The sequence below is a fragment of the Talpa europaea genome (genome assembly GCF_964194135.1).
Source record: "Talpa europaea genome assembly, chromosome: 9".
Lineage (NCBI taxonomy): Eukaryota > Metazoa > Chordata > Mammalia > Eulipotyphla > Talpidae > Talpa > Talpa europaea.
This window is the reverse complement of record NC_140076.1, coordinates 116,768,375-116,835,463: the sequence shown is the minus strand read 5'-3', so window position 1 is coordinate 116,835,463 and position 67,089 is coordinate 116,768,375. Positions and strand designations below refer to the sequence as shown.

The 67,089-nt window shown below is 67.2% G+C and overlaps 2 protein-coding genes across 2 annotated transcripts; both read right to left on the bottom strand.

Annotated features, from left to right (window-relative positions):
• Positions 1–25,495: 25,495 nt before the first annotated feature.
• Positions 25,496–39,233, bottom strand: SPARC (secreted protein acidic and cysteine rich). The gene is made up of 10 exons (XM_084244359.1): positions 39,178–39,233; positions 33,428–33,525; positions 32,341–32,403; positions 31,794–31,881; positions 30,421–30,542; positions 28,690–28,810; positions 27,805–27,938; positions 27,310–27,458; positions 26,475–26,623; positions 25,496–26,196 (listed from the first exon to the last, which is right to left on the bottom strand). The coding sequence occupies exons 2-10, from the start codon at positions 33,482–33,484 to the stop codon at positions 26,168–26,170; spliced, it is 912 nt and encodes a 303-aa protein (XP_084100485.1). The 5' UTR covers positions 33,485–33,525; positions 39,178–39,233; the 3' UTR covers positions 25,496–26,167.
• Positions 39,234–51,890: 12,657 nt separating this feature from the next.
• On the bottom strand, positions 51,891–58,267 carry ATOX1 (antioxidant 1 copper chaperone). The gene is made up of 4 exons (XM_084241968.1): positions 58,228–58,267; positions 54,930–55,005; positions 53,393–53,551; positions 51,891–51,991 (listed from the first exon to the last, which is right to left on the bottom strand). Exons 1-3 carry the CDS (start codon positions 58,231–58,233, stop codon positions 53,427–53,429), a joined length of 207 nt encoding a protein of 68 aa, XP_084098094.1. The 5' UTR covers positions 58,234–58,267; the 3' UTR covers positions 51,891–51,991; positions 53,393–53,426.
• Positions 58,268–67,089: the final 8,822 nt, after the last annotated feature.

Sequence of the window (67,089 nt, the reverse complement as noted above, 5' to 3'; positions counted from 1 at the left end):
CTGCTCGCCGCCCTGATGCCCAGCCCCTCTCTCCTGCTGAAGCTGTGCCACAATACCCCCCACACACCGTCTTGCCCCGGCCCGTGGCCCCTCTGCGCCCACCCCTGGGCCGGCAGGTGAGGGGGGAGCAGGCCCTCAGCTCCGACACCTAGGCTCAGCTGTGCCCCCTCCATCTCTCAGACCCAGAGCCCGAGGCCAGCTCTCACCCGGGCCTCAGCGAGCGGCAGCTGCTCAATGCCTGACCCCTGGAGAGCACTGCCTCCCGCCGAGCCCTCGCCGCACCCCGCCTGGCCTGCCTGGTTCCACCTGCGATGCCTTTAGTGTCACCCCCTGCCGTCTCCCAGCGGCTGGGGCAGGGCGCTGGCCAGCCCGGAGCTCCCGAGGCTGCCCGCTGTGCCCGGGAGCCAGGCCCGCCCCACCCCACCCAGCCCCACCAGCTCTCTGGGCCGGCACCATGACCCCAGCGGCCTGCAGCTGCCCTGGCCAGGGGGTGCGACTGAGGAGGGCTGAGCAGAGCTGAGATGCGAGTGGGAAGCAGACCCCAGGGCCCCAAGGGACCGAAGGCGACCATCCTGGATGTGAGTCTTGGCAGAGTTCAGGGCAGTGCGAGCGGTACCAGTTGCCTGGCCGGGGGGTTCCTGGAGATGGGGCGGAGGCTCTAACTGGATGGTCCTGCAAGCTGGTGTTGGACCCCGGGGCTTGGCCCTTGCGTCGTGGCCCTAGGCCTGCTGCCCGCAGGGCCAAAGGTGGCCCTAGAGGCCAGTCTCTGGCCATCGGGCCATGCTCAGGGCACGTGAAGTGATGCTCAGGCCGGCGTCCCCTACCCCTTGTGCTCCCAGGGCAGTCCTGGGGCAGCCGCGTCCTGGGAGGGGAAGCAGGACCGCAGAGGCCTGGAATCTGACCTGGGAGGGGTGCCCCCCAGGCCTGGCCGGGCCGAGGTGACTTGAGGAGGATGAAGTCATCGGGCCGGACGCGGCCACCCTTCTCGGGGGCGGCAGCCCGCGTGGGCAGGAGAGACAGACGGAGGAAGGCAGGGGCGGGGCTGGGCTGTGTCAGCTCTGTGCGGACAGACGGGCCCAGCAAGAGTGGGCACAGGCAGCCCCACACTGCCCAGGGCGCCGGGATGTAATCAAGCACTAAGCAGCCCTGCTGACCAGTCATCTGGCCACCCGGGCCCTCCGCCCGTCCTGGCCCGGCCAGCAGGTCTGCCAGGGGAAACGTCCGGCGCGCTGGCCACCTGGTGGGCATGAGCTCATTGCTCCCAGCTCAGCGGGCTCGGCCCCAGGCCTCCGCAGAGGGCCTGGCTGGGTGGTCACCCCAGTAGGCCTGGGGGTGGGAGCACCCGGCTGGCCTCGGAAGCCCAGCAGCTGCCCCCCACCTGCCCCCACAGCCTCATTGCTCCCTGCTGTGTCCGGAGAGCGGCCAGAGCTGGTGGCAGTGCTGGCCGTGACGCCGTCACTGACATGTGCCGAGAGCGGGAGCCAGGCTGAGAGCAGCGCCGGCCGCTGTGGCCCCGGAGGTGACGCCATCGCCGTTCCCACTTTGCAGAGGAAGGTGCTGACCTTGGGGACCACCCCCCAGGACCGTCAAGTGCATGGGACCAGGGTGGGAGCTAAGTCTATCTAGTGCTCAGCCTGCGCCGAGCCCCCCGACACCCAGAATTCAGCCGCTCGGGCAGTCCCCCCGAAAGGCCCCGGCTGGCCCCAGGGCCTCTCCCCATTTCTCAGCACCCCAGCCCGCTTGGGGAACCAGCCTGGGGGTGCCCTGAGGTCTTCTGTGTCGGCCCCAGAGGATGCTGCGTTGTGAAGGAGGCTACAGGCCAGGTCTGGGGGCCCCGCCCAGCAAGCAGGCGATGGCAGAGGCAACTGATGGGGGACGGGACCCCAGGCGCCGGCCCCCGGGGCAGAGTCCCCGCATAGGGCAGAGGGCAGTGCCCCGCCCACCCGCCCCCAGTGGCCGCCCGCCCCCATCTCCGCGTGCAGTCACGTCCTCGTGTCCTCGTCCCCCACCTGCTGTGTGGGCTGGGGGGTGCCCTAGCCCCGCTCCTGAGCTGCTGTCGGGGGGCAGGGAGCCCACACGGCCCCTCTCCAGGCGCCTCCGGGAACTCGCCGAAATGCAGGTGCTGGCTTCTGGCCACGTAACGTGGGAGAGAAGCCTCGGGACAGCTCTCGTGCTTCATTTAAGGGGCGTCAACTCGGAACGCGCTTTCCTCACGAGGTAACCTTCGCGCTCAGGCTGCAGCCCTCTCGGCACCGCCGCCCTCCGACCTTAAGGTGGCTCGAGATAGGGCCCGAGGGCCGGGCCGGGGACACCTGTCTCAGACACCCCTGCTCACTCTCCGGGGCGTGCCCCCTGGAGCCCGGCGGGGCCCCGCTTCCTGCCCCGAGAGCCCGGGCCACCCCCTCCCGCCCTGGCCAGCCCCGGCCCCTGACGTCCGGGCAGGCGGGCGCTGCCTCCCGGGGCCTGACCAGCAGACCTGGCGAGGCGGCTGTTTCCCGGGAGCCTCTCGGGGACCGGGCTCGGGGCTGTGCAGACAGAGCCGCCGCCTCGTCCTCACGACCGCAGGGCCGCGGGCCGGAGCAAGCGCCTGCCGGTCTGTGAGAGCAGGTGGCCCCACTCGCCCCGCGGCCAGCAAGGGCAGTGGCCAGCAGGCCTGTGCGTGGCTCCAGGGCGGGTAGACTTGAGAAGTCCCTTTTGTTTCCCGATGGTGGCAGGTCCGGGCTCGCCATGGGCAGAGGCCCCAGCGGGACCAAGGGCTCGGATCCCGGGGGAGACAGGTTTTGCTGGGGCCGGTCATCCAGCGCACGAGCGGTCCCTGGACTCTGGCTGGGCAGACGGGTGAGGAAGGACTAGGGGCTCACTCATGAGCCGTCAGGGAGCAGGCGGTCAGGGGACAGACAAGTGGACACTACGGTCACAAAGCAGGCGCCTGCCAAAGTCAGGGGGCCTGACTCGGTGCTAATGAGCAAGTCTAAGGGACGTCCTGGCCCTGGGTCCCCAGGAAAGGGACGGCCTTGGGCCCATCAGGCTGGCTGCGGAGATGCAGACACAGGCCTGGGAAAGGCTGGACAGCAGCGGCGCCCCCCACGCCCCCAAGGGCCACGGTCCCTCCAGAGGCCAGTGTCCCCCTGCACTGCCCACCCCCCAGTGCTCCCGGCCGCCCCTCCTCAGAGTCTCCGGGAGCGCCCGCTTCGGGGTTAGCACGCAGCGCCCACAACACCAGGGTCACGTGATCAACCCCAGGGACCCCCCCCCCCCTTGCCACCCCGTCCCTCAGCGGGATCTGGAGGCGACTGCTGCAGAGCTGTCTGCTCACGTGCGCGTCGTGGCGGGCCCCGGGCCCGTCTCCTGCTGCACCTCCAGGCCCTGCGGTGCCCCCACCGGAGCGAGGCAGCCCCAGACACAGGCTCCCACTCCCGGGGATTCCAACTAAGCCTCCGGCTTTCACCGGCTGTTGCTGGGATCCCCCAAAACCCGCGGATCAGGGAGGCCTAGCAGAGATGAGCGGCTCTTGCTCCTCTCCCAGCTGGCTGCCGCCCAGGCGGGGCCACCCGCTGCCGTGGGCCCCGTGGTCTCCTGGAGCTCCCCATGGGCCGCGCGCCCGCCTCAGGCTCTGAGTTCCCTGGATGAAGTTGGGCCTGGTGTCCTCGGGGTGCCCTGTGGGGGCTGGGGCTCCCCATTTTCCAGACAGAGACTATGGGGTGCACACAGTGCAGGCTTCCCACACGCAAGGGCTGAGCAAGTCCTGGAGACGGGCACAGGGCTCAGTGGGGCCTCCCCCAGACGGGCAGAGGGCAGCCCCCAGAGGGCGCCTCCCCCAATCTAGGCCGGGGGGGCAGCTGGGCCGGGCCCGCATGTGCTGGCCGGGGTCTACTCTTGCTCTCACTCAGGTCCACGTTTGAGGCCAATTCCTGCACCCCAGCAGGTGGGGACGTGAGGTGAAGGGAACGTGTCGCTGGCATTCGTGGGGCCTGCGTGCTGCGAGTGGCCGGGTGCCCCGCCGGTCCCAGCCGGCCTCGCGAGCGAGCTCACGCCATGGCCACCTCCTCTGCCCCTCGGGTTTGTTCCATGTTTTTTTAATGTTTAGTTGCAAACAAAATCTTGATTCATCGCCGGCTTGTAGAAGTTAGAGATTGTACAGGAAAACTGGCCTGTTAGAAACTCTGGATGGTCTGCAAATTGGGCGCGCTGCTGGCTTGCGCTCTGACCAGGTGACCCCAAGGGGCCTTGGGGTAGGCCCCCTGACCCAGGCAGAGGGAGGCAGCCCGGAGCCCCGGGCCCGTGCCCGCCCTGTGGACAGAGACCACCAACCAGGCAGGGAGTCGGGCCAGAGGGACGGGCCGGCAGGCACAGGGCCTCTGCACGGGGTGTTGTCTTGGCTCAAATCAGGGAGCACGGGGGCCCCCGCTGACGACGTGCTGGGCACCAGTTTACGTCTAAGTCCTCCCTGACGATAAACAAGGCCCTTCCAGCTGCCAGGGGGCACCCCAAAGTAACAGAGCCCCTCCACCCCCATAATTGCTCCACTTAATTCATTAAAGGATTATTCCAAGACGGGGGGCGGGGAGGGAGCCCAGCCTGGGAGATCTGGCAACCACCACCCCTCTGAGGTAGCGGGAGAAGGGACGCCTGATCGCAGCCCCAGGAGGGCGGGAGTCGGGGGACCCCACCTCTGCCCAAGTGTCTGGGGCCTTGGGGGTGCCCTGCCCTCTCTGGTCCTGGGGGCCCTGGACTGTGCAGTGAATCATTCTAGGACCTTGGGTCTCTGACGGGTTCTTGGGGGGCAGCGGAAGGGTGAGGGGGCAGGTAGGGGAGGCCCTGGCTCTTGGCAGTGCCAACAGCTGGTGGATGCCCATGCTGGGCCCCTCACGTGGGCGGCAGGTGCAGTGAGGGTGAGTGGCCTGCCCGGCTCCGAGGCGTCAAGCCGCCCCTGAGGACGGAGGCTTCCGCTGGGGTGGTCTTAGGGGTCAGAGCTGGCCGAGCGAGTGTCCTGGACAGGCCTGGCCATACATTGGGGTGGCTGCAGGGGCCCTGTGGTGTTGTCCAGGGAAAAGGCCGAGACCCCAACTGTGTCTGTGCTCCCTTGTCTCACGTCCAGGTGGGGGCTCCTGCGGGCCAGCAACAAGCACCTGTGTTTGCTGGAAATGGGGAAGAAGAGGCCCAGCGACACGTGGCCAAGCTCCCTTCACCTCCCTGGGCCGTCCCTGGCCAGCAAGGCCACTGCCAGTGCCCCCGTCCCGGGCTGGGCCTTGAGTTCACGGGGCCACTGAGACTGGCCCATCCTGGTCGGGCCTGGCTGCAGCCCCTGGTCCTCAGAGCCTCCCACAGGCGGTGCCGTAGGCCGTGGCTGCTGTGCCGAGCACAGGTGGGGGCTTCGGCGTGTCCCCCCAGCCTGGCTTGCTCTGGCCCCTCTCACGGCCGGGCAGGGCAGGGAGCCAGGGGCCGTCAGCATCGCCACCTCCGCAGCCCTAGCAGCCAGAGTGCGCCCCTGGGCGGGCCCCACTCCTGTGCCTTGGGTCCTGAGCTCCTCACTGAGCTCAATGTTTTGGGGTTCACCCCGTTCATCCTGGGGGCAGGCTTCGTGCTGCTTGTCCCTGCATCCGGCCGGGGCAGACTTCTCACCCGCTGGTGAGGAGGAGCAAGTCCGCGGGGACGACGCGCCTTCCTCCGGGGCTGGCGGCTGCCAGGCAGTTGTGGCTGAGTCCCCTGTGGCCCGTCTGGCCACGGCGGGCGGTGGGACATCACGGCGGCTGGGGTGCGTGTCCCGCGACTGGGGGCTGGGCATAGTGACCAGAGTCTTTGGAGAAAGGTCTAGCCAAACCCTTTTTAACCCCAGGCCGCGTCTGTGCTGAGCCCGCAGAGCCCTCCGCCTTGCGGCAGGAGCCGGGCAGCAGCCGTGGCCCCTTGGGCTGGCTCCCACCAGCCGCCAGCTTGGTCTAAATGTCTTTAATTTTGAGGATGCTGCTTGTCTTCCGTCTATTGTGCTGGTGTTCGGTGCAGCGTCTGGAACCTCTGCCTCGCCCACGCGGAGGGTGGCCGCCTCTTTCTGAGAGTGGACGGCCCTTTGATCTAGGCCTCAGGCCCTGCGGAGCTGAGAGCTGAGCTGAGAGTGTGAGGACTTGGGGTCCAGCCCCGCGCTTGTCCCGGCGCCATCTGCTCGGAGCGTGTTCCTTCAGGCCTTGCCCCACGGGCTCTGACCCTCCACAAGCGAGTTGGCTTCCACTCTGGGCCACGTCCTGGGCTGGGGCCTCCGCTGCCCAGTGGCTGCTGTCTCCAGGCCATGCGTCGCCTGTGCCTGCGTTCACCCCGCCCGTGTCCCCCAGGGGGCAGCTCCCTGCTCAGCCTCCACAGCCCCTGGGCCTCGGGCGTGGCACCTGAGGTCTCCAGGTCCTGCCAGCTTTTCTTGCGCCTCCACAGGAATTTTTTTTTTTTTAAGATTTATTTATTTATACAAGAACCAGGGTGAGGGCCAGAGGTGTGGGGGGTGAGAGGATCCACCAGAGACAGAGTGGGGAGCAGAACAGGCGGATCCACTGAAGTCCACTGCTGAGGGAACAGCGGGGAGAGAGGAGAGGGCTGCTGCGCCCTGTGGGCAGCTCCCTGGCCGGGGATCGAACTCGTGCTGCAGAGGCTGCGGACAGCTCCACAGGTTGCGTCTTAACCAGGGAGGCCGCTCATGGGAATTTTGAAACCTTCTTGTCAGATTCTGCAAAAAAGGGACAGGTGCCCTTATAGAGCATCCGTTCTCCTGTGAGATAAGTTAGGAGAAGATGGTAATTGAGCTTAAAAAAAAACTTTACAGGGCCTCCCCGGTGGCGCAGCGGTTGAGCGCTGGGTTGCGAAACTGCGCGCGGCCTCTGCGGCGCCGGTTCGATCCCCGGCTGCTCCCCGGCCACCAGAGGAGGGTCCCACATGGCGCGCAGACCTCTCCTGCCGCCCGCTGCTCCCCTCAGCAGTGTCCTTCGGTCCTTCTGCCTGCTCTGCTCCCCGCTCTGGCTCTGGTGAATTCTCTCACCCTCCCGCGCTTCTGACTGTACCCAGTGCATGTATAAACAAAACAAACAAAACAAACCAGCAAAACAAATAAATAAAGCATGCCTCTATAAAAAAAAAAAAAAAAAAAAAAAAAACTTTACATGAAACAAAAAAAAGAAATCCTGTGCCCGACCCCCCAGGCAGGCACTTTGCCAGCCGTGGAATCCAGAGGGCTCGGAAGGTTCTGGAGAACAGGCCAGGTGTGCAGAGGGGCCGAAGGGGAGGCGCCAGGTGGGCCGGGGGCTGCGCTCCAGTAAGACACCCAGGAGACCCTGAGAGCTGGCGGGGACCCCGTGCCCACGACAGGCCCAGGGGCTCCTGGTGGGGGGGCTGAGCAGGCCTTGCCCTGAGCCCACAGCCTGGAGTCCTGGCCCCCCGTCCTCGCCGGGACAGGCGAGGCCTCGGACCTGCTGACCACTGGCTGCACGGGGCGCCAGGCCAAGCCCTGCACGGGGAGTCGGCGTGGGCTGCACAGACAGAGCCTGCCAGTCTCGAATCTGCCAGACTGACCTCTGGCCACAAGTCTTGGGCCGGCCCAGCCCCCAAGCGGGGAGCCGGGGGCACCTGGGTTTCCAAACGGCCTCGGAGCCAGAGGGGTGGCGGGGTCAGCTCAAGCGCAGCTGCCACGTCCACGGGTCAGGAGCTGGCCTGAGTGCACAGCTCCCTGGTCCTCTTGCTGGTGACCGCTGCTCCTTTCTCCCTCCCGCTCACCCGCTTGCTCACCCGCTTGCTCACCCGCTCGCTCGCCCGCTCACTCAGTCAACAAGAGCTCGCAGAATTCCACCTGCCAGGCTCTTCCTGGACCCTGAAGACAAAGGCAGCCGTGCATGTGAGCCTGCGTGTGAGTGGGCGAGTATGTGGGTTTGAGGTGCTGTGGCTGCGTATGAGTGCATGTGTTCACGTGGGGGTGTTAATGTGTGTGTTTGTGTGCACATATGGGTGTGTTGTGTTTGTGAGTGTACATGTGTGTAGTGTGTGTGCTCACGTGTGGGTGTGGTGTGTACATAGGTGTGAGTGTGTGGGTGTGAGTGCACATGGGGTGTGAGTGTGTGGGTGTGAGTGTGCATGTGGGGGTGAGTGTATGGGCATGAGTGTTTACATGGGGTATGAGCGTGTGGGGTGCGTGTGCTCACGTGTGGGAGAGTGTGCCGTGGGTGTAAGAGCTCGTGGGCACGAATGCGTGCGAGCAGGCGGGTGGCGCTGCTGTCCTGGCGTGCGGAGCTGTGCCCGTGTGCCGTGGGCGAGTGTGTTCCTGCTGGGGAGCCCCGCCGGGCGCGGGAGCACAGGCATACAGGCGTGAATGAGCCACGACAAGCCGGGGCTGCTCTGGGGGGCGCCGGTGCTTGGCGGCGCCACCCTGGCCCTGTGCCCACAGCTGGCCTGGCGTCCCCTTGAGGAGGGGGAGCCTCAGGAGCACGTCTCCCTCCCCCGGCAGGAAGGAGGCCTCCGGGGGTGTGGCCCAGGGGCCCCCGCAAGATGGAGCAGGCCAAGAACAGGGGAGCCTGGCCTCTGGCCAGAGGACAGACATGCGGGGTCTGAACCGGTGGCAGGTGATGGCATGACTGACAGGCAGGCACACCCGGCGAGGGGCCCGGCCGCACACAGGCCCTGGGGCGGGGAGCCCCACGGTGGGTCTTTGGGTCCGGCCTCGGGGTGAGCCGGCGGGACGGGTGCTGGAACTCGGGGCACGGAGACGCCCCCTCCCGCCAGACCCCTTGCCCGGAAGGGGGTTCAGATGCAGAGAAAGCAAGTGACTCGCCAAGGTCACGGACAAGGTCCCTTGAGTCCTGCCCATGAGTCACTGGCACGTCCCGGCCTCCCTGCCCACTCCAGCTACAGCCCGCGGGTCCCGGGAGCCCAGCGAGAAGACAGGCCCACCGGTCAGGGCTGCGGCCCCCCCAGGTTGTCTGGCGCCGGCTGGGCAGCTGCCTGAGCACCAGGAACCAGCAGGACAGCCCCGGGCGGCCAGCGAGTCCTACCACCAGGCCCGACCCCCCTGATGTTGCAGGAGCCCCTGATGCTGTGGGGCCAGGATCAGCCTCATGCCCTCCCCTCCCCCGCCCTTCCCAAGGGGAACGCGCCAGCCTCCCCCACAGGACGAGCGCCCCATCAGCTCCCCAACTCCTGCCTGCACACGGGTCCCCCAGGCCCCTGGCGGTGCACAGCCGCCCTTGGAGAAAGGCCCGAGGGCGCCAGCCGGGCCTCTGGACGGCAAACCCAGGTCCTGTGCCAGCAGGTGACCAGGAGGCGGGCAGCACAGGCGGGGGGGACTGTCCCCGGCCTCGGGAGAAGCAGCGGGAAGAGGGCAGGGAGGCCCCAAAGACCCCACCGGGGGACCCGAGGCCCCCACAGGCCGCTCCCTGAGGCCCGCCGTGCTGCTCACACCAGACCCTCCCGGCCTCACCTGGCTGTGACCCCCCCCCACCCAGGTCACCCCGTCCCACTTCCACGAGCCCCGACTTGTGGTCCTCGGCCCGGCCCCAGGAGGTGAGTCAGGCAGGCCTGGGCGCCGGGCCTGGGAAGCGGCGCTGAGCAGGAAGAGGAAGCGGGTGAATCAGCGGGAGCGGCCGGCCAGGCCCTCGTGCGCAGGCCCGTGGCTGCGGGGGGCGGGGGTGCCCAGACCTGGGCCACGGCATGGAGGAGTCTGCTCCCAGAGAAGACACGGCATCCCCCCAGCAGCTGGGAACGAGACAGCTGTGCGGGGGTGCCACGTTGGGGGGTCTCTGCTGCTCCGCCTGGCTGTGGCATCTGCTCTGCCTGGATCACTTAGGGTCCGTCTGCGCTCAGCAAGGGGGTCCCCCAGCGAGGCCCCGGCCCAGCACCTCCGGGAACCTGCTCTGGCTGGCAGCCCCGCGGACGCCCCTGGTTCAGCGCAAGCGCAGCTGGCACTCGGCACACAGCCGCTGCCTGGCTCTCTCAAGAGCCTCTGGACCCGGGACCCAGGGGCTCAGCTCAGCTGCGGGCACAGGTCTCCGTCGTGAGCCCAACTCCAGGCCTCGGCCCACCCCCCATCCTCATCAAAAGTCGGGAGGCAGAGCTCTGGGCTCTGCCAGGGCCTCGCCGTGGCCCCTGTGGGGCCTCAGGGCAGGTGCAGGCCTTAGGCCAGCCGGTGGCAGCGTGGCGGGGTCCTGGCAGGCTCCTCTCGGCCTCCTGTGGCTCCCGGGCCACTTCCTCGCCCAGCTCGGCAGTAAGGGGTCTGGCCAGTCTGTGCTGGGCCCTCGCCCCCTGCCGGCCGGCAGACCCCGGGCGTTACTGTTGGGGTCGCTGAGAAGCTGGTGGCTTCTGCGGAAGGAGCAGGAGCGTCTCAGAAGTGGTCTGAGGGGGCTGGGGCTGGCTGGCACCTTGGCCAGGCATGAGAGGGCAGGGAGGGAGCCGGGGGTGAGGTGCTGGAGGCTGCCCTGCTGACTGCACACCAAGCTGCTGCTGCTGCCCCAGGCCAGAGCCCCCTCTTGCCTCCCATCTCCACTTCCCACCCTCTGCAGGGGCTGGCGCCTCCGGGCCTCCCTGGCCAGAGTCCAGGTGTCGCCACCCCCCCCTCACCCACCCCCTACCCCCCCTCAGCTTCCTGCCTCACGCCCTGCGGGGGCAGCTCCCTCCTCAGCAGCGGCCTGCTCCCGGCCCCCCTCCCCAGCCCCTGCAGTGCCACAGGTGTGCAAAGTGAGTGTCATCGAGCGAGCGGCCTCCGTGCGAGCGTGTCGGGCTGTTTGGTACCAGCACCTGCTAGTCCTAAAGCGATCTTTCTGCGGCTCAATTTTCTGACCCATCGAACAGGGGAAACAATAGCACCGCAGAGTTCCTGCACGAGCGTGAGGTTGTGTGCCTCTCAGGCGCCCAGCTCTGCCGCCAGCCGTAGCTGCTCAGTGAACGTGGCTGGCTCTGCTGGTGACTGTCACTCTCGTCTGAGCATCGGTCAGTGGCTCCTGGACGGCCCCCGGGTTGGTCAAGAATGGCTGAGCCATTCCTGGAGAACACTGTGAGCCGCACCCAGCGAAGAGCCCAACTGGGGCTCAACAGACAGGCGTTCATTGTCTTGTAGGGAGCACTCGGGTGGTCAGTCTCCTTCAGGGCTCCCGGCGATGCTCCCGGTCTCTGCCTCATGGTCCAGGGAGGCTGCTGTGGCTCCGGCCGTCACCTCTTCTCACAGGCAGGAAGAGGGACTAGTGTGAAGCCGGCTCTGCCTGCGTTCCCAGACGCCCCTTCTGTTTCCTTTCCCAGAGTGTCCTTGACTCACGGTCTAGAACTGGGTCACTTGGCTGCTGTCCATGCGAGCGATCCTGGGAAGCGAGAGCCAGGGGCCTCCGGTCTGCCCAGGCCCAGCATCTCCGGCCGGGACGTGCCTCCCCGTTGCTGCCACATCCAGAGCTCTGCTCGCGGGGAGGGGGCGCGGCGAGGGGAGCCCGCGGCTGCGGCGGCTCTGTCCCTGTTGGTCTCGATGAGGAAATTTTGATTGTAAGTGACAGAAACCTAAAATCAGACTCACGAAGAAATAAATACGCGCGGCTCGAGGAGTTGGCAGAGAAGGCGAGGAAACGGGACGAGGCAGGGCCCTGCGCTGGTCGCAGGCAAGCCGGGGGCGGGAGGCGCGCAGGGTCCTCTGTCCTGGCCCCTGGCCCGGAAGGTTCTCCCCCAGGCGCTCGTCCAGTCCACCAGAGAGAGGCCGTGTCCCCCTCACTGTGAGCAGAGGCGCACCCGGCCGGGCAGGGTCATGGGGAGCTGGGCCTGGAGTCGCCCTCCCCAGCGCTGGGGGCTCCGGGCCCGGGTCCCTGCGGACTCCAGCCTGCGGGGGGCTCCGTGTCTCCAGTGTGGACTTAGGAACCAGGAAGCTGGTTCCGGCCGCGGCTGCGGGGGTGACCCTATCCCCAGGCGGCTCCGGAGCACAGGGGAGGGTGGACTCGGCAGCACATCCTCACTGCCCAAGGCCGCCCGGGGGCGGGGCGGGACCTTGGAGCAGGGACATGCCAGCCGGGGCCCCTGGAGAGGCCACCGGTCAGCCCGTGTGGCCCTGGGCTCGTGGGCTTGTCGCCAGGCTGGTCACTGACAGGAGAGGAGAGGTTGGGCCAGCACTATCTGCAAGATCAGGTCCCTTTGCTGACCGCCGCTCCGTGCAAGACGCCAGCGGCCCGCCCAGGTCAGCTAAGGAGCAGCTGGGCCCTGGGAGAAGGGCGCTGGGGGACCGGAGGACACTGCGGCTGTGGCAGCAGTGGGAGGCAGGATGCGGGGGCAGGGCAGCCCCAGGAGGCTCGGCCAGGCTCCCCCCTGCCTGCCCCTCACACCCGCAATGTTCCTCTGCACCCCCTGCCCCCCCCCACCCCCACGTTATCTGGTCTCAGAGCTTCAGCCCAGACTCCAGAGATCAGCCCGAGAAAGGGTGGTGATCTGGAGCCGGGCGCGGGGAAAGCTGAGCGGGCTCAGCTCCCGGGACAGATCGCAGATGCTCTGCCCAGATTTCTCGCCTGCGGGATCCGCGGGCAGGTTGGTGCAGCTCAGGAGGCAGGACCCGAGAGGCTGGCTCCGGCCCAGCAGAGGCTTACCTAACCCCAGCAAGCCCAGCAGATCCTGCCAACACCGGGACAGGCCCCAGGGCGGGGCGTGAGCCTGGCGCTCGCTGAGCCAGCTTTAACCTCTTCCGCGCCGGGCCCAAGGCACGTCCCGGCAGGGCAGGGCAGGGCAGGGCAGGGCAGGCCCGGCTTCCAGGAACCGCTGCCTTCACCGCTGCCTTCCACCCCCAGGCCCCCCAGGGAGATGCCCTCCCTCGGGAAGAGGCACGCCCAGCCCATTCCGTCACAGGAGGCGAGGCCGGCTGGGGAGCAACCCGCGGCCCGGAGGGGCACGGCAGGGCCAGACGCGGGGGGAGGCGAGTGGGCCCCGGAGCCCCCCCCACCGCCACCTCTCAGGGCTCTCGAATCAAAGTTCCAGCCCCAAATGAGGGGCCGGTTGTCGAGGCCTGTCCATAAACGCCTCCTGGAACCTGCAGGGACTGATTCTGCAGGAGTGTGGGATCAAACCCACCGTGGCTATTAAAATTTCACACAAAGCTCAGCGCCTCAGGCCGCCTTTTCATCAGCCCTGGGCCCGCAGCCGGGGGTGGGGGTGGGGGTGAAGGAAGGACGCCTCGGGGGCACCCCCCCCCGCGTCCTGGGCACCAGCCCTGCCCGTGGACAAGGGGGCTGACGCAGACCCTCACGGCAGCTGCCCAGAGAGTCCCTTCTGCCCCCGTGAGCCCAGCCACCCCCGGAGGCCGCTGCGGGTCTGAGGCCGCAGGAGAACTTAAGTAACAAGCGCGTCTCAGCTGGGAGAGCGGGAGAGGGCGGCCAGTGAGGACTCGGGCCCCGGGGCAGCGGTGCAGGCCGAGGGCCGGGCCTGGCACGGCAGGGGCCAGTGGCTGAGCTGCCTGGACTGTGGCCTTGGTCCTCGTGGGCCGGGGCTGCAGCTGCAGGGACTGTCCGTGCGGTGAACAGGGCTGCTGGGCCCGGCATCCGTGGGCCCCCGCGGCACAGCGTTGTGCCAACCAAGCGAGCAACGAGGGTGGTTAGCGGGAGTAAACAGCCAAATGCCACAGTCACCACAAAGCCGCGCGCTAATCCACCTAAGCCAGGAGGGCGGGTGGGGCCGCCCCCTCCCTGTGCTGCCCCCAGGCAAGCCCCCCTTGAGTGGAGGGGTGCGCCTGCCCCCGCTTCAGGGTCATAGCAGGTCAAAGCCAAGCCCCTGCCCTGGAAGACACTCCACGGTCAGTGCCCACAGGTGACCAGGCGGTTGTGTCCCTGTGAGGAGGGCCGTCCAGAGACTCGAGGCAACGTGACCCGGCCAGGTGGGCGCGGGCGTCTGCTGCGAGGCCAGGGGCACCGGGTCGGAGGCCAGCACACGCCTGAGCTCCCCGACCCGGGGCAGAGTGTCGGGATGGGAGAGGTCTCCTCCCCCGGCTGGCCGCTCAGGCACGTGTGTCCACGCCGGCCAGGCTGCAGCGTGCTCCTGTCCCCCGCCCCCGGGCCTCGAGCTTCCCAACCCCGACGGGCTTGAGCTGACCACCTGGTCAGAGCAGAGCCAGGAGCTGCCCGGGGGGCAGAAGGCTGCTGCGGGGACGGTGCTTAGTCGGAGGGCGGGCTGACAGGCGGGGTCCCGGGGTGCTGGCCAGCTTGTTCAGCAAGACCGCTGGGCCCAGAGGTCAGGTAACTTTCATAGCCGAGGTGCCCAGCCTGAGACCAGGGTCTGAGCCCCCAGGCCTGGGCCTCCTCGCCCTGGGGTGCACCGCTGGGGCCTCTGATGGCCTCTGTTCCTCCTCGGCAGGCCCTGCCCACCCTGCCCTGTCCTGCCCGGCCAGGCTGCCGGCGGAGGGAGTGGCCAGGTGCGGGCCCAAAGGTAGAGAGGGGTGCTCCCTCGAGCTCCCTCCAGCGGGAACACCAGCGGGCAAGCGCCCCCGCAGCTGCTCAGACTTGCTGGCTTCCAGGCAGCGGGAGAAGAACCAAGGGGCTGGCTCGAAGCCCTCACCAGGGCCCCGGGTCTCAGGCAGCCCCAGCCTCGGTCTCCCCACCCAGTCAGCGGCTCCCGCTGTCACCCCCGCTGTCGGACCACCCCGCATCTTGGCTCCTTGTGTGATGAGATTTGGGAGTGAGGCCTCCCTGGAAGGTGGCTCTCCCCTCCCCCAGGGGCAAACCCGCTGAGTTTGCCGGTGGTGGCCTCTGGCTGGCAGCACGGAGGCCCCGGCTCACGCCCCTGTGGCGGGGGCTGTAAGCGGGACAGGGGGCAGGCTGCATCGGGGTGGCCCGAGCACCGCTCGACCACGAGGGAGACACCAGACGGTCGGGGGAGACACAGAGTCGCCTGCAGCTCCGATGCTGCCCACAGACCCCATACAGGCCTCCCCACTCCCCGCACGCCCCTCGCCACCCACGCCTGCCCCCCTGGCCGAGCCGTGCCCCTCTCCACCGCGCCCCTCACCCCCCCGCCCCGCGCCTCTCGAGCGCTCACCTGGGCGAGCGGAGTAGGGGTATCCTGCCCTGTGTTCTTGGCAGATGCCGCCGCGCTTGCGCGCCCGCTGGGAGGGGGCAGGCGTCCTCAGCAGTGGACACAGCTGCCCTGCACAGTGCCAGGCGGGCGGTCGCCCTGGTGCTCGGGGACAGCGTCACCGGACGGGGTGGAGCAGCAGATGCCCTCCGCCGGCCCGAGTCCCTCCGGCTTCACGTCCTCCCCAGAGCACCTGGACCCATGGGCCACACCCCAGCGCTCGGACCCTCCTGCTGGGGGCATCGCCTACACTGGGCTCCTTGCAGGCATCTGTGCTGGCAGCAGGGCGAGGGCGCGGCCAGCCCCAGGGTCAGAGTCTTGCTGGCCTTGCTCCCGCTTCACCCGCTGTCCAAGCAGCACGGCCAGCGCAGGCCTGGGTCCCCGCCTGCTGGCCCAGCCCGGGGCCAGGAGGACTGTCCCTGGCCCCAGGTGGCTGAAGAGATCCTGTTGCTTCCCACCCTCCTACCCTCTTCTCGGTGCCATCCGCTCCCAAGGCCGCGTCCCTGGCCCCCAAACCGTCCGTGGGGCTGGCTGCCCAGCACAGCAGCCCTTTGTTTGGGGCTGGCGTCGGGGTCCTGGCATCTGGAGCTCTCTCTGGTTGAGGGCCGAGGCCAGCCTAAGGCAGAGAGGGCCGGCAGGGGGCGTGTGTGGGCCATGCCTCCCCCCCCCACCCCTGCCCCGGACCTCAGGTCCCCTGCAGGCACCCCCACCGCGGGGCCTCCCCCCAGGGCCCATCTTTGCCGATCATCGTATCTGAGATCAGGCGTCTTCCGAGGGGCAGGATCTGACAACGCGTTTGTTGTCACCGGAGCCTCCTGGAGACCCTGACCCTGGCTCAGGGGAGCGGAAAACGGAATTTCCTGCTTTGCCACGGTGTTCGCGGGCGGGGGCTGCCCTGGAGCACGTGTGCCCCCGGAGCGCGTCCAGCAGGACCGGCCCTGCAGCAGGCGCGGCCCAGTGCAGATGTGCCCCGACCTCTTCCCTTTTGGGGGGCACCTCCTTTCCCGGGACTTACAGTGCGGGTTGAACCCTCCAACTGGGCTCCCCCAGCCTGTGCGGCAGAGGGGCAGGGAGTGACACTGGCCCAGAGGAACGTCTCGCTGCATAAGGGCCACCCGTGAAGTCAGGGCGGGTGAGCGCCCTCGAAGCCGGCGCCCGGCCTGGGCGGCTACTGCCCGGGGCCGAGGCTCCGTCCCTGCCTGACTCCGCTCGCGGTGCATCCAGCAAGCAATTGCGGGCCTCTGCGGAGCCAGGAGGGCACTGGCGTTGAGACACCCCCCGGGCGAGCCGAGTTCCTGGAACAGCGAGGTCTGCCAGGTGGAGCCAAGTGGCGGCAGCTGCTCCCCGGCCCCTGCCCAACTCTGGCACCCCTCAACCTCCAGCAGCTTGTCACTGTGTGCCTCAGTGCGGGGGTGGGGGCTGCAGCCCCTGGACTGCCTGGAATTCGGGCGCCTGGGTCTCGAGTGAGCACAGACTCTGGAACAAGAGAAAGTCGCTCCTCATGGGTAGAAAGTCAGCCCTGGCCGCGGCCTCCCCTCCACAGATGCTGTCCCTGGGCCCCCCCGGAGCCCCAGAAGGGGCCAGGGTGGTTAGACCAGATGGGAAGCGGGTGGGGGGGCTTCTGCACTGCCCACCCTCCTGGGAAGGACGAGGAGGGGGACCCCTGCCGCAGCGTGAGGCCTGGTCCTCGCCACACTGGACACCTCGTCCAGAGGGAAAATCCCAGACCTGGAGCATGAAGCCCCCTGGCCAGCGTCCCCAGCGCGCCCTCTACCAAGCCCAGGGGCGACTGCATCCACCAGCGACGAAGTGGCGGTGCTGCATCCTGGAGGGCTTCCTGGCGGTGGTGGGCATCGTCTCAAGTGCACACACGCGTGGGCCCAGGGACCCCGGGAGCGCGGCCCAAACCCCTCCAGGGCGCGGAACTGTCCCGGCCAGCGCCCTCTGAGACAGCTGCGGGGTCCGGCCAGCCCGTGGGCGCGGGAGGGGCAGGCGCTCTGCACAGGCAGGGGCGTTGGCTCCAGTAAGCACTTGTGGCACGGGGACATGGGGCGCCAGAGACAGGCGCCGGCTGGGGCTGCGGCGGGGAAGGGTCTGGGCTTGTGCAGCCGAGCCCTGGTCCCGGGAGCTCTGTCCACCTGGCCGGGCCAAGAGCTGGACTCGCACGCGGGGTGGACCGGCTCCCTGGGTCCCTTTGTGACACAGAGTGACTCTCCATCCCTTTGCACTCTGAGACTCGGTTTCTCCTCCTGTAAAGTAGGGTGAGGAGCAGAGGCCCCGCGTGAGGCCCGTCCCTTGTGTCAGGCGGCCCTGCTGGCCCCTCGAGGCTCAGAGCTTCCAGGAAGGTCCCCAGGCCACCCCGCGGCGGAAGCTGTGTGGGGTGGGCGGCACCGGGAGGGGCAGGCCTGGCGGGCTGGGGCGGAGGTGCTGGGCGTCCGCCACCCCCGAGCAGCCCCCCGAGGCCTGGCGCTGTGCTTCCCAGCCCAGCCTGGCTCTGCCACAGACGCTGAGCACCGGCATCTGTGTGGGTGGCAGCTCCACAGCGTGGCCGCCCTGGGGACAGCGGGCGCCTGCTCTGTCCAGGCTCCTGTGCCCTGGCGGCCGGCAGGTCACCCCTCCCCACTGTGTATCAAAATATGCTTTTTGAAACTGTTTCCAGGATTGTAAGGTGAAAAATGGTGGTACTGTCCAGAATTCTTTTTTATGCATACAAGAGCTGGGGTGCAGGCCGGGGGGGGGGGGTGAGAAGGCTCACCAGAGACAGAGCGGGGAGCAGAACAGGCAGACTGATGGAGTACACTGCTGAGGGGAGCAGCAGGAGACAGGAGAGGTCTGCTGCGCCATGTGGGTAGCTCCCTGGCCGGCCAGGGGTCGAACTGGCGCTGCAGAGGCTGCGGCCAGCTTCACAGTGCTGGGACTTAACCCCTGCGCCACCAGGGAGGCCCTGCCCAGAATTCTCTTAGAACGTGACCATAGTTTCCCTTGATCTGGGTTGCACACCCTCGGTGCCCAGGCCGGCGGCCGGCAGGGCTTTGCCTGCCCCACAACGGCCACTCCCTGGGCCTCCTCAGATTTTTGTTGTCTGGAGAGGGAGTGTGTGTGCGCGTGCAGTGTGTGCGTTACACTCTGGTGTGCGACTACATACATGTTTGTATGTGTGCTGCGGACGAGTGTGCAGGGTGTCCACGTGTGCACATGCATGTGTGCGTGTGAGTGTGCTCGCTGCACCCGCCATCATCAGCGCCGCTGTGCAAGCGGCTCCCTCCCTGCCTGTTCAGCCTGCGGAGCTGGGCCCGAGCGCCTGAGAGACTCGGCCTGCTTCCCGCTCCAGGCGGCCGACTGCGCTCAGAGCTGGACTCTGCCTCGGATGAGGCGTCGTCTTTCCTCTCGGGTGACGGACGGAGCCTGCGCGGAAGCCGTGGGCAGGGAGAGGGATCTGTTAGGTGGATGGTGGGCATGAAGCCTGATTTTAAATCAAACCCTGGACCCTTTTGAAGACCAATAAAACATATTTTACTGGCAAAACTAAAGGCAGGAGGGTGTCCCCTGGTGGCGCAGCGGTTGAGCGCTGGGCTGCGAAGCTGCCCGCAGCCTCTGCAGCGCCCGTTCAATCCCCAGCTGCCAGGTGAGGGTCCCCCATGGCGCGCAGACCCCTCCTGCCGCCCGCTGCTCCCCTCAGCAGTGTACCTCGGTCCTTCTGCCTGCTCTGCTCCCCGCTCTGGCTCTGGTGAATCCTCTCACCCTCCCGCGCTTCTGACTGTGCCCAGTGCTTGTATAAGTAAATAAATAAATCTTAAAAAAAAATAAAGGCAGGAGGGAGGGACAGACTTGACGGGACTCTGCTCCGCTGTGTCACTTCCCCAGCGTTACTCAGGCCTTAGTGACATGTGGCCCCTGTAAGTTGCGGGTGTGCAGAGTGGTCATGGGCCACATGTGTGCTGAAAACACTGTCCGCCCTAGAGTTAACACCGCTCGTGGGGACACTCACGGGGTGGGGGTGCGGCTCCCAAGCCTGCACTGGCCTCCAGCGCTGGCCTCCGTAACGCTGCTGTGAACGTGGGGGAGAAATGAGCGGGTTTTCGTGTCCCCCGATCCATACCCAGGAGCAGGGCTGCGGGACCGTGGAGTCGCTCTGTTGGTCATTTTTTGAGCCGTCCCCTTGCTGTTTCCATAGTGGTTGCGCCGCCATTGCTTGCGACCCCCGCGGAGCCACGTCCTCATCCACGCTGGTCCTGCTGACCACCCTTGACCACTCGCGGGGTGGGGCGCGGCGCCCAGGGCTTCGGTGGCCTCCAGCTCGCGCTGGGCGGGGCAGGCTCCTTGTCACGGGCTGGGCACGCGTGTGCTTCTGTGGAAGAGCCTCTGCCTGCCTTTCAGCCCGTTGTTTGGTTTCGTGTGCTGCGTGTGTGAACTGCATGGGTCCTTCCATGCCAGGACATGAGCCCCTCTCACGAACTACAGCCCCTTTTATTTATTTTTGCTTTTGTTGCTTGAGTCGTGGGTGTTGCGCTCGGAAGCCACGCGAGGCCTTCTCTTTCCTCCTGAGGGTTTTCGAGCTGACGTGAGTCTGTCCCCGGAGCTCCTCTCTGTGAGTGGGATGAGTTCGGGCTCCAGTTTCCTCTTTCTGAACATGATTATCAAGTTTTCCTGACACCGTTTGCTGAACACATTGTCCGTCCCCCCGGGTGTCTTTTCGTGCTCGTCGGACCCTTCGGCGGGTTCCTCTCCGAGCCCCGGCTCTGTCCCGCCGGCCGGTGTCTGTGGCGCCCGGGACACACTTGCTCGCGCCTGCTTCATCCGCGGCCTGGGGCCAGCGGCGGGAGCTCCGGCTTTGCTCTTAGGCCCGCTGTGGCCGTTCAGGTCTTTGTGGCTCCGCACAAACTTCAGGGCCGATTTTTCTACTTCTTGAAGAAGGGGGTTTTGGCAGGGGCTGTGCTGACTCTGCAGGCAGCGCGGGGTGGTAGGGACACCCCGAGGAGCGAGGAGCATACGTCTGGCCTCTCCCTGTGGGATGCGGGCGGCTTCTTAACCTCAGCCGGGGCGGGGGTGGGGGGGATCTCTAGTGAACAGGGGCCTGGGCCTGTATGGAGACCCCACCCATCCCCAGCCTTGGGGCTTTAGTGTGGGGGTGGGGAGGAGGGCAGGACTGGACAGGGAGGGGGAGCCTGCCATTCCCCTGTGTGGGCACAGGAGCTGCTCATGCCTCTCCAAGGGGTGCATTTGTATGGGGGGCGTTGCTACATCCTCTGGGGGCTTTGGGGGTGCCTGATGTCCCCTAGCATTGTCCATTTCCCCCTTCAGGTCTGTTAGTATTTGCTTAGCACATCCAGGTGCTCCAGGACGGGCAGGTATGTTTTTGCGTGTGGACTTGGGGGCCGGGCTGCCAGGTCCAGCCAAGGACAAGTCGGGGCGCCTGGTCAGACTTGAATTTCAGAAGCTCAGTGAAGGATTTTCTGAACCAAGTTTGTTCTAAAGCGTGCGTGCAACATGGTCAAACAACATTTCCTGGTTGCTTATCTGAAGTTCAGATTTTTCGCTGGAAGCCCTGGGTTCTTTCCGGAAACCCTGCCTGGGAGAGTGTCTTCCGCTCCTCTGAACCCCAGTTTTCCCATTTGGAGAACGAGGGGCTGGACCAGGAGGCTGTCCAGCCGGGGTGCGGGGGTCAGGCAGCCGCGCACACTCTGGGCGCCTCCCTCCCCGTGCCCACCAGGGGGCGCCCCGACCCGCCTCTGCAGCCCCGAGGGCCAGGCCCCTCCTGCACCCCGACAGGCTGGAAACCAGCTGGTGAGGCGGGGCGGGCCTGTCCTTTGCCCATGTGGACAGCCTGGCCAGCAGTCACAGGGCCTCTGAGGATGGCGCCCTTTCACCCCCTCTGCAGGAGAGGAGCCCAGCTTTGGGCCAGTGGCCGACACGTGTTCACGGTGTTTGTGTTTTTGCTTGTAGTGTCTCTGAGGTCATGTCTCCTCACGGCGGGGCTCGCTGATTTCCCCCCTAAGGTGGTGAAGTAATTTCCTCTAAATGTTCATTTCGTATCATAGAAATTAATTAATTTTGTTAACAGTATCTTTCTACTGTCCCTGATACCCAACAAGCTTTAAATCCTTTAAAGACTGACCCCGATGTAGAAACAATACAGAAGGCAGCGTTCACTTTTATTTTAAATAAAAAGGTAGTAAAAAGTTTTGAAATTATGCTAATTCCTAAACATCCATGAAAAAGAGTGCAGCTGAAGTGAATGGCTTCTGATTTTATTCGAGTATAAAATATTGGATTCTATATATCTTTTTAGACATTCTTATTCCAAGAATCTTTCTCTGTTCACACTGCCGGCGTATTTCCAGCCCGTCTGAAACCATGCACCTCTGAAACGTCTCGAGTTCTCAGGGAAGAGTCAGGTCCCACTTTTTTTTTTAAAGATTTATTTATTTATGCATACAAGAGCTGGGGTGCAGGCCAGAGGTGTGGAGGGTGAGAGGATTCCCCAGAGACAGAGTAGGGAACAGAACAGACAGACTGACTGAAATCCACTGCTGAGGGGAGCAGCGGGGAGACAGGAGGGGTCTGCTGCGCCATGTGGGTAGCTCCATGGCTGGCCGGGTATTGAACTCGTGCTGCAGAGTGTGCGGACAACTCCATAGTGCGGTGCTTAACCCCCGCGCCACCAGGGAGGCCCTGGTCGCACTTTTTAACAGAGACACTCATGGCAAAATTTCTTGGGGTCTCCCCCTTTCTGTATTCAGTTTCTTTGTCTTGTATCTCTCACCCCAGACACAGGCCCCCGGGACACCCCCTCCGATTTGCCTTTCCCGGAACACTAGTGGGTTCTTCGGGCTTCGTCCGCCCACCTCTGGCAGGGTGGGGCCTGGCCCCTGGCACGCCCACGCCAAGTGCACATTCTCCATGCTCATGCTCGGGGAGCTCCAAGCCACAGACACATGTGACACCGACCCTGGGTCCCGAGGCGCTCACCCGCGGCTCTCTGTGCCGTGCTCCCTGCTAACGGGTCCCCCTGTGCTCTGCTGCCCATGCTGTTCCCCACTCAGGCCCTGGGGGGCATCAGGAGCCACCCCACAAGGGCCTGTGTGCCCGCCACCTGACTCCTGGACACATTCTCTCGAGGTGGCTGGATGTGAGGCCGCTCCCCTCGGCGCTGTGCCGAGGGCTGTGCTGTTTCACGGCACTCCCCGCCGCTGGAGCCCACACCGCCCATGACCCTCGGCCCTCTCAAGCAAGATGGTGCCCATGGCGGGTCGCCGATGGCCGCCTAGAGCTGCTCGTGAGGGCTGGGCGCACCCCAATAGGCCCGTCACCCTCTGGGCTGCCCACCCTCACCCACATCTCAGCGGCTTCCCCGCCAGCCGGCCGCGCTCCGCTGGTCTCCGTTTGCTCGTCGCTGGGTCTCCCGGGGCTGTGATCACGCGGCGTTTGTGGGCTCTGCCCGTCCGTCTCCAAGGCGTTTAGACGCCTCCTCGAGCCTCTCGGCGTCCACGCGAAGAGCTCCTTCTCCGCCGGGTGGTCTGGCTGACCAGGTCCAGTCCTGAAATGTTCTTCTAGCTGAGAGTCCAGGTGACCCAGCCCGGCGCTCGGCAGGACGGTCCCCTGCCCGCGGCCGCTGCTCCAACTCCTTGTCCCGGGGGCCCCGGGCGGGCGCCGGCCCCAGCTTGCAGACCGCCCTCTATCCCCAGCCCGGCGGAGGCGGGGGGCAGCGCGTCCCCACCTCCCTGGTCCTTACACAGTCCCCTCTGCCGTGGATCCGTGATGGCGACACGGACAGTTGCTTTCTGACTCCTTGTGACACTGGAGGAAAATCCACCCACTCCCCGGCCCCGGCCCCCCGCTCCAGAACTCAGGACAGCACCTGGAATCCGACCCAGGCCCCACGGTGCAGGGGCACCGCCTCCTCTCCCCTCGGCTCCACCGGTGGGCGGCTCCAACCCGGGGTTCCGAGTTGCAGGTCCCTGTTTTCTAGATGACGGCTCTCGCCTGCACCCCGGCTGCCAGGACGTGTTGACTTTGGCTTCAGGGCCTGCTCCGATTGGGTCTCGGAGTCCGTTATTCTTAGAGATCTCGTTTGTGACTCATGGCCGGTCACTGCGTCCACCCGCTGTTCTTTGTTTTTTTTTTTTTTTTTTTTTTTTTTTTTTATAGATTTTTTTTTTTAATAGAGGCATGTTTTATTTATTTATTTATTTGTTTGTTTGTTTTGTTTATACATGCACTGGGTACAGTCAGAAGCGCGGGAGGGTGAGAGAATTCACCAGAGCCAGAGCGGGGAGCAGAGCAGGCAGAAGGACCGAAGGACACTGCTGAGGGGAGCAGCGGGCGGCAGGAGAGGTCTGCGCGCCATGCGGGACCCTCCTCTGGTGGCCGGGGAGCAGCCGGGGATCGAACCGGCGCCGCAGAGGCCGCGAGCAGCTTCGCAACCCAGCACTCAACCGCTGCGCCACCGGGGAGGCCCCACCCGCTGTTCTTTGACCCAAAGCAGAGCGGCGGCCCAGGGGCTGGCAGCCACAGGCTGTCCTCCGGCCACCCCCTCTGCTGTCCCAACCCCCGCACCTCCTCTGCAGGGCCCCTGCCAGGTGGGGCGCACCGAGGGGGAGGCACTGGCCCCAGCTCTGGCTGGCTCAGTTTCCTGAGGGAGACGCCTCCAGGGGGCCAGTCCGGCTCCGCCCCCAGGCCCCAGGGGCTGGCCTGCAAGGGCTTAAGGGGAGGGGAGCGCCCCGGGGATGGTTGGGGAGCGCTGTCCTGGGGGCCTGGCTCCTGGGGCCCTGGGCCAGTTCAGGCTCCTGTCACCCGCTGGTGCTGCCTGGTCTGAGAGATGCCGCCTCCAGAGGTGGGGGAGCAAGTGCTGGGTTCTGTTACAGGGCAGCCCCAATATAAAACGGGGTGCCTGGCTGTGGGTCCTCACCTGCGCGCTTAAGAGGGACTTAACACTCCGCTGCAGGCGCACACAAAAGGTTCATGGAAGGTTTACTTACAAGGGAAGGGGACATGAGGAAATGTACAGCTCAGGGAGAAAATAGGGAAATAAAATCTTTTCAGGGGAAAGGATGTCCTGAGCTAATTCCATACAGGCTCTGTGGACTCCACCCCCCAACAGTTCCAGCCCCCCTTTTCTCACAGCCCATCGCAAGACCACATCCCTCAGCCCCCCTGGCCCCAGCTCCCACTCCAACAGCCTCCAACTGACAGCCCTGCTCACCAAGGCCCAGTCCCGGGCGCCCGAGCCCAGCCTCAGCGCCCCTCGGCCTCCCTGCTCCAGCAGCCCCGCTGGACCCGCCTCTCGGGCGGCGCCTACCCTGCCATGGGCACGGCCGCACGGCCCCGGGCACTGAGTGACCACCGTGTGGCTGGATGAGCCGGGGCCGCAGCGCGCCCCCATCCAGCTCCCCGCTGTCTCCAAAGGGCAGGAGACGGGGCAGCGGCCACCTCTCCCCTGCTGTGCGGAAGAGGCAACGCAGACCAAGCTCGCTCTGTCACGAGCTGTACGAGCTCAGTCAGCGGAACGTGACCTCGCATGAGAGAAGGAGGAGAACGGCAGCGGGCTTGGCGCCCTCCCCGCGGCCCCGGGGCCGTCTGGGGACACCAGCGTGGACAGGCGGGAGCCCAGGGCCCTGTCCTCTGGGCCGGAGAGCTCACCTTAGAGCAAAGCTAATCCTCTCTCTGGTTTCAGAATCCCGCTGCACACAACATAAAACCCAGAGTCCTTGCGCGGCCTGGAGCCGTCCGCACGGTCCTCGGCCTCGCCCTTGGGGCCTGTAGCTGGTTCGTCTCCAGCCGCGCTGGGGCTGAGCTCCTGTTCACCCCAGGGCCTTTGCACCCCAGGGCCTCTCCCCTGAAAGGCTCTTCCCCGCCCCGCCCTCCCGACTTCTTCCCTTCCCTCACGGCCAGCTGGCTTTCCCAAGGAAGCCCGGGCCCGCCCTGTCCAGAACCGCGGTGACTGACCGAGGGTCTGTCCTCCCAGCCGGTGACCACCGGCCACAGGGCCATTGAGTCCTTGGAAAGGGTCCGGCGTGACCGAGCCTGTCATGTGAATGAACTTTAATTATGCGGCGCCTGCTTCCCGGCCCGCTGGCCGCCACCCCCGGCCACTGCACCCCGAGCCTGGCGTTTCCCAGTCTGCCTTGCCAGTAGCGCTGCGGCCCTGCGGTCCCTGCATGACCGGGGGCCCCCCAGCTGTCAGCCCAGGGGACAAGCAGGCAGCCCGTGAGCCAGAGAGCGAGACAGAGACAGAGACAGAAGCAGAGGCGAGACAGACGCACGAGATGGGGCGGTCACAGCCCGCGGCTCCTTGTGGAGGGCAGAGGAGGTGGGTCTGGGCAGCAGGAGCCGGCGGGGCCCCGGGCGGGCGGCGTGTGGAGAGCCTGGCCGCGGCCGGCACACCCGGTGCAGACACGCGTGGGGCACCCCGCAGTGAGGTGACGCAGACACAGACAGAATCACTCTCGGGGCCGTTTCTAAGTCGTTACGTTTTATTTGAAAGATCTGTCAGACTCGGGGTCGCCGAGGATGAGGAGCAGCTTTCTCATGAAATGCTTGGAGGCGGCGGTTCTCAGCCTGGGAGCTCGACCATCCTGTTCACGCTGGAGATTCTCTCGATTCTTGGCAGGAAGGGGGGGGGTGCCGGGAGCCAGGGGATGGGGCCCGGGGGACGCCTGGCTGAACCCCCAGCGAGCCTGCTGTGCTCTGCCGCCGTGGCTGCACCCCAGCCCTAGGGTCCCACAGGCCGACCGGGGGCAGATCCACTCCCAGAGGCCTCGTGAGTGCGGGGATCTGGGGTTCCCGCTCACCGAAGTGTGGACAACAGCCCGATGTGAAATGCGGGCGTGGAGGGCGGGGCCCCGGCCCCAGCACGTCCCGAGCGCACCGGGCGGCCCGGGCAGGGCAGCGGACGCCCGGCCTCAGTCGGCAGAGGCGATGCGAGGAGAGTGTCAGAGCGGGCCTGGGGGAGCCGGGCCGCGGGCGGGGACGGCGGCCAGAGCTGGCTCCGGCCTCCGCTTTAGCACCGTTAGTGTGTTCATTAGCTCTATGTTAGCACCTGTGCAGGCAGAACCACAAACCATCCAGACATTTTAAACAAGGGGGCGTGGGCGGGGGTGGGGGGCGGGGGGGCGGCTCTGCGGGGCCGGACTCAGATCACCAGGTCCTTGTTGACGTCCTCTGCAAGGAGACGGCCAGTCAGGCGCGCGGAGACCCGCCGCCCCACCCGCGCCGGCGAGCCAGGACGTGGGCGACGGGCGCGTCCCCCCGGCCCGGGCCTGGCCCCGCCGCTCCCCACGCCCCCCTCCCTCTGGGTGCCGGCCAGCCCCAGAACAGCTGGCGCCGGAGCCAGCGCTGCTGGAGGAAGGGGAACGGGGCAGCAGGAGGCCGGAGGCTGCCGGGGGGCCGCGGGCACAGGGGGAGCTAAGTGGGCAGGGGCGGGCGGGGCGGGCACTCACGCTCCTTGATGCCGAAGCAGCCGGCCCACTCGTCCAGGGCGATGTACTTGTCGCTGTCCAGGTCGCAGGTCTCGAAAAAGCGGGTGGTGCAGTGCTCCATGGGGATGAGGGGAGCGCGCAGGGGGGCCAGCTCCGTGTGGGACAGGTACCTGTGGGGTGCGGACGGGCGTTCAGCGCTGCCCCCGCTGAGCCTCAGTTTCCCCTCCCCTTGGGGGAGGAGCTGGCCGGCTGCCGGGGCCCCTCTGCTGAGTCCGGCCCCACACCGAGCCTGCGTGGCTTCCTCGTGGGCAAGGGTGGGCCCCGGAACCCCCGCGGCCGGTCAGTTTTGCACGGCACAGGGTGCATGAGCGCGGGGTCATCGTGCTCCCGCGGGGTCCAGGCGAGACACGGAGATGCTGCCGCTGCTGCCTGGGGGCAGGGTAGGGCCGGCCTCCCCCCAGAGCCTGGACTTTGCAGAGGGCCCTGAGTCCCCTCCCTCTGCCCTCACTGCGCCGCTGGCCTCGAGCCCAGAGTGCATGGGCCAGTGTCCCTTCCTTCCCCAGGGGGCTGCAACATGACTCGGACTGTCCCTGCAGCCCACCCCCCGCGCAGGAAAGGCCTGGCTGTGTCTCTGACCGGAAGCTGCAGGCTCCCCTCCCCTGGACACCCCTGGGAGGACAGGCCCCCCATCACAGGCACAGACCGGCCAGATCCCAGCCTGGGAGAGACGCGGCCGGGAGTTTCCCAGGCTCAGGAGGCCCCGGCCACCAGCACCGGGGGGGCAGGCCAGGCACGCCAGCTGGACAGAGCAAGGCCAGCCTCTGGGGGAGCCCTGGGCCCCACGCAGCCGTCTCACCCGTCCACGGGGTGCTGGTCCAGCTGGCCGAACTGCCAGTGCACGGGGAAGATGTACATGTTGTAGTTCTTCTCGAAGTCCCGGGCCAGCAGCTCCACGGGGTGGTCGCCCGCCTCCAGGCGCTTCTCGTTCTCGTGGATCTTCTTCACCTGCGGGGGAGGGCCACAGGGTCCAGAGACGGCCGGCACGGCGCCCGCAGATTGGAGGCAGCGAGGGGCGGCGAGGACCAGCCCAGCTCCCGCCCACTGGCCCAGACCAGGCCGGGCGCCGGGGTCTTCCTGGCGGGGCCTTGTGGGCACCCCTCCGGGCCTGCCTGGGGTCCGGGATCTGTTTGCTCGATGCTCCCGGGCTCGACCCACTGTGGTGGGAGCCAGGCTGCGGGCCACCTGGGGCCCCTCAGCTTGCCAGGGCCTGAACAGGGTGGCACGGGCGGCGAGGAGGGGCTGTAGGGGTCCCGCTCAGGGCCCGGCACTGCTTGGAGGAGGCGACACTCACCCGCAGCTTCTGCTTCTCGGTCAGCAGGCTGTTGCCCTCGTCCCGTTCGTACAGCGTGACCAGCACGTTCTTGAGCCAGTCCCGCATGCGCAGGGGGAACTCGGTCAGCTCGGAGTCCAGGCAGGGGGGGATGTCTAGGCCGGAAGCACAGGTGCTCAGCTGGACCCACCTGCCCCTCCCGCGCCACCGCCAGCGGGGACCTGGGCCGGCCGCCTGGCCTCTAGTCCACGGTGCCCTCAGACTCGGTGGACGGGGGCCGTGTGGAGAGCACACGCCAGCTCCGCGAGGGAGGGCTCCCCAGGGACCCCACTTGGATGGTGGCCCCGGTCCCCCGCTGATGACACCGCGGGGGGCCAGAAGGTGGGGCCAGGAAATGGCCTCCATCCACCGGCCCAGCGGGGGCACCAGCCTCCAGAAACCTTCAGCGATGCTGACCCCGTCCACCCGCGAGTGGGCTTGCCCAGGTGGCCGTGGTCAGAGGGGTGGCCGGGAGCCTTGCTGGTGTGTGGCTGGGTGCGGGGCTGATCCGTCCCGGCCCTTGGGGAGCCCCGTCTGTGGTAAGGACACCTCCCTCCTCGCCAGCGCAGGGGACCTGACTGCTTCTGGGAGAGGCCGCAGTGAGGCATGTGGGGAACAGCCAGGGCTTGAGGGGCCTGGGGACGGGAGACTGACGCTTGCCCCACTTTCAAGCATGCGATCCAGAAGATGTAAGGCGCCTTTACAGGCCCAGAGGGGCTTGGCGCGGAGGGTCCGCCTGGGCTGATGGGCGGTCTGGACGCAGGCCAGAGGCTCCAGAGACGCCTGGGCCTCGCGCTGTCCGGGGGTCGGGGGCGTTCCCTGAGCACCTGCGCGGGGTGGCAGGGCCGGCGAGGGCCTGGGACTCACATTTGCAGGGCCCGATGTAGTCCAGGTGCAGCTTGTGGCCTTTCTTGGTGCCCTCCAGGGTGCACTTGGTGGCAAAGAAGTGGCAGGAGGAGTCGAAGGTCTTGTTGTCATTGCTGCAAACCTGCCAGCAAAGCAGAGACCCCCTCATTCCAGGAGCCCTGCTCTGCGAACCCCACTCCAGAGCCCTCCCCAAGGCAGTCCTGCCATCCCAGAGATGGGGACCTGAGCCAGTGGGGGAAGGGGTTGGGGGGCACTGGTCAGGAACCCTCCCTGAGCCCCCAGGCCTGTGTGCAGCCTGCCCAGTGTCCCTGCTGGCCCCTGCCCAGAGGCAGGTGGCGGGGGACAGACCACGTGAGCAGGACAGACTGGAGCCAGGGCAGGGGAGTTAGGCCCCCGGTGAGCCGGCGGCTGGTGGCAGGGAGGTCCTGCACCTCCTTAAATGCTCCACCCATGACAGAGGTGCCCCCCATGCCAGGGCAGCTTTAAAGCAACCTGGGGTGCATTGGACTTATGCTTTCCTGCAGGGATCTGGAATTGGGGTACACTCTAGGCAGGGGTACCTAGTGACTAGCCCCCAGTTAAAACCTCAGGTGCTGAATATCCAGGGGGCTGCTGGTCAGGAATATCGCTGGCCCGTGAGGCCTCCGTGCTGGGGGGAGTGGGCAGATGCATCTGGGGGGTCTCCCCTCCCTGTGCCTTGCGCCCTATGACCCAGCCGTGCACCTTTAGCAGGTCACGTCACCCCCTAGCAGCAAGGACAGGTATGTGTGTGACGTGAGCCCTCCAGCTCGCAGGGCCCAGGACACCGTGGGCTGAGCCGGGGCTGGACCAGGCGGGGCACTAAGTGAGGCGCGGAGGGGAGCCTGCAGCTGACCGCCAGGGCGCACGCTTAGTACTGCGTGTGTCACCGCGAGGGAGCGAGCGCTCCCGGGCACCGGCAACAGGGGAGGGGCCGGGGAGAAGGGGAGGAAAGAGTGGACAGTGATGCTCGAACGTGACACCCTGAGGATAAGGTGTATTGGGAGAGACTGAAGATGGGGAATCCAGACAGTGGACTGTGCACTAATGCGGGTACCGGATTTGCTGCCCCAACTAGGCTACCACTGGCACCGCGGCTGGCAGAACTGGGGCTCAGCGCAGCTTTGCTTGGATGGATGATTCGATGTGTGGACGGGCAGGTTGCAAATGGGTGGGTAGATGGCGGGTGGCTGGAGGATGGGTGGACGGATGTGCCAGTGGATGGTGGGATAGATGTTGGGCGAGGGAGTGGGTGGGTGGATAAGTCCTGACGGAGTCAGAACGAACAGGTTTGAAGGACTTTTTTCTAATACCACGTGTCGGGTGGTACCAAGAACCAGACATTCGCCAACAACGCCCCAAACAAGGCTGTGGGGTCAGTCTGTTTCCTTGCCCCCTGCATGGGAGGGGCGCAGCCACCCAGCCAGATGTCGCGGCTCCGGAGCTGGGCGTGGCCTCATCCTGGAGTCTGACCCGTGGCTTTGGACCTGACGCGTGGCCAGCAGCGCGCAGCAGTGCCTGGTGCGGCTCTTGAGTCCCACAGGGGGCGGGAGCCAGTGCACTGGAGAGATGGGGGGCAGGTGGGCTTCACCCGCCCGCCTCCTGTCTGCTGCGCCCTGGCGTGAGGGACGGCTGGGCTCGGGCTGCCCCGCCCCGCCCGCAGGCAGCTCTGCTCTGAAGGTCAGGGCCCGAGACCTGCCCCCACGCTCTCACCTTCTCAAACTCGCCGATGGGGGCGGGGCAGCTGGTGGGGTCCTGGCACACGCACATGGGGGTGTTGTTCTCGTCCAGCTCGCATACCTTGCCGTGCTTGCAGTGGTGGTTCTGGCAGGGGTCTGTGGGGGCACGGCGGGACGTTAGCCCCCCTGGCTGGGACACGGCCCGGCCGCTCCAGACGCCTTCTCAGCGGGGGCCTCTGCCCGGCTCCGGCTTTGGGCCACCCAGAGCACCCCCCTTCTCTTCTGCTGAGCTCAGCGGTCGGCATTTAGGGGAGCCGTCTGCTTGGTCTGGGGTTTAGAGCTTTGGCCTGAGGTCGGGGTCAGGCACACTTTGGGGACCCGGGGCCTCGGACTGGACCTGGCACACAGGTGCCCCGTGGTGAGCCCTGAGGGGAGCCACGGGTGCTCTCGGCTCTCCCTGACCAGAGGGAGGCATTTCTGGATTCTCCGGTGACTTTCTGGAATGACTTGGGAAGGCTGTTGCCATGGAAGCAGGGGGCTGGGGGCCCCACAGAGCTGGCTTGAGTGGCTGTGGAGGACGCGCCGGACAGCCCAGACTGAACAATGGGGCCGGACAGCGCCGGATGGGCGGGTGTGCGGGAAGGAACTGGAGCCAGAGACGCCCCCGCCCCAGCAGGACCGGGGATCTGCAGGACGAGGCCTGCGCTGGCCTCCCTGACCCAGATCTGGCCTTGAGTCATCCTTTAAAGGATGCACCCTGCTGGGCAGGCGCTGGAGCCCTCTGCTGCCTCTCAACCACCCCCGCAGCCGTGAGTTAGAGAGGAGACTGCGGGTCAGGAGGGAGCGAGTGTCCATTGGCAGGGAGCGGTCAGGTGCAGACCGTGGCTGGTTGCCCCCCAGAGGGCATGTGGCCAGTCTCCTGTGGGCTGGAGATGCCAGGCCACGTGGGGGCATGGGACCCAGTCAGCGCTCTGTCCCTGGCACTAACTTGGTGGGGGTCCTGGCCTTACTTCTCCCAGCTGGGCTAAGCAGCTAAGGAGTGGGGCCCAGGCGTGCGGCGGGCCCGGGGCAGAGCCAGGCAGGAGCGCAGCCGGTGACGGTGACTGGCCCTACGGGGACGTGAAGCCGGACTTTGGCAGCCAGAGAAGGGAGGGACAGCAGGAGGCCTTGGCCACCAGAGGCCCTGCCCTCTCGCCTGCTCTGGAGACGTGTCCTGGTCTCCAGGGGACCGAGGCCGCAGAGTGAAGCCTTCCGGTCAACACCGTGCGCCTGCGGGGAGGCCCCAGCCTGAGCTTCCTGGAGGGAACGTGAGTGGCGCAGGGCTGGGGGCAGCGTGGTGCCAGGGGGCAGAGCTGGGAGGGAGGTAGATCCTGACGGGGGCAGAGCCGGGCTGGGGCAGGGACCTACTTTCGGCCACCACCTCCTCTTCGGCTTCCTCGACACCTTCTTCGAATTCTCCTACTTCTACCTGCACGGGGTTGGCCCCCACGGGCACCTAGGAGGAGGGAGAAGGAGTCAAAGGTCCTCCCATCGCAGAGCTGGCAGAAAGGGGTGAGGATGTGGGAAGGCGACAGGCAACTGGGAGAGGGTGCTGCCCAGGTCAGGAGCCCAGGAAGCCAGCTGACCCTACAGACCCTGTGGCGTTGTGGTGCCTGCAGTCTCGAGGCCCCATGGTGTCTGGGCAAAAGCAGGACTGAGCCCCCCACCAGCCCCCCAGAGCAGCTCCCCGGGACCTGTGTGTCTGGCCGCAGGTGATTATGTGCGAGACGTCATCCCACAGCTTCAAACAGAAAACTTGTCAAAATCCCTGCCCCAACAGCAGCCTTCCGTGGAAGGTTCCAGAAGCTTCAGGAGGCTGTTGTGTGGCTCTGGGACTCACACCGGGGAGGGGCAGAGGCTGTTCCCACCCATCCCCCGGAGCCAGGGCCAGGCTTCAGGGCCACCTCCCACCTACCTCGGCCACCTCGGCCACGGTTTCTTCCACCACCTCGGTCTCGTCAGGCAGGGCTTCCTGCTGCTGCGGGGAGAGCGAGGCGCCCGGGTCAGGGCCAGCCCTCCCCGCCCGGACACTAGCGCCGGGGCTGGGGGCAGCTTAGCGGAGACCCCAGGCTGTGCTTAGGGACCCTGTGCTGGCAGGTGGGGGCGAGGAGCCGAGAGGTCCAGGCACTCCCTCGAGTTTATGTGGGAAAAGCCTCCCCGCTTTCCCACACGCGTGCAGTGAGGGGCCAGATCGGCAGCCCCCGCAGACGGGGCATCAGACCCCGGGCGGCCACGAGCTGCGCCAACAGCACCAGGTGTGCTGTTATCACTGGGACTGGGGTGTCAGCTCGAGGGGGGGCAGCATGTAACTCTGGGCCCGGCAGCTGGGGTGCCTGGGGAGGAAGGGGGACCGCCCCACCCCAGCCCGGCGGCCTGAGCGCCGTCTCCTCTCCCGGGAGGCTGGACAAGTTTCCTGCCCCTCCCTTAGTTCCTCCTCCCTCTGCTCCAGGCTCTGGTTCCTCCTCTCTCCATCCGGGGCCTGCCCGCCTGGCCCAGATGCGGCCTGGGACCTGGGTTCGGACCTTTCAGACCTTTGTGGCGCAACCTCTCATGATGTGCGAACGGTGGGCAGACCCGTCCGGCCCCCAGAGCTGCCCTGTGCTGTCCTCCCACGGCCTCTGGGCACCAGCATCTCCCCTGATCCTACCCCCTCGGTCCTAGTGGAGCCTGCTGCTGCACCCCTCGCGCCCTGCGGGGGGACAGCCTGTGCCTCCGTGGTGACCCAGCACCATCCCCACCTTGAACTCCTCCGAACACAGGTCGCCTCCTTCAGAAGCACCCCTTGTCCTTTTGGGGAGCTCCCCAGCTCACAAGCCCCCTTCCTGGAAGATGGAGACCTGCCTTCTCTGGGGCCTCCACCCAAAGGTGCTCACCCAATCTGTCTCCTGACTTGCCACTTAAAGAACAGGTCATCTGACACCCAAGTCCCCACGGGCAGCTCCCCTCCCCTGGGCTCACGGCTGGGGGGCGGCCACCCAGCGCTGGTGCAGGGCGGTACTCACAGGGGCGGCCAGGGCCCTGCCGGCCAGGCAGAGCACGAAGAAGATCCAGGCCCTCATGGTGCGGGGTCCCTGGGGGTCGCGTGAGTGGCGGAGAAATGCTGTGGGGCACATGGGAGATGCGTTGGTGACAGCGACACCCGGGGGCCCGTCTAGCTGCCCTGTGAGGAGCCCCCCGGCTAGGGGCTGAGATCCCACCAGGAGGCCGGCAGCTGGCGTCCGGCGAGTGCTGTGGCCCTGGTGCTTGTTTTCTGCCCACGACGCAGGGACGCAAGCGCCACTCGGGCTGCACAGGCCCCTGCGCCTGGGTTTTCAGTCATTTAAGGAGGGGAGGGGACGTGCTGACAGGTCTGGGCTTGGCCCCGCCCTTGCGGCCCTTCAGCGCCTGGGCCCCTGGGGCCACTTCTCCCAGACCTCCAAACTGTGCTCCCCGACACCCCTCCCCTCGTCCTGCCTGCCCCTCCCCCCTTAACCAGGGAACTTACGGCCCAGGAGACAATGAGATAAACATCCCAGACAAAGAACAATAGTCTTGGAGCACCGCCAGTGTCCTGGGGAGGGTGGGGGGCGGGCAGCTTCCTCGCAGGACCCGCAGGCCTCCCCTGCGGCCCCTGGGAAGCTGGCCAAAGACTGTCCGTGCCCTCCTCCCCCTCACAGCTGAGGGGTGCTGGCACAGATCCGGGCAGCTCCCCCCGTCGGGGTCAGCCTCCCTGTCCACATGCCCAGCTCGCCCCCCCTTCTCTGGAAAGGGCTCCCCGCAGGGCCCGGAACCCCGTTCTCCACTCCCCAAACTTTTGAGGTGGGTGCCGCGGCCGCCAGGCTCCCTGAAGGAGTTTGCTGACAGCCGGCTGGGCAGGCTCCACTCACAAGGTGGTCATATTGCATCAGGTGCCGGCACCTCCATGGGGACGAGGGTGGGAGACCCGGGGTTGGGGCTGCCTCAGAGTGCAGGCTGCGCCCCCCTGACCAGGCCTAGGCCTGCCCAGCCGCCTGTCCTGCCTCGCCTGCTGGTAGCGCCCCCCACTCTGCCGCCATCGCCATCTCCGCAGGAGCGGGGAAGGCAGGAGCTCTGTGCCTCATGGGGTCTGCAGTCAAGAGGTCGCCAGGCCTTCCCGCAGCATCCAGCCCCGTCCCGTGGGGGCACGAAATCCTGTGGTGGAGTGGGGAGGGCCTCGTCTGGGTGGTGTGCAGAGGCCAGCGTGGGGCATCCAGAAAGACAAGGGCCACAGGGCCTCCCAGGAGGGGTCTGCCCCGGCCCTGTTCCCAGGGGCAGGTGGAGGGGCACCAGCAGGTCTGAGCCCGCAGACCCCGGCCAGGCCGCCCTGGGGAGCCGTGGGTGCAGCCGGGTCTGGCAGGCACAAGGGGCCGTGCCATCCCTGGCCTCTGACCCAGACAAGGGGGACACACCACCTGGCATAAAGGGCCCAGCCAGCGAGGCTCCCATGCGCCCCAGTTCAGGATCCGAACCCCACTGGGGCGTGGGGCGCCGGTCAGTCCCCCAGCACAGGTGAGAAGGGGGCCCAGCGCCGAGGCAGCCAGGAGTGGGTGGCAAAGAGGCCGGTGGCCCCCCACCTCCCGCGTTGTGCCCTTGGCAGCACCCCTGCCTGGCGCACCCCTGAGGGCCCTGGCCGGGCGCCCGGGGGAGGAGGAGACTGTTTCCCTTGGCTGGGTGGTCGAGGCACAGACAGCCCCCCCGCGCCCCCAGTTCTGGACTCGGCGTCCCTTCCTTGGCCTTTATTTGCTCTGGAGGTGGCTGAATCCGTCCTGGCTGCCAGCGGCCCCGGCCGAGGTCACGGCTGGCTCTTGGAAGGACTCGGGCATGGAAAAGTACCACCGGCCCCGCTGGCACAAAGGGGCCCCTGCACACATGAAAGGTCTCTCTGGACTCTCCCTGGGCACGGGGTGCCGCTGGCAGAGCTGGGGGTGGGGGCCTCAGAATTTACACCGCGGTCTTGGAATCTTAGACCGAAGAGCAGGAAACCCAGAACCCACGGGGCGGGCAAGTCCCACGGGCAGCACCGGCCACGCGGCCACAGAGCCGGCTGGGCACGGCCTCTCGCTGGCGTCCAGCACGTGGCTCGTGGCTCCCATTGCACAGGCGGGTGGTCAGGCAGAGGCGCAGCTCCCGTCCTGCCCTGCCCCCAGCAACTGACAACCCGCGGGGCTCAGCCCGCCCTGGCCTCAGACTCCCCTCTGTACCCCAAGAGGACAGGGTGCCCCACGAGCATGTGGGGAGCCCTGCAGTCGCAGAATCTCCTTCCCCAGCAGAGTCAGGGCAAGAACGCCAGGCTCCCTGCGCCCAGCGCCCGTGGGACAAAGGAGACCCCACCCCCAGGGACACCGTCGCCTCCAGAGGCCACGGAGGCAGAGACGGCTGCCCGTGTGGGCCCTGCCCAAGCCGAGCGCCTCCCCGCTGTCTGCGCGAGACCCCCAAGCCCAGGGCAGGGCAGCAGAGCTGCGTTCCTGGTAAACCAGCCCTGAGCAGGGAGACGCGGCAGGGCGGAGCGGGCGCCACTGCCCCAGGGACAGATGTAGCCGGGACCCCCGTGGCTCCTGGCTCCCCTGCAAAGCTGTGGGGCCCCCCGCCCCCAACCCACTGACCCAGTCCTGCCCTCCCGAGCAGGCGCAGACCAAGCCTTTGAGCACCCCCGCTTGCCTTGGCCCTCGGCCTTGGGGGCGGTCAGCGTGTTTGGGCAACCCAGAGCCCCCGCGTCCGAAGCTGGACGCCGCCTGCTGAGGCCACACAGGCTTGCTGGAGAGGAACTCCGTCCCCGTGAGCCTGGAGCTCGGACTGCACGGCCGAGGCCCCCGAGGAGGGGGGGTTGGGGGGGCACAGGGTGGGCACTAGGGGCCTTGTGAGTGGGTGTGGTCACGTGCATCTGAGGAGGGGTGACCCCGTACCCCTAAGTCACAGGCAGTGTTGTAAACCAATGTGACCTCAGCAGAAAGTAACCTTAAGTTCGGTGCCACGTCTCGGAGCGGCAGCCTTGGCCCCCAGCCTCTCCCCCAGGCTCCCCCTAGGGGTGGCTGCAAGCGAGGGGCCGAGAAACAGCAGCCAGTGTCCGGGCTGCCCCGCCCCCAAGGAGCAAATACGTGGCATCTCCGCCGCCCCCACCGTGCTGGGGCGGGCGCGACGGCCGGCCCCCAGGTCCAGGCCCTCCTGCCGAATGGCGTCTCACCGGGGCCCTCGCTCGGCCTCCAGGCTTCGAGGCTGCGGGCAGAGGGAATCGGCTCCCTCGGGGCCACGCAGCAAGCCTGCGGCCGAGCTCCACGGTGGTCTGTCGACGGCTGACCTGGCCCTGCTTCACTGCCCCGCTCAGTCTGTGGCCCTGACGCCATGATGGCGCCGCTGACCAGAGCGGCCCCCAGGGAGCAGGGCGAACAGCCCGTGCCTGCGAGAGCCCCTTCCCGGAGGGCCGGCACCTCGCCCACACTCCCCGCACACGCGGCACCCCGGGCCCGGCCAGGAGGGCCCCCGGGCAGGCTGCGGCTTGCTGGCCGCTGCTCTGAGCTCGGGGTCGGGCTGGGTCCAGGCCTCCCTGTGGAGGACGGCCTGGCCCCCTGGCGGAAGCCCCTCCAGCCTGCCCCACCTCCCTCCAGGAGGCAGGGACGGGCCAGCAGCTGCAGCTGCCTCCAGGCCAACCTCTGCCCAAAGACAGCCTGAGGGCTGGGCGGGGAAATAGTAGCCAGACTCCCAGCGGCCTCAGGCCTCAACTGGCTGTGCGACCTGGGGGAGCTGCCCCCGCTGGCCTGGGGGCGAGGCGGGTCCTTGGCCCTGACCTTTCCCCTCACCTACCTGTGGCCGAGTCTCAGGGAACAGCAGGCGCCAAGGCTGAGCAAGCCCAGACTGTTAAGGCTTCCGGCGCCCAGACCCTGGCCCCCCCTCCCACCCCCTTTCCAAAGAGGGGGCGGGACATGCACCACCCCCACCCCCCCTGCAAGGGCAGCCTCTGAGGCTTGCGTGGCAGGACTCTGCCCTGCGGGGACGCCTGCCCGCTCACTGCCCACTCGGCGGGCCGGGAACCCAGGCCCAGTGGGCAGGGCTTCCCCTGTGGCTCTGCGGTCCAGGCCAGGTTCTCCCCGCGGGAGGGGCGCCCTCCCGGGAGCTCTGGAGCCCACCCTGTCCCATAGTGTGCCCTGCTGACCCCTGCAGCCCGCCGGCTGCACTGCTATGGACCCCAGAAGCTGGAGGGGCCAGGCCCCCCCCCATCCCCACCTGGCTGGGGCAGGGCCTCTCTCCACACCCCTGGAGGGCTGCCCTGGCCCCTGGGATCTCAGAGGGAGATGCCCAGTGCCCTGGGGGCAGGGGTGGACCTGAGGCTCGGTCCCTTCCCCGACCTTGGGGCACTTAGGCCTTAGGCCAGGACTGTCCTGTGTCTGGGGCGACCCCCTGAGCTTGCTGAGGGTTCAGGGTCCCTCCTGGCCAGCCCCAGCCCCAAGAGGAGGTTACCACGGCAACCACATTCCTCCTGGCTGAGTCATGCCAGAGCTTCGTGGGTGGGGCCTGGAGTCTGTGGCTCCATCCCTCCTCCAGGCCCCCCTCCACCCCTCTGGGCTGTCGATGTGGCAGCCTCTGCAGAGCTCGCTCCTCCCCGTGGGACCCGGTCGTCCAGCGTCCATTCAAGGCTGTGGACACCACTCTACTCTGTCTCTGTTTCTCTAGCTCTGTCTGTCTCTGTGCCCCCCTGGACAAGCACAGCGTGCCTCCTACGGAGACTACGGGCCTGCAGATGCCTTGGAGCCGTTCGAAGGCCTGTCCAGGGTTCTCATTGTAGAAAGGACCTTCTTTTGAAAGTTCCAGGTGACCTCAGGCACCCGAAGTCTGATCCTCTTGCTGTGGGGTGCCCTGAGGGCCGACTCTCTCGTTGTGGGGTGCCCCGAGGTCCCACCCTCATGCTGTGGGGACGGGAGCTGCGCCAGGCACTTACCAAGGATAGGGCGCTGTCTGGCCCTGCAGCCTCTGCGCCTCCCTCACCCCTGAGGGCAGAGACCCTGGAGATCAGTGGCTCCAGCCTGCTGCCTCCCCTTGCACTGAGTGCTCTGCCCGGGGGTGTCCGGGGCTTCCTGGCAGCCTGCCTCTCCCGGGCCCCTTCACGGGTCCTGCGGGCTTCCAGGGAGCCCGCCCACCGGCTGTCTGAATAAACCCTGCACCCCAAAAGGCTTCGCACCCACCGAGGGTGGGTTGGGGTCTGAGAAGGTCTCCCGGACCCTCCCCTACCCCCCTCTCAGCCCCTCCACCTCCTTAGGGCCCCCCAGAGCCAGATAAGCGGAGGCAGATGGGACAGGGCGGCCCAGCCTGTGTGCGTGGGCCCAGAGTCCGCGGGTGCGTGTGCACACGTGTGCGTGTATGCAGGTGTGTGCGGGGGGGGGTCTCCGAGGAACAGCAGCCCCCCCGTGTCCAGACACCGAGTTGTCACTCTGGCAAAGTCAGGAAACGGCCAGGCCGGGCCAGCCCAGACACGGGTGCCCGAGGGGCAGCTGTCCACCCCGCGCTGGCTCCGTATCCCGGGGAGGGGAGGCTGCCCGCGAGCCGAGAGAGCAGAGGGGGCGGGCAGCGCCCCCTGAGGACCCACAGGCGCAGGGAGCCCCCGGGGCTGCATGCCCGCGAGGCCGCCACCCTGCATCCTCCCAAAGTGCAGTGGCGGCCAGCCCTCTGGCCAGGGACCGCTGGAGCGGCCTCCCTCGCCATGGTCCGCGGTCCGGAGGGTGCGCGGCGGTGGGGTCTGCGCCGAGGGCGGGCGGGCCGGGCATACCTGGGCTGTGGCAGGCGGCGGCGGCGGCAGCTGCGCTGAGGACTGTCTGGAGAGCTGCAGGGAGTGAGGCTTTAGAGACAGGAAACCGCCGCGCGGGCTGGGCCTGTCTCCCCTCCCGCCCGCCCCCTCGCTGCCTCCTCCCCGCCCCCTCCCCACAGCCAGGCCGCCTGGCCTCCAGCCCTCTCCCTCTCTCGCTGTGGGCCGTCCCGACCAGGGGCCCAGCCCCGCCCGCCTCATGGACTCGGGCTGCTGCCCGAACAGACTCCCGGAGTGCCAGGCCTGGAAAGGCCCAGGCACCCCCAGAACAGCATCCTTCTTGTTCAGTGGGGCTGGGGCGCAGACTGGCCAAGTCCCTGGCACTAGGCCTTGTTGTGACAGGCAGACACGGGGCAGGAGTGTAGGGGGGCCAGGCTGGGACTCCCTGTGTGCAGACAGGACATGGAGCCCGGCCACGGTGTGGGACGTGGCCTTGGAGCCACTCCAGTGGCCAGCTCACAGGTCCAGCAGAATGTGGGGGGGCCCTGCCTTCAGCGAGGCAGAGGTCAGCAGCCCAGGCCCCTGGCACCATCACAATGACCCCCGAAGTCTCTGATTAGCGTTTGTGCAGGAGGAACAGAGGTCGGGGCCAAGTCACTTGTCCAAGATGACCTGGAGAAAGGGCTGTGGGTGGGGGTGCTGCGTCCACCTGGCCCCACCCCCCCGCCTGGCCTGGTGTCTGGGCTCCCCACCCACTTGAGCAGGGCAGACTGAGTTTATCGCGGTGTCCAGAGGGCTCGGCCTCGGGTGGAGCAGGCAGGGAGGGCTCCTGAAGGAGGTGGCTCTTGAAGCGTCCATTGGGCCTCATGTGGGGGATTGCGAGGCCACTCAGGAGCACCCTGCAAGTGGCTCTGTCTCCCCTGCCATCCTCCTCCTCCCCGCCCTCCCTGCTCCAGCGACACCCCTGCCTTTCAGCCCTCGGCACCCCGAAGTCCCAGCCCCAGGCCCTCTGCTCCTGGCCTGCCCGCTGCGGGCTCACCGCCCACCTGGTTTGCCTGGGCCTGGTCCTCTCACTCCCCAGCCCCATGCCAGGCCGTGTCCGGCCCCGGCTCCTGCTCTGGCAGGGCTCTGCGCTTCGCCCGAGAGGGTGTCTTCAGCAGCCGCCGGGAACAGTGCCCAGCACTGGCCTTCAAGAGACCCTCAAGCCTAAGAAACCGAAGGTCAAGGTGTGGACATCTGTGCACACCCGTGAACCCGTCCCCTGGGGCTCTCAAAGGAACGTGTCCGGAGCCTCGCAGGCCCCCTGCCTGGAGCTCCGGGCGCTGAGCGTCCCCTGGGACCCTGGCCCCGCCGCTCGGACACATGCGCTCACAGGTTTCGCACCTTGGACGCAGGCGTCGCCGGTCAATGCAGACTTCAGGCTTCTCTTGGGGAAGGAAGGTGGGGGCTCTGGCAGGGAGCGCGGGGGGCGAGCCAGGCCAGCTCCCCTCCCAGAAGTTACGCTGTGGGGTGGGTGTCTCGGTAAGAGCTCCCCGGAGCCTCTGAAATGGGGCAATGCTGACCTAGGAGAGGCGGCCCCCCCAGGCCCCCGAAGGGCTTTGGAGGAAGGAGAGGCGGGGCGGGGCGGCCCTGTTCCCAGACGCTGCCCCTGAGCACATCGGCCCTGCGCACACCTTCCCGTCTGTCATGGACGGGACGTACAGAGTGACACAGCGCCCACCTCCGACGGCGCACCTCCTGCACGAGTCCTGCTCTGACTCGGCGCACCTCCAACCCTCAGCCCCGCCACGTGACCTTTAGGACGTGGGGTGACCGTGACCTGCTGTTGCCAACGTGGCGGTGGGCCCTCCCGGCTGCCCAGGCCCCGCCCCAGGAGAGCCAGCTTTAAGGGACTCCAGAGCCCTGCCCCCCATGCTCCCTCCAGGGTGAGCTGCTGGCCCTGCGTGGGGTCTGCTCTCTGCTGGCTGGGAGTGCGGTCACCCCCACCCGCCCCGCGCCCGCCCCGCAGCCTCAGGCCTCGGGTGCCCAGGGCGGCCTGGTGCCCTCCCCCAGGCTGGCAGCTCTTCTGCTGGGATCAGATAACGAGCTGAAAGGAGAGGTAACCGGGGCGGACAGCAGAGCAGGACAGGCCCCCGGAGGCCTGAGAAGCAAGTTCGCCAGCGTCCCTGGGAAGGGCCGGGGTGCGCCCCTGGACTCCACGGCTTTCCCTGCAGCTGCGGGTTCGGACGCCCGTCTCGCCCTCTTCCTCCTCCTGGTTCCCACCACCTGGCCCCCGCGGCGAGCAGGCGGGAGGGTCCGCTCAGAGCCCGCCGTGGTTGTGGGAGACCGAGGACCACTTGCCCTTGTGGGCCACACCCCTGGCGCGAGGCCGGGAAATCAAGGTCCAGCCGCGTTCGGGCGCGAGGCCGGGGGTTTCCCAGCGCAGGCCCTGCCCCGGGCCCTGGAGGGCTGGCCCCAGGCCAGCAGACCTGTGTCAAGAGTCGGCCAGCCCTTGTGTGCCGGCCTCCGCCAGGCTGCAGGCTGACCGGGGCTGTGTCTCCCGGCGCCCCGCCCCCGGCCGAGGGGCACAATGACCCCATTGTCGTGTGGCCCTGGGCCCCGGCAGAGTGGCCGCTGCCCAGGCACTGCCAGATGGGAGGCGGATGATACCCAGAGCCCCCGCGTCCTCTCGGGGGCTGCGGCACGGGCAGCCTGCGGTCCGTGCCCCTTCACGAAGGACGTGCTGCCCCAGTCTCACGATGGCACGCCTTGTCTGCAGGGCGCGGGAGGACGCCCAGCTGCACTGCCTGCCACGGGGAGCCGGCTGCGCCCAGCCAGGCCGGCTGCGCTCGGACCCGGCAGAGCCGTGTGGGTCCCGTTACCCGAACACATCCAGGGTGGAGAGCCTGCTGGGGGCTCGGGCGGGCGGCTGGGCCAGAGCCGCTGAGGCAATCGCCATGAGCTGCTGTGCGGGGCGGAGCGGCGCCCATGGTGGGGGCTTCTGGGCCTGCCTCGAACCTCGGGTGGCCACCTGGAGCCATTCGCCTCCTCCCGGGAGGGCCCCCTGGGACGCCGGGCTGGCGTCCACTGTCTCCTCTGTCATCTGGGAGGCAGCCCTGCCCACTGCCCCTGAGAGCAGGCTCCCGAGGAGACACAGTGACCGCTGGGGTCTGGCCTTGTGTGTCATTCTACAAGCAGCTCAGCGCCCTCCCCGCGGGCTCGCGCCCCCGGAAGCAGCAGCCCCAGGCCCGTCAATGCCCAGCTTCGGCATCCACGCTGGGCCTGGCAGGGTGGGGGCCTGTCGTGAGCTCAGTGTCCACTCCTGGGTCCCCAGAGGGTGAGTGAGGTGGTGCCAGCATGCCTGGCCGCGCCTGTGTGCCCAGCTCGCCGTGTGGCCCTCAGATGGAAAGCAGGGTCCTGGGTTTAGGGGCGCTGGGGAGAGCTCTGACATGTGCATGTTCGGATACGTTTCTGGGTATTAAAGGCTCTGGAAAGTCCCGCAGAGAAGGGCCCTGTTGGACCCCAGGGAACCAGTTGCAGCCTCTCACCCTGCATGTCCGGGTGAGCCCCACACAGCGCGTGTTCCGCAGGCACTCCTTGGGAAAGGCTGTTTCTCACAGCGCCCTTGTCTTAAGAAGAAGCCAACCAAGGCGCAGGAAGGTGGGGCCTCCCAGCCCTGGCCCCAGCTGGAGAGCCCCCAGACCCCCCTCGCTCACTGCTGTGGCCCTGGTCAGGCCTGCCCTGCCCAGCCCAGCCTTGCTGGGTGTCTGATGGGTGAACCCGCAGCGGGGCTGGAGGGCCGGGGGCGCGGGGACGTGGCCGCCCAGGCCCTGGCCTGGAAACACTCACTCACGGGCAGAACTTCCTCTGGAGCCGAGGCCTGGAGCCCGCCCTGAAGGAGCGAGCCCCGCCCGCCCGCCACGTGGCAGTGCTGACCAGCCCAGTCCTCCCACCGCGGCCAGGCGTGGGGCCGCCAGCCCAGACGTGGCAGCCGCGCTATGACTCATGTCCCGGGGACACCCGGAGCCTCCGTCTGGGGGGGCTGCTAGGGGTGGGGAGTCAGCCAGGCCCCTCCAGCTGTGGTTCCTCCCCCCTTGCCTGCCGCCTGACTCTGCTCTGAGGCCCAGGTGCCGCCCCTGCTGCCCGCTGCCCTCTGGCCCCGCGCCCTGCCCTTCTCTATCTGCTGACATCTCCGCTTTCGCCCAGGCTTGCCGTCGGGGAGGGCTTCCCTGCTCAGGGGAACAAAGGGAGCACACACGTTTGTGGCCTGGAGGGGGGTGGGGACTGTCTGAGGACACAGCACCCCAAGTGGCGGCCTGCAGGGCCGGTGGGGTCACAGCCACTCGGGCCACTGGGCCGGTACTGACCCCCGTAGGGCAGAAGCTCTGAGACCCGCCGCGCCCCTCCCTCCCTCCTCGGGCTCCTTTTGCTTCCCCTCCTGGCCTCCCCTCCCCCTCTGTCCTTCTCACCCTTTGGCGAGAGCCCCCAGCCCCAGAGCCTGTGCCCTCCGGGCTGTGAGCTGGCGGGTGAGGAGAGGGTGTGGGCACGGCCCTCACGGGCACACGGGGGCCGGGAGGAGGCTCGCAGGCGGGGCGCCCCCACCCCGGGGCCCTCAGAGCTGCAGGTGTGTGAACAGGCAGGCGCTGGTGCTAATAAAACCCGAAAATCACTCATTTCTCCAGGGGCCTCCAGGCTCTGGATTCAGAGCCCTCCCCGCCCTCCTGACACTGCCCCCCTCCTGGCGGAGCCGCATCACCCCCAGCCCGTTCCGTCTGCGCAGACTGCCCTGCCCATCCACGCCCGCAGGGGAGAGGACAAGGGCCCTTCCCGAGACCCCGAATACCCCTCCCCCCCAACGCGCTGGCCCCCGGGGCAGACATTCCTGCGGTGTGAAGTCACCTCCGCCAGCTGGAGCAGCCCCGCCTGCCCTCCCCCCGCCACGTCCTCCCGTCTCCGGCTCCTCCCGGCCTGGAGAGAAGCGCAGACGGGCGGGCGGGGCCTGGGCTCAGCCCCGACCTGGCTGTGGTCCTGTGTGGGGCCCCCAGGGAAAGGTGATGAGAGGACGAGGGGCAGAGACACGGAGACACGGAGCGCCCGCGTCTCAGCAGGTCCCGGCCCCACGGCAGCAGCCCCGGGGAGGGCAGAGCCCCTCGTCCAGTCGCTCGTGTTCTCAGCGAAGAGAATCACAGAGAGGCCCGGGACACCGTCTGGGGCAGCGTTCAGCCCGGGGGGCAGTGGGCAGTGCGGCCTCTGGGTCACCCCCGTGTGGCTCCCGCCGCTGGGGTCCCCCAGGGGCAGCCTCAGGTCTGTGCGGGAGGCAGTGAGGTGGGCCCTGCCCCTGCCTGAGCCCGTGCCCAGGCCTGCAGGAGCCGCTCAGAGGCCGGTGCTGTCTGAAACCCTCTCCCCTCCCCCTCCCAGCCCCTGGCTTTGCGGCTTCTAGGGACAGAAGCTGCTGGGTCAGCCCCGGCTCAGAGCACCCAACCCACACCGGCTCCGGCGGAGGGCTGGGCCCCAGAGGAGAGCCCTGGTCAGGACACAGGGCTCATGGGAACAAGGTCAGGATCGGTACCTCCTCCCGGGCTCCTCACCCGCTTGCTTCTCCCCTAGTCCTGTTTCAGCCAGGGGAGCCCGTCCCTGCCCCACGGCCATTTTTACCTCCTGGGCCCTACAGAGCTTCCGGAACTCCTTGGCTGGGAAGTGCACTCATCCCTCTTAAACATCAAATTGTTTTTATAGATAAGGGCCCCACTTAGCTCCCCAAATGTGGTCAAGGCCACAATACCCTTGGGGCAGCTCTGCCAAGGAAACGGGACTCCAAAGGGCAATGCTGTTGTTTTCAGCAACACCTTGACCTCACACCTGCAAGCCCATCTCTTTTGCCCCCTCTGCTTCCTTCTCCCTGCTGCCTGGAGTTCAGACATGATGGCCGGAGCACCGGCAGCCTGATTGGGCCACAAAGTGACCTTCAGGGTGGAAGCTACTGGAGAAAATGATGGAGCAGAAAGGAAGAGCCTGGTGCCTGGTGACCGATGAGCTGCCGTGTCATCCCTAGAATTTCATGAGACAGAAATCATTTCTACCTGGTTTAGGGCACTATTGTTTCTGGGCTTTCCATTCCGTGCAGCCAAACTTAGTTCCCCCACTTAGCGTCAGCCCCTCCAGCTCCATCCACGTTGTCACAACGGTGGGAGTTCATCTTTTTAAATCACCTTGTAGGTGGCGGGGTGGTACTCCACGGTGGATGGATGCCGCGCCGTCTCAGGGTGCTCGTGTGTGGCTGGGTCCCTGGGCCGTTTCCATAACGTGGCTGCTGCGACAGTGCTGCGGGAACACAGGAGGGCACGCAGCCCTTGCAAGCAGCGCTGTTGTGTTGGGAAGCGTGGCCTCAGGAACCTGAAGCTGGCAAAGGGGCTTGGATCACGATTGCAGGCTTGAGTCGGTCTCGGCAGCCTGTTCACCAAATCACTAATTTTTTATTACATGGTATTGAGACAATACTAACTTACATGTTACATTCTAAACGATCATGGTTTTGAGCAGCTCACTTTGAAACAGGACATTTTGCAATTAGACAAAGAATAAAGAGATTTCATTCCGAGTTCTGCTTAACCCCAGGGCTGCGTGAGCAGACTCCACCCGGTGCCCGAGGCGCCCTCTTAGGACATTTTAACTTCAAGAAGCTCTTTGCTGGCTGGCAAGACCCCGGTGCGCTTCCCCCGCCCTCTGGCTAAACAAGGCGCCTCTCCCTGCTGCGCACAGATGGGTGCCCGAAGTGTCTCCTGCAGGCAACCATAGTCTCTGCACCTCTGCCCTCTCCCATCCGTTTTGCTTTAAACAGACACAGCGGGGCACGATGGGCTGTTACTTGGTGCTCCCCAATTTGCACGTCTGGGACACCCCCCCCCCAACAAATCAACATTGTTTCCTTTTAGCCTGTTCGTTTTTTTCTTGGCCAACACAGTTGACCCCGGATAGTTGACATCTCTTTCTCAGGAATGGGAACTCGGAACCCCCTGCACCACGTGACAACATGGATGGAGCATCCCCCATCTCCGCAGTCCACGAGCGATTCCTGGGACCGGCCTGGACCGGATGCTGCTGGGATGGGTGGGGTTGAGCAGCCATTTTGGGGCTTGAGGCTTAAACCTCCATGTGCGTGCAGCGGAGCAAGGGATGGCCGGAAGCCCGGTCCCTCCAGTGGGAGCGCCATGACGTGTGCACAGCAAGTGTCTGTCTTTGGTCAGGTTTCTCGTGTGCTGTGATCTTCACCCACAAGGCCTCCCCACAGCCGCCGAGGGATGTCCTGGGTGTAGAGCATTATAGGGTGCCAGCTGCCGAGTAAATGCAGGAAACTTGGAAAATGCCTGACTGGGGAGGGGGGAGCTCGATTTCCTGGGCGGGGAAAGGACCAGAGGCGCTGCTCGTCGCTGGGGCCTGTGTGGCGAGGTCTCCCCAGAGCCAGAGGAAGGGGCTTCCAGCCCCTCTGAGCTGGAGAGCAGGGGGTGTGGCCTCTCCCACACCTGGGGCGTCTGTGGCGGCTGCCGGTGTGTGTCCCTGTGGTTAAGTGGGTGACCTCTGAGCACGCAGCTTCCTGAGTTCTAGCGTTGTTCTTGGGGCGGGGTGACGGGGCGGGGGCTGCCTGCAGCTAGTTGACGCCGGGGTCGGCGCTCACTGTGCACATGCTGCTCAGGTTCTTCACCCCGAGAGCTCGCTCTGCCTTGGTGCGCACAGACGGGGGTTTCCAGAGTGTACAAAGTTGGGGGTCCCGGGGCCCCCCTCAGGCACCTGCTGACAGAACACTGAATAGCTCCCGAGTCAGAGCTCTGCACTAAGGGATATCCCTAGAACGGCTTTACCAGCCACCTCTCCGCCCCCTTTGCGCTCCGGCGCTGAGGCCTCATAGTTCTCCCCGGGCACCTGCGCCTGCCCCCTCCAGCCTATGTGAAGCCCCCGTCCCCTCCTCCCCCCCTGAGTTTTGTCCTCACTGTTGTGGGGACGGCGCTGAAGACTGGCTCTGGCAGAGGGCGAACGTGAGGACCCGAGGGGGGCGAGACGCGGCCTCCCTGGGGCCCTGGGGTGGACCCCGCTGACCGGCGCAGCTCTGCCCCAGGACTCAGCGCGGGGAGTGCACGGGGCTCCTGCTCTCCTCAGGGCTGGCCTCCTGTCCACCCGCCTGCCTGGAGTCCTCAGCACAGCCCCGGGCACCGAAGGCCTGAGCGTCCACGGAGGGCCTGGGGCTTGACTCAGCCCGCGTCCCCCTGTCCTGAGCTTGATGCACTGACGGTGCCCAGCGCAGGACAGCCCGGGGCCCTCGCCACCCTGCGCCCCCGCCGCCCTGCGCCCCCGCCGGCTGGAAAATGGCCGCGCTGGCCCCTGCGCCGTCTTGCTGGAAAAGTACCGAATTATCCCAAACTGTAAAAATCCGCTGGCCGGCACCCCAGGGGGGCTCTGGAACTGACTCAACCCGTCCGGTGTGGGGGCCCGGGGCTGGCGGCCCGGCCTGGCACCGGCTCCTGGGCCCGGCCGCCCGCTCCTCCTGGAACAGGCCTCGGCCAGCGCCGGGCCAGCTGCCGCCCTCGCCCGCGGCCGGTAAACAGCCCCACGCCGGCCGCGGCTCAGGCCCCGGCGCCTCGGCTGCCTGGCCCCGTCCCAGGCCTGGCGGACACCCCTGTCTGCGCGCCTGGGCCCCGCCGGTCACCTGGAGAAAAAGCCTCAGAGAAGATGAAAGAGCCTTTAATCCCGGGTTTTCTGAGTTTTGTTTTTAGCAGGAAAACCTTGTTTTCAAAACAAATTATCGCACAGAATGGACCCGTTTGTGGAGCAGACAGACGGGCATTTACGCCGCGAGTCCAGCCCAGCGGAGGCCACAGACGGCCGCCAGGGACTGGGGGGGGGGGGGTGCCCGAATGTGGGGGCAGCTCCCTGCGCCGGGAGCCCTGGGGCCGGCATGGGCGCCGGGGATGCGCGGTCAGGACGTTGGGGGGCAGAGGGGGCTCCCCGTGGTTGGCCCCCCTCCCCGCGCCGAGGGGCGGGTGCCGGCGCAGCCCGCGCGTCCAGGGCGCGGGGCCTCGGCCTCAGACCCGCCCGGGCCCCTCTGTCCTCACTGAGGGGCACCCGCGGGGCGGGGGGCGGGAGCCCCCAGAGGTGCACGTGAGGCGCCCCCCAGCTCGCGCCCGCCGTCGCGTGCCCACCTGCCGCCCGGGCACCAGCGGCCCGAGGCGTCACCCCGTCCCCCGCCCCGCCCCGCCCCGCCCCGCCGGCTGGCGCCCCGGGCTCCACCCGCGGGCAGCGGCCTCTGGCCCGGCCTGCGCCTCCCGGAGCGGGGACTGGGCTTCCACCCAGCTCGGCGCTCCTGGGGCGCTCCTGCGGGGACGGGGGCGTGTGGGGGCCACGTCGGGGTCCAGGGCGCGTGCAGGGAGGGGCCATGTCGGGGTCCGGGGCGAGTTGGGGGGGGCACGTCGGGGTCCGGGGCGAGTTGGGGGCACGTCGGGGTCCGGGGCGTGCGGTGGGGGGGCGGCCACGTCGGTATCCCGGGGCGAGCATGAGGGACGCGGCCACGTCGGGGGGCGAGGGGCGGCCACGTCGGGGTCCGGGGCGCGCGCGGGGCGGGGCCAGGCCGGGCCGAGCGGCGCCATCTGGGGCTCGGCCTCGTCCCCCTGCGGCGGGGCGGGGCGGGGCGGGGCGGGGCGGGGGATGGCGGGGGGCGGGGATCCCCCTGCGGAGCTGCTGGGAGGAAGCGCGGGGCTCTCCTGGGCGGGGGAGTCCAAGCCGCGCCCCTGAGAGCAGCTGGAGCCAGCGGGGTCCTGGGGGGCCCTGGGGAGCCGCCTCCGCTTCTCGGGGCGGTATTGCCAGCGCCGGGTGGGGGGGGTGAAATCGCGCTCAGGCGCCCGCACAGCTGCAGCATTTTCACAAAGGGGGGTGCGGTCCTGGCAGACGCGGGGGGGTGGGGGGCCTCGCTTTCCCCCGCTGACCCAGCCGCGAGCGCCCACCATCCTCCTGCGGCACCAGGTCGCCTTCTCGGGGCGCGTCCGGCTGCCCAGACCCCTCGGCTCAGCCCGGGCGCCGCTGCCGCTCGGCCCAGGGGCCGCCCCGAAGCCCGGGGGTCAGTGCCAGCGCCTCCTCCCTGGAGGGACGGGGTGCAGATGGCCGAGTCGCAGGAGCCAGAACCTGAGCCCGGTCCAGCTCCGGGCCGCCGTGGGTGGGGTCCACGTCCTCTCCCCCCAGAGTGCGAGGGTCTTCCTGTCATGGGTGGGGGGCTGATCAGTAAATAAGGTCACTGCAGGTGTTCACGCCTGTTCCGCACCGTCTTCTGCAGGGCACTTCCAGCAATGACCACAGCAGCTGCGTGCACAGGGCTTTCTCTACAGGCCAGTGCAGTTGGAACGTTCTGGAACCCTCCAGGCACCAGCTCTCTGGAGGCACTGGCTGAGCAGAGACACAGCCAGGCACCGGGTCTGGGCGCGGTGGGAGGGCCGCCCTGTGGGCTGCGCACTGGACGCCAGGCCCTGCGCCCTGTCCGGCCTCCCCCTCTGCCCTGCCCGTGCAGGCCTCTAATTACTGGGGACACGGGAACTGCAGTGGCTTCTGTTTGGACCCAGAGGGTGGGAGCTGCCCCTAACAGCTGCCCCCAACAGCTGCTCTGCGGAGGGACGGTGACCGCAGAGGGCAGGCTGGGTGTGGCCTGCTCAGAAGGGGGCAGTGAAGCACATCCTGCTGACAGCCAGGCTGGTGCTCCCAAGCAAGACAAAGCTCCGGACTCTGGCACAGGGCCCTGGGTGGGACGGGGTGCCAGGCCGGTGCTCGTGGAGGGCGCTGGCTCCGGGCCTGCCACGGGCGCCTTCCGTGAGTGGCACCCCCTCGCACCAGGAAGGGGCCCTGACGCTCCAGCTCCCCCTCCAGAGGAGGACACAGGGGCCTGGGCAGCTCGGGGGCGCCCAGGTCAGCACCCCTGGCCTGCAGGGCTGACGTCTGGCTGCCTGGGGTCTGAGGTGAGCAGACAGTGGGGTTGGCGCCCCTACTTCCAGAGGCTCTGTGCTTATTTCAAGGTACTGACCCATCCTGTGACACACAGGCTGCCCCTCTCTTGGGGGCGGCTCATACCAGGTGGCCACAGCCCCTCTGAGCTGGGGACGCCAAAAGCAGCGCTGACGGACACTCCCAAAAAATGACAGACTTGGGCTTTTTAAAGACCAGCAGAGATTTCTGGAGTAGCCCCGAGGCCGCTCCCTGGCCGCGCCCAGGGCCATGCGGTTCGGACAGGAGGCCCTGGAAGGCGGCCCGGGCACTCCCACGACAGCCACGAGGTTCTGGGGCCACCCCCGTGTCACAGATGGGGCACTGAGTGCCCAAGGCCCACAGTTATCAGGTGAGGGGGGCTGTGCCAGGCGTCACCCCGAGCTGGCTGCACTGACTGGCCTGGGTTTTGGGGTTGAAGGGCCTGGCCCCCCCAGACCCTCGCTGGGCACTGTGGGGTCCTTGGGGACCTCACCAGCCCCAGGGTCAGTTCAAAAACTAGAGACAACTCCAGTGTCTGTTGAAGATGGCCAAGCCCCGCTGCGTGTGGCCATCCCTGGAGCTCGGGTCAGGAGTCGGGGCAGGGGACCCCAAGATGCGTGAGCCTGGTGCTGCGTGGGGAGGCAGCGAGAGCGGGCACACCTGTGGCTGCGAATCTCTGGAGGCCTGGACGGCAGCCCGGTCAGCACCGGGTAGTGGTGAGGGGCAGAGGGTCCCACACAGAGGTGGCTTTTCACGCGGTAACTAAGGCCCCGTCCCGTCCTGCCTGCGGGGCGTCATGGGCCTCTGCGTGTGCGTGTGCAAACACTCGTGCTAAAAGTGTGTGCGGCTCCTGAATGAGATCAACCCAAACTAAACGTCAGCGGGCTGCGTGGGGGGCCCCTCACCTCGGGCAGGAGCACCGGGGGCCCGGCGGCTTCCCTGGGGGTGTCCTGCAGGTGCGGGACAGTTGAGGCACTGGTCACCGGGGGGGCTTCACGTGGAGACGCCCGGCGTGGCTGTGAGCGCACAGCAGGGATGGCGGGGGTGGGTGCAGGGCCTGCACTCGATCACACCCCACAGGTCACCACGACTGGCACCAAAGGTCCCTTTGGTGCCTGTGCCGTGTGCCTGGCCTGCCCGGGCAGCAGACTCGTGGACAGAGCTGGGCCAGGCTCCGGCGCCGGGAGCTGCGGGAGGCCAGAGGAGGGAATCGCCCGGGCTGTGGAGGGGGCTGGCGAGACCAGGGCACGGGAGGGAGGGAGGGAGGGAGGGAGGGGGTTTGCGCCGAGGGCAGCTTGGGCAGCGGCGGGGTGGGGACCGCGCCACAGGCACTGGGGACAGGGGCGCTGCGGTGGGGCTGCGCTGCCCCCCACCCCTTGGCCTGGAGCTCCGGCCCGGAGGGGCGGGGCCAGCAGGAAGGCCAGTGGTCCCGGGAGGCCCCACCCCGGCTGCAGCAGCCCTCGGGGCTCACCAGAGAGGCCCCGCGCCAGGGGGGGGGGGCGCTGGGCGGGCCCCACGGCAGGAAGGAGGTCCCGGCGCTGGGCCCGCGGGCCGCAGGGGGCACGGCCGGCCGCCCAGCCTCGGGCCGCGGGGCTTCTGGTCACCTCTGCCCCCAGCGCCCCCACCCCGCCCACGGACCCCGGAGCCGGCTCGCTGTCCGGGCGGCGGCGCGGGGGGCTGGGGCCGGGGCCGGGGCTCCCCAGCCGGGAGCTTGGAGCCCGCGCGCACACGGCGGCGCAGGACGCAGGGGCGACCAGCAGGGGTGACCAACGCAGCCGGGCTTTATTGTTGCGGGGGTGGGGCTGGGGGTGGGGGGCCGGAACTCCCCCGCGGGGCGCCGTCGGCCTGCGCAGCGGCTCCGGGCCTGGAAGAGAAGGCGGGGTGAGCGCGGGCGCCCCCTGCCGGCGGAGGCGGCTCCGGCGGGCCGGCACCGGGTCAGCGCGGGCCGGGCCGGGCCGGGGGGCGGCGGGTCCGTGAGTGGCAGCGGCTGCGCGCCGGAGGGACGGGCACTGCTCCACCCGGGGTGCCGAGGGCCCGCGGGGCGGCCGCGGAGCTGTGCACCCCTCGACCCGACTGCTAGAGCCCCGCAGGCAGGGCCCCCCCAACCCCCCCCACTCCCGGGCGCAGCGGTTGAGCGCGGGGAGGCGAAGCTGCCCGCGGCCTCTGCAGCGCCGGTTCGATCCCCGGCTGCTCCCCGGCCACCGGAGGAGGGTCCCGCATGGCGCGCAGACCTCTCCTGCCGCCCGCTGCTCCCCTCAGCAGTGTCCTTCGGTCCCTCTGCCTGCTCTGCTCCCCGCTCTGGCTCTGGTGAATTCTCTCACCCTCCCGCGCTTCTGACTGTGCCCAGTGCTTGTGTAAATAGATAAATAAATCTTTAAAAAAAAAACAAAACCCACAGGCAGCGGCAGGAATCAGGACCCAGGCACCAGGTTACGCAGAACTCACGGGCCGGGCCAGGGGTCCCCAGGAGGGCGCTTGGGGAGCGTGACCCCCTTCCCCGGCAGACACTGTGGTCACACGCTCCTATGAGGGCCCCTCACGAAGTGGGCGCGAGTGGCTGGGGCCCGGGGTGCTGGCGCCCACAAGCAAGGTCTGCAGTGTCCCTTGGCTCACTGCCCGTCACCACCGGGGTGCCCTGAAGGGGAGGCAGGGGGCCTGGCCGCACGGCCAAGAGGGGCCAAGCCTCAGACACCGGAGCATCGATCCTGGGAAGGGGCCGGGCCGGGAGGAACCGAGGCCTTGGCATCATGGCGCCCTGTGATGTCACACATGGGACATGGCTGCACCTGGGGTCAGCTGCCCGGCGTGAGCGGTCATGGCCCAGCCGCCGCCCTGTGTGGGGCCGGTTCCCCCCCACCCCAACCACATCGGCCGTCGGCATCACTCTCCACGTGGGCAGGGACGGGGGACGGGCTGGATGCAGGGGGAGGAGGGGCGTGGACAGCCAGCTGGGTTGGGCTGGTGCAAGCCAGATAGGTTGGCTGATGCCCCTGCCAGGCCCGCCACACTGGGGGTCGCCAGCACTGAGGCTTCTGCCCTGTTGGGGCACAGACCGTGCCAGGAAGCAGCCAGTTGCCCCGCGTCATCACAGGAGCAGGAGGCCCCGGCCAGCAGCACACTGCCCAGCTCCCGAGGGGGCCTGCCGGCCAGGAAGGGGCCCCGAGCCGCAGGGGCCCGGTGTGGCAGTGCCCAGCACAGCAGCAAGGACCGGGGCCTGCGGTTCCCTGGGGGCGGAAGGTCCCGGGGGGAGCGCAGCCTCACCCACCTGCCCGCTTTGGTCCATCCTGCCCAGGCCCGCACTACTTGGGCCCGATGTAGGCCACCTCCTTCCCGGTCTTGCCCAGGGTCTGCAGCAGCGTGTCGACGCTGTGCTCGGAGTCGATGCTCACCTTCTTGTTAGCCAGGTCGATGTCAAACTGCACCCCTGGGAGAAGAGAAAGGGGCAGGTGGGGAGCAGACCCCCGGCCCCAGCAACAGGGTGCCTGGCCCCACGCCCCAGTGCACACCCTTGGGGCCCCTTCCTGCAGCCGCTGGCCCGTCCTCTGCGCCAGGCAGGCTGTGGCTCCAGGCCGCTGGCGTCCGCAGATCCCGGCTCTAGACCGGGGCCCCTTTCCGTGTTTCTAGTCGCCAAAGGAATGTGTATTTTCCAAAAGCAAACATTTCTGGGTACGGAGCATGTCAGCCCCAGCTCCTGTGCGCTCCGGACCCAGGCTTCCCTCTGTCTCCCCACAGGTGTGCAGCACCCCAACAGCGGCTCTGGCTGCGTTCCCTTTCTACACGCACAGCCCGGCCCCTCCTGGACCTGAGGCGTGTGCGGGCCCAGCCTCTGCACCTGGGCGCCTCCAGCTTAACAAGTACTCTTGACCTTGTGAGGCTGAGAGGGGCTTCTGACCACCAACCGACTCACAAGGGGCACATGCTAGATGTCGACACAGACTGCGCATGGGCCTCGTGTCCTCGGCCTCCGCCTCCCCACCTGTCCCTGGCAGGGCTAGGGCTGGCAGCCTGTGCCATCTCTCTAGTTCAAGGATGTCCTGCGACCTGAGAAGCCCACCGAGCCTTCTCCAGAGGCCAGGCCCATGGGGACACCCCAGCCCAAGCTCCATGCAGGCCCCGGGCACCAGTGAAGGGCCTGAGCAAGCACTTGCTCTGGCCTCAGGGTTTGCGCCTCGTGGACTCCGTCTTTGGTTCAGGAGTGGGTCAAGCCCTGGGGGCTCACGGAACTGGCAGGGACTCGGGTCGCTGACTGCTCCCTGGATGATTGCACTCAGAAGGCCCGCAGACAGGCGCTCTCCGATCAGCTGGGGTTGAGTAAGAACTGGTCAGACTGGCAGCCCAGCCCAGCAGGACCGTCTCAGCCGGGTGGCCTGGGCCTGGCCTGCCCCGGCTGAGAGCTGAGGGGCTGGATGGCAACCGTGGCTTCAGGCCGTGTAAGAGGAGAGGCTCAGGCGGTCCGCGGGCCACTGCCTGCATGTGTTGTTTTAAATGTCACGGTTCTCCAAATCCCAATAGTAAATGACACTCACGTTGTCAAGTAAAGGTCATTGCCCAGAGGGGACCGTGTTAACTAGCGCTGTGGCTGCATCCTGGCCCTGCCATAGCCACAGTGTGATCTAGCTGTGTCTCTCCACGTCTCTGATCCGCAGCCCTCCTGCTCCACGGGGAGACAGAGGAGGGTGGGAGGGCCTGACGGGGCCCGCAGGGCCAGAGCAGAGCGCCTGGTTTTGCTGCACCCCGGCCTCAGGACAGGGGACGCGTGTGTCCACTCTCCCGCCCCAGCCCTGGGCGCCGCGCTCGCTCACCTCCCAGCTTGTTGAGGACCCGAGTGACCGCATTGGAGCAGCCTTCGCAGGTCATGTCCACAGAGAACTCGTGCTTCTGAAATAAACAGAGGGACCATGAGCCACCTCCCTGCCGGGACCCCAGCCGGCCAGCCCGCAGCCGAGGCTGGCGCCAGGGCAGGCGGCTCAACTGAGGCTCAGTCCCGCTCTCCTGAGCTGTGCGGCAGGAAGAAGAGGCCAAGTGTACTCAGGCAGCTGTAGTCACCAAGATGGCCCCATAAACCCAGGTGCCGGGCCCCCGGTATGAGGTGTCCCCCAGGAGCTAGCTGAAAATATCGGTTTCTAGTCTCACCTTCAAACCCCAATGCCTGCACAGTGGGGCAGCCTCGGGACCACAGGGGTCCACCCTCGAAGCAGTCTGGTCTGGTCACTCCTGCGCTAGCGTCCCCTGGAGCTTGCGGAAGCCGCAGTCCATCAGCATGCCTGGCTGGGCATAGGGTAGTGGCTGGCAGCTCCTGCTACAAGCCCCGCCCCAGCCAGGTCCGCACTCACGAGCTGCACCCCCCTCCTGCTAAGGCCAAGGGTGTGCTGGCAGCCCACAGGAGCCCCTGGCTCCCAGGCGCTCCACCTGGGGTGTCCACCCACCACGGTGGGCTCCCGAGGCTGGGATCTGCTCACTTCCCACATGTCCTGGTGCCCGGGACAGTGCCTGGCACAGACGAAGTGCCTCCTGCACTGTGCCGAGCGTGTCAGTGACTGAGACTGGCCGAGGAGGGCCTCTGGGGCCTGCCTCCTGCTTTCAGACAAAAGTCACTCATATCAATACTTTATTTCAGAATCTGACCAAAGGACCCGGCTCTAGAACCCGGCTCCGGCGCTGCTAGCTAGCTGTGTGATGGCAAACAGGTTCCTCGACTCTCCTGTGCCCCTGTTCTGTCTGCAAGGGGGGGCCGAGTGAGGCTCTCCAGGAGGGCAAGGGGCTAGACGTGTCCCTGGGGCTGTCCTATACTGCCCAGGGGCTCCGTCCGGGAGAGGCGGAAGGGTGTTCTGTGACTGCTGGGTGAGCTCCTCCAAGCCAGGGGCCGCTCTCCGTGCTCCCCACTGGGGCGCTCACTCTGGGGAAGCTGGCTGCTTCCGGCCCTGCAGACCCTCCCACCCGATGGCCCCCCAGCCCAGCTGCTCCCCGATTCCTGACTCTCAGGCCCTATCTACAGCGGAAAGGGTGCCAGCTAGTGCTGTTCTCGGGGCTCCACTGGGGATTGCCAGGGAGCCCAGGGACTGGCAGCCCCGCAGGCACCTGCCTCGGCTAGCTCTGGGGCTCTGGGGTCTCACTTTAACCCACCGGGAAGGCTGGCCACGCCTGAGCAACAGCGATCTGCATGGCTTCTCTTTCTGAGTCTCAAAAATGCCTCTGGTGGGCAGGGGGCCGAGGCCCGCGGAGCACCTGGGTCCCACTGGCAGCTGTGGGCGGGGCTGCTCTGGCAGGATGCCTAGATGGCTGCTGTTTTTCCCCTCCCAGGCAAACACCTCTGGGGGCATCCAGCATCTCATGACTATTCCCCACCCACACCTCTGGGCATAAACACATGTAGTGGTTATTCCAAAATCCAGGCTCTGATGTGGGGTCCTTGGACAGGTGCCGGCAGCTCCTGGAGGCTGGCCCGAAATGCGGCTGCGGAGCCCCTGCCCATCCCGGAGCCAGCGCCTCGCTGGACGGACACCCAGGCTCTTCCTGCCCATGTGGGTTTGAGCTGCTGCTCTGCAGCAGACACGGGACACCCGTGCTCGCTCTGCGGACCCCGCCAGGAGCCTGCCTGCAGGCGGAAGCTGATGTCCCCAGGGTGACGGGCGGCCCACAGCCACATGGCGAGTGTTGCTGAAGGTGGGAAGCGCACCCAGGCTTTCCTGACTTGGGGACATCTTGCCCGCACCCCCAGTGCCTGGAGGGGACAGGGGCTCTGAGGGGGACACCCTGGGAAGGAGCACACGCTTCTGCTGCCCACGCAGCTGAGGTCAACAGCTCTCCACAGCTTCCAGCGGTCTCCTTTCAACCCCGAGGTACAAAGGACAGGCAGGGACCGCTTCTGGCGGCCAAGGTTACAGTCCAGTGTGCTTCTCCACCTCTGAGTTGCAAAAGCAACTTCTAAGCCACTACCTTTGGAGTAGTGACTCAGGAGCAAGAGACGACTACCTAACACGGTAGGCCCAGGGTCCGGGGTGGGTCAGAGAGCCCCCGATATGCAGCCCGGCCGACCCCTCAGGGTCCCTGTTGTCCTAAAACGTCTCCCTCAAAGTTGACAAACAGATCTGCTGAGTTGTGCAATTCCTGCTGGGGTTCTCAGGCTGGGAGCTGCCATTTCTTGGGGACCAGGTATGTCTGTGGTGGTTGCAACATATCTTACCTGGAGTTTCCCTGTCCATGCTGACAACAGTCCTGCGAGGCCATGTGGCAGATGAGGAAATCAAGGCACAGAGCAGTCAAGCTACCTGCCCGAGGGGACCCCGCTGGCCAGCGAGTACAGGTTTTTGAGGTTCTGAGGCCCCAAGTGTTCGCGGTGACCCTCATGGGGCACATGTCCGTCCCCCAGTTTTGACAGCAGCCTGGACTCGTGCCCCTTGGCTCAGCTGCCCACCTCATGACACTGCTGGGCCCCCTCTTCCTCCCCATGACCTGCTCTGGAGGGGCTTTTTTGGTCAAAATCCTCAGAAGTGAGCGCAGAGCAGAGGCCCCCACGCCGCCTCCCTGCTCGGCCAGCGCTGCAGGGGCCACCCCTCAGGGACGCGGCCTCCCTCCCCAAGCGCAGGCGACCCCGCCTCCCGGCACTGCCCCAGCGCGGGGCGGGTCTCTGTGCAGCCCCAGGATTTGTCCCCCGGCGCCTGGCCAGGCGCCAGGGCAAGGACACCGGAGATGCCTGTGGCTCACCCAGGGGGCCTCCGGCTCCCCTGCGGCGCCCCAAAGCTGGGCTGCGGCACAGGCGCCGAGCAGGGCCGCGCCGGGGGCGGGGTGGACGCCTGGCCGGCAGCTCCCCACCGCCTCCGGGAGGCCGCGGCGCCGGATCGCGCCCGCGCGCGCCGCCCCCGGCCAGCGGCTGGGCCTGACCACAAGGGGCCCCGCCCGCCCAGGCCAGGGCGCCTCGGCTGGGGCTCCGGGGGTCTCCCTCCCGCCGCTGCGGCCGCCGCCGGCCCCTGCGCTCGCGCGCCCGCCGGCCCGCCCGGCCCCGGCCCGCGGCTCCCGGCTCCCAGCCGGCGCCCAGGCGAGCCCGGCCCGGCCTTCCGCGCCGGCCAGCGGGGGCGGCCCGGGCGCCGCGCGGCCACTTACCGGCATGACGGCGGCGGCGGCTCTGCGCGGGCGCGGCGCTTCCGGGGGTGCGCGCGCAGGTCTGGCCGGCCGGCCCCGCCCCGCCGCCGGCGATTGGGCCCCGGGCCCTACGGGCTGCCGGGCCCCGCCCCCGCCCCGCCCCGCCGCCGGCGATTGGGCTCCGGCCCCTCCGGGCTGTCGGGCCCCGCCCCCGCCCCGCTCCGGCCCCGCCCCGCCGCCGGCGATTGGGCTCCGGCCCCTCCGGGCTGTCGGGCCCCGCCCCGGCCCCGCCCCTCCAGGCTGTGGGGCCCCGCCCCTCCTTGGCCCCGCCCCTCCGCGGCCTCGGTCCCCTTGTGCCTGGGCGCGTCTCGCGGGGCGCGGGGCGGCCGGGCCCCTGCAAGGCCGTGGCTCTATCTCAGACCCTCCTCAGGGACTGGGGTGCAAGGGTCCCTCGCTCCCCGGGGCACGGGCTGGGTCTCTCGGCTGAGCTTTAGCGCCCGCGGGGGCGCCGGGCCTGGGCTGCTGGGCGCCAGGATGCAGGAGCTGGACCGGGCAGAGCCTGGGGGCTGCGGGTGGGGAACCCCTAGTCAAAGTTGGGTCCCCACCACCAGCCCTGGGCCCAGGTGCTCCCCCCAAAGTCACCTCAGTCACATAACAAGAGGCCCTGTCACCCCTAGCACCCCGAAATCCCCTGGCTTTCCAGCTATGAGCTGTGGTGTGAGCAAAGCCCTCACCCCACTGCTGCACTAGCAAGATTCATCCCGGGAGGGGCGTGGCCGGCGCGCAGGGGGGGCACAGCTGGCGGCAGAGCAGTGCAGCGAGTGTCTCTTGCATAATGGGGGAGGCGGGAGACCCACTTCTCCTGGACGCGGGGGGCTGCCTGGCTCCCGGAGCCCTTGCTGTGGGCCCGAGCTGGCCACGCCACTCAGAGCTTGGGCTGCTTTTCTCCAAGCAGACGGGGGTGTGTCTGCGCGTATGTGGGTCCAAGACCCGAGCCTTTCCTCTTCTCCCGGCTCCCTCTTCCCTCGTTCTCAGGGTTCCCCAGGATGCTGCCCTCACTGACCCTTGTTGCTCCACAGCCCCTCCCCAATCCGCTGAGCTATCCACCCCATCTGTGGGGAGGGGAGACCTCAGCACATAACCAGGCTCCAGCTGCCTCTCTCCCTTGGAGGTGACCATCGCTTCTGCTCACGTCTGGGCCAGAGCAGGGCGCCTGCTCTCGTCTTCTAGGGGGCAGAGAAGCAGGTACCCCGAGGGGGAGAAACAGCAATGTCAGAAAACGATGCTCACGCTCCAGGGACTCTTTCGACAAGGCTGGGCCTCTGGGCCTCCTGTCCCCAGAGTTCCCAGTGGCCCTTGGCACCGCTGCCCGCCAGACCCAGCCACTGCAGGCTTCAGAGGGTAAGACCTGTCAGACGGAATGATCCCCACCAACCGTGTGCCGCGCTGGCCGTCCTGGACAATCCACCTCTCGGGACCTCAGCTTTTCCCTTGTGAGATCAAGCTGTTTATTGGAGGGGTGCGTGAGCCCTGAGAGAACTGGGACTTGACTTGGTCCCAAGCAAAGGAGGGGCCGCAGCAGCCACCCTGAACTTCTGACAGGTCAGGCTGTGAGTCACTTACCTATGGACAGTTTAGGAATGGAAAGGATTGCCAGACATGGCTGGCCGGCAAAGCGGAAGCCTCCTTCAAGCCATGTCACCTCCCTCCCCGCAATGGTGACTGCCATCAGGAGGTGGCAGGTCTTTTCTAGACTTTCCCAGGCACCAGCGAGCATCTATATATTGCTGCTGGCATTTTTAAAACCAGCTTTTTTTTTTTAATCTTTATTTATTTATTTATTTGTTTATTTTAAAGATTTATTTATTTATTTATACATGCACTGGGTACAGTCAGAAGCGCGAGAGGGTGAGAGGATCCACCAGAGCGGGGAGCAGAGCAGGCAGAAGGACCGAAGGACACTGCTGAGGGGAGCAGCGGGCGGCAGGAGAGGTCTGCGCGCCATGTGGGACCCTCCTCCAGTGGCTGGGCATTGAACCGGTGCTGCAGAGGCTGCGGGCAGGTTCGCAACCCAGCGCTCAACCGCTGCGCCACCAGGGAGGCCCGCTTCTGGCATTTTTAAAAAAGATTTATTTATTTATGCATGCAAGAACCAGGGTACAGGCCAGAGGCATGGGAGGGTGAGAGGATTCACCAGAGATAGAGTGGGGAACAGAACAGGCAGATGGACTGAAATCCACTGCTGAGGGGAGCAGCGGGGAGACAGGAGAGGTCGGCCGCGCCATGTGGGTATCTTTTTGGCAGGCCGGATGGAACCCGCGCTGCAGAGGCTGTGGAGAGCTGTACAGCGCTACGCTCAACCACCTGCGGCCACCAGGGATGCCTGCTGCTGGCATTTTTTTTAAAAAAAGATTTATTTATTTAGGGCCTCCCCGGTGGCAGTGGTGCAGCAGGTTGAGCCAGTGCTGTGAAGCTGTCCGCAGCCTCTGCAGCACAGGTTCTATCAGGCCGGCCTGGGAGCTCCCTACATGGAGCAGCAGACCTATCTCCCCGCTGCTCCCCTCAGCAGTATATTTCAGTCCATCTGCCTGTTCTGTTCCCCGCTCTGTCTCTGGTGAATCCTCTCACCCTCCTGTGCCTCTGGCCTGTACCCCAGTTCTTATATAAAAATAAATAAATCTTGGGCCTCCCTGGTGGCGCAAGGGGTTAAGACGCAACCCATGAAGCTATCTGCAGCCGCTGCAGCACAACTTTGATCCCCAGTCAGGGAGATGACCCAGAGGGCACAGCAGACCTCTCCTGACTTGCCCGCTGCTCCCCTCAGCAGTGTATTTCAGTAGATCTGCCTGTTCTGCTCCCCACTGTTTCTGGTGAATCCTCTTATCCCCCACACCTCTGATCTGTACCCCAGTTCTTATATGTATAAATAAATAAATCTTTTAAAAAATAAATGTTACAAAAAAAGATTTATTTATGCATAGAAGAACTGAGGTACAGGCCAGAGGTGCGGGGGGTGAGACGATTCACCAGAGACAGAGTGGGGAACAGGCAGACTCACCAAAATACACTGCAGAGGGGAGAAGCGGGGAGACAGGAGAGGCCTGCTGTGCCCTGTAGGTCAGCTCCCTGGCCGGAGATGGAACTCATGCTGCAGTGGCTGGCCATACCTTGATGGTGCTGGGTCTTCAACCCCTGCAGCACCAGGGAGGCCCTGAGATAAATGTTATTATTGTTACAGGGCAACCCAGATATGAAATGGGTGGCTTAACTGTGGGTCCTCCACTGTGCACTTAAAAGGGATTTATAAGACTCAACTGCAGGCACACACAAAAAGGTTAATAAGCGGTTATTTACAAAAGAAAGGGAAATGAAATGAGTAACTCAGGGAGAAAGAGAGGGAGATAAATTGGTGCCTAAGAGCTGGCGAAAAGCCAAGAGACCCCAAAGCCCACAGTCTGGTTATACCAAGCCTGGCTGTTAACTCCACCCTCAGCTCCCAGCATCCCCCTTTGGTGGGGACTGACATTGTGGGATCTGTAGTCCTTGGTGTCCTGCATCTCCTTGGTCTGGCATGGGGGTGGGGTCCACAAACCCTGTGTTTGTGGAGTTCGTTCAGGGCGTCCTTTCCCGCAACATTACCACCCTATTATTCCCGCCTGGGTTTTGGGTTTGAGTGTTGATCAGGTGTGAACGGGACTTGGACGCCAGCCTGCCCTGTTCGAGTGGTGTGGCCCCAGCCTAGTCGCCAAACCTTCCTGAGCATTAGTTCCTACTTCTGGAAAATCAAGCTCGTCCATCAGTTTTATGAAAAAGGGCAGCCCTGCCAGCCTCCTCACAGCTCCTTGCCCTGTGAGCTGCCAGCCACATGAGCTGCCCTGAGGGCTCCAGTTTGTCCCTCTGAGCCACAGGGAGTGAGCCCTGCTAGCTGTGCAGGCAGCCCAGCTCGCCACAGGAGTCTTGCAAAGAGCTCTGGCTGCAGATTGTCAGGCCCTGCTGGGGATTCCACGGCTCTTGAACCACTGGGCCACAGCCCCAGCGTGCACACATCACCTGGCAGCTCACCTGCAAGAGAATGTGCCACCCTCTCAGGGGGCTCCGGGAGGCTGTCCCTCCCCCCCCTTGGGCTTCCTGCTCCCCTGGACAATGCTGCCAGTTGTAAAAGAACACGGGCCCGATGTGAGAGTCTTGGCTTCTGGCCCTGGCTGTGCCAGTTTGGGCAGACTGCCTAACCTCTCTGGGCCTATTTCTGAGAAATGGAAAATCAGGCTGTGGTCAGTCTTGCGTGAGATGGTCTTTGTAGAGAATGTGAACGCAGGACCTGGCTTGTGGCCAGCACTCCAGGACCGCCCATGCCGGGAGGGAGGACCCCAAGAAGCAGGCGTGGCTGAGCCTCTTTGGATCTCTGTGATTTCTGGATTGTCAGGAGCAAAAGAAAAGGCTGGCCTCTGGGAGGGATTAAAACTTTTTGTTTTTTAAACAAAAGATCAACTGGGTGTGCACAGCACAGCCTCAGGGGCAGGCTGGTGCCCTGGAAAGTCTAGGAGTGCAGCACTGGGGGGAGGGAGGTGTCCAGGTGACCCCTCTGGGCTTGCTCTTCATTCTTGGTCACTTGGAGATGGCTGTCCCATGGGGCCGCCTCGTTGTCCTGCGGCCCCACAGAATTTGAAGTGTTTCCCCAGACCCGATAGCTCTGATTTTCTTCGAGGACAGGCTGCCCTGCTGGGTTCTCGTTCCTGGGTGGCAGTAACAGCACAGACACAGTCCCATGTCTCCCTGAGGAGTGCGGAGCTGCTTGGGTGACACTGGGACAGCAGCCTGATCTTGACCCCAGCCTCCCACTCCCCTGCTGTGAATGTGCTGGGGTCTTGCTCATGCTTCTTCCCTTGGGTCTGCCCCCGCCCCCAGTGCTTTGGGGAGACTGGTGGAGAAAGGCGAGGGGGTGGGAGTGTTAGGGGGAGAGGCTGTCCTGAGCTAATCCCATACAGGCTTTGTGGACCCACCCCCACTCCAGACTAAAGCCATCAAGACACTGGGAAAGACAAATCCCATCACCACCAAAGGGAGGGTGGCTGGGACCTGAGGGTGGAGTTGGGCAGCCAGGTTGGATATAAAAACCAAACACGTGGGCCTTGGGGGGCTCGCTATCGCTCACCTCCCGGCTCGAGGCTCCTGGCTCCCGGCTCCCGGCTCCTGGCTCATGGCCAGCTCTCAGAGCGCGGTTTGGGATTCCAGATCGGCGGATCAGGTAGGACTCATTTAAAACTTTGTCTCCCACTTTTCTCCCAGAGCTGTACATTTCCTCATTTCCCCTTCCCTTTGTAAACAAGCCTTTTATTAACCTTTCGTGTGCACCTGCAGTAGAGCATTGCTAAGTCCTTTTAAGCAGGCGGGTGAGGACCCACAGTCAGGCACCCCGTTTTGTATCCTGCTCTATAACAGGAGGAGGGACTGCAGGCCTGGCCAGACAGTGGAGAGGGCAGGCGGGAGGCTGGGGCTCTCCCCCAGGTGACCAGAGCAGGGGTCTCGGCAGGTGAAGCTGACTTTCCGCCCGAGAGTCCTCCGGGGAGGCTCTCCTGGGACGCTGGCCGCCACCCACCAGGCCCGGCTGCTCTTCCCGCAGCGACAGGGCCGGTCTCCTGCTCCCGGAGTAGCTGAGCCCGGGTCCTGGGGCTGAGTCCAGGAGTGGGGAGACCCCCCGGGAGGAGGGCAGGGAAGACTCGGGGGTCTAGGGCGGGCTCCTGCGGCCAGTCCCGGCCCTGCGGGAAGCCGGCCCTCCCTCCCGCCTCTCCCCTTCCCTCTTTCTCCCGGGCCTGCCCCCTGCCCCGCCTCCTTCCTGCCCACCTCGCACCCGGCGCAGGGCTGGGGCTCCCTGTAAAGCTCCCCGGCGACGACGCCCCCCCACCCCGGCCTGGGGGACCCCGGGGGAGCGGCCGTCTCGGGCTTGCCCGCGCTTGCGCCTCTCCTAGGCCGGGGCCGCCGGCCGGGGCCGCCGGCCGGGCCGCCCACCGTCCACCCCCGCGCGCCTGGCGCCCCAGCGCCCGCCGTGCAGCCCCGGCCGCCGGCTGCGGGCGCTCAGGGGCGTGCGGGCGGCGAGCGCGCCGGGCGAGCCCCGCGGCCGGTGGGCCCCGGGGCGCGCGGCCCCGGCCCGGCGCTCCGCACCCGGAAGCGGCCCGCGCAATCAGAGCGCGCCCGCCACGCCCGCGGCGCACACCCGGGACGCGCAGCGGGGCGCGCAGGGCGGGGCCGCGGCTCCTCCGGGCGGCCGGGCCGCGGCGCCCTCCGCCCGTCCATCAGCCCCTTCCCGCGCTGCCATTGGCTGGCGGCCCGGCCTCCCCGCACCCGCCCCCTAGTTGCTTGGGGTTTACTTCCCCAAAGTACACGGGCCCCACCTTGTGGAGCAACCGCTCCTGCACGGAGGCCCGACGTCCGCCCCGGAGGAGAGGTTTGAGCCAATGGGGGCGGCCACACGCGCTTGTTGGCTGCCACGGGTATCGGTCAAAGGGCCTCCCGCCCCCTGTTCCCCGTCCCTTTATGTCATTGGCCGTTCTCGGTGCCAATCCGCCCCTCAGGCTCGGCGATCCGCCCGGCTTCATAGGCGCGAGCCGAAGTCAGTCACGGGCCCCGCCTCCCCGGCGGGGCGGCGGCCAATGGCGGCGCGCGGGGCGCGGAGGGGCAGCCGGGATTGGCCGGCCGCCGCCCGGCCCGGCCGCAGCACGTTCGGCTGAGCGCGGTGATATAGGCCGGCGCCGAGCACGCGTGTGCGCCGACGCAGCTGCGCGAGGTCTCGCCTTCCGCTGCGCCGCGAGCCAGCTCGTGCCGGTCCCGCTCAGCCGCCAGGTAGGCCGGGCGGCGCGGGCGCGGGGGGCGCGGGGGGCGCGGGCGGCGCGGGCCCCAACGGCGCGGGCGCTCGCGCGGCCCCCCCGGCGCGTGGCCGAGCCCGTCCCGCGTGCGCGCGCCCAACGGCCACGCGGGCCCCGCCGGCCGCCGCCCTCCCGCCCCGCCGGCCGGGCCGGGCCGGGCCGGGCCGGGGCGGGGCGGGGCCGGCGGGCCGGGCCGGGCCGGGGCCGGGCGGGAGGGCGGGGGCGCTCGCGCGGGCCGGGCGCACCTGCGGGGGCGGCGGGCGGGGGCCGGGCAGGTGCCGCCCTTTGTCCGCGCGGCCGCCGGGCGCTGACCCCGCCGCCCGCCCCCGCCGCCCGCGGCCGGCACGTGGGTGCCCGGCGCCCGCGCACCTGCTCCCCGCGCGGCGCCGGCCGGGGCGGGGCCCGAGCGCAGGGACGCGCCCGGGTCGTGGCGGGCGCCCGGCGGCCCCTGCGCGCCGCGAGTCCCCGGTCGGCGCCGCCCGGCCGCCCGCGCCCCGGGGAGCCGCGCCGCGGCGGGGTCGGCGGGCGCCCTGCGCGGCCGCCTCGGGGCGCCCCGGGGCCCGCGAGCCCCGGCCCGGGCGGCCGGCGGGGCGGCCCTTTGTTCCCGCGGGGCCCGCGGCCCCTCCGCGGTGGCCGCCGCGCCGGGGCCGGGCCGCGCCCGAGGGGCCGGGAGGCGCTCCCGGCGCGGCTGAGGGCGGGAGGGGGACGCCGCGAAGCCGGACTCGCCCGTCGCCCCGGCGGAACCGCCCGCCCGGCCCCGCTGCGTTTCCAGCCGGACCCCGCGGCGCCGGCGCGCAGCGGCCCGTCACTGACCGAGCCCGGACGGCGCCCCGCGAGGAGGTCGCGGCCCAGCGGGGGTCGGGGCTGCCACCCCCCCCCCCCCCCCCGCCTGCAGCGCAGTCCACCCCGGGCCCTTGTCGGGGGCGACCGCCGGCCGGCGCCGGGGCAGCTCTCTGCCTCCCCGGCGGGGACCCGGGCGAGCCGGAGCCGCGGGAGGACTTTGGGCGCCGCCGGCCCTGGAGCCTGCGAGCCGGGCTGCTGGGTGAGGCCTCCCGGCCGGTGCCCCTGCGCCCGCGGGCGGCCGGCCGGGCCTGCTCGGGGCTGTGGTCCAGGGGGCTGCTGGGGGCGGCTGCTGTCTGCGGGCCGGGGGCGGCTGCTGCAGGCTGGTGGGCGCTGGGCTGGCTGGGGGTGTCCCCTGGGGGTCTCCACCGGTGCTTGCTGTGCCGGCAGGCAGAGGCACCGTCGCGTTAAATTAAGTATCTAAATATTTAAAAATAAAAGTTTCTTCCCTCTTGACCAGAAAGGACGCAGACTGTTGCCTGGGTAAGGCCAGGTGACTGGATTGTAACTTGGGGGAGGGGGAGGGATGCTGAGAAAGAAAAGCTGGTGAATTGTTTTCCCATTTTTGTAAGCTTTATTCTTTCAGAAAGAGTATTTGTAGGGTCACGTGACACTTCCAGAAGCGTCATAACAGACACCGTGAGCTCTTCCAGCTTTCTCTGACTGGAACTGGTGACGTGATCGCGGCTCTTAGACCAGAGCTAAGGCGCTGGCGTTGGGGGCGCCAGTAGTTGCGTGGCCTGCCCCACCGGGGTTCCCCGTCTTTCTGCAGATGTCCCTTCCCTGGCCGGGCCCCGGGCTGAGCCAGCGCGCACCTGGGCCTGCTGTGTCCTGGTGGGCCTCCGCTCTGGGACCGTTGTCCCGGTGACCTTGAGCACCGTGGCGCTCACTCTCGTCATGCCTGGTGTTCCGAGTACTTTTGGATTTGGAGAAGGCACCAGAGGGGTGACTGAGCTCTCTTACTGCATCAGGGGTGCGTCGCATCCACTTGGCCTGGGTCACTTGGTCAAGGCGGTGCCTGCCAGCTTGGTGTCTTCTCTCCACGAGAGCCTGCCGCCAAGTCCAGCCCCCAGTCCCGGGGAGGGCTGACTGCACTCTGCCCTCCAGAGGGAGGAGAATCAGCCTGTGCATCTCCGTGAAAGCTGTTGGAAGGTACCTGGGGGAGACCCCTGGAAGTGATGTA

Bases quoted from the DNA above. Each gene is read 5' to 3' on its own strand.
- SPARC (XM_084244359.1), bottom strand. From the start codon at position 33,484: ATGAGGGCCTGGATCTTCTTCGTGCTCTGCCTGGCCGGCAGGGCCCTG. The intron at 30,543-31,793 runs GTAGGTCCCTGC...GTGCCCCCACAG, and splicing joins AGAGGAGGTGGTGGCCGAAA to ACCCCTGCCAGAACCACCAC. The intron at 28,811-30,420 runs GTGAGAGCGTGG...CTTTGCTGGCAG, and splicing joins CCATCGGCGAGTTTGAGAAG to GTTTGCAGCAATGACAACAA.
- ATOX1 (XM_084241968.1), bottom strand. The intron at 53,552-54,929 runs GTGAGCGAGCGC...CTCTTCTCCCAG, and splicing joins GGTCCTCAACAAGCTGGGAG to GGGTGCAGTTTGACATCGAC.